At 31.1% G+C, this 72,089-nt stretch overlaps 7 protein-coding genes, 1 long non-coding RNA gene and 1 pseudogene across 10 annotated transcripts; 5 read left to right on the top strand and 4 right to left on the bottom strand.

The window, feature by feature from the left end:
• Window positions 1–10,128: 10,128 nt before the first annotated feature.
• Window positions 10,129–18,360, top strand: LOC100813188 (protein ESSENTIAL FOR POTEXVIRUS ACCUMULATION 1). Its single transcript, XM_006601251.4, has 9 exons — window positions 10,129–10,317; window positions 11,240–11,328; window positions 11,460–12,362; window positions 12,478–12,607; window positions 13,234–14,025; window positions 14,195–16,925; window positions 17,224–17,417; window positions 17,540–17,599; window positions 17,814–18,360. The coding sequence occupies exons 1-9, from the start codon at window positions 10,245–10,247 to the stop codon at window positions 18,191–18,193; spliced, it is 5,352 nt and encodes a 1,783-aa protein (XP_006601314.1). The 5' UTR covers window positions 10,129–10,244; the 3' UTR covers window positions 18,194–18,360.
• A 6,051-nt stretch (window positions 18,361–24,411) lies between these two features.
• LOC100812649 (uncharacterized) lies at window positions 24,412–26,782 on the bottom strand. Its single transcript, XM_003549382.5, has 3 exons — window positions 26,459–26,782; window positions 25,600–25,938; window positions 24,412–25,120 (listed from the first exon to the last, which is right to left on the bottom strand). Exons 1-3 carry the CDS (start codon window positions 26,780–26,782, stop codon window positions 24,626–24,628), a joined length of 1,158 nt encoding a protein of 385 aa, XP_003549430.1. The 3' UTR covers window positions 24,412–24,625.
• A 3,842-nt stretch (window positions 26,783–30,624) lies between these two features.
• Window positions 30,625–32,483, top strand: LOC100812098 (outer envelope pore protein 24B, chloroplastic-like; the record flags this gene model as incomplete). Its single annotated transcript, XM_003549381.3, has 2 exons — window positions 30,625–30,813; window positions 32,245–32,483. Coding segments are annotated over 2 exons (270 nt in total), but the record flags the coding sequence as incomplete, so codon positions are not given.
• Window positions 32,484–33,235: 752 nt separating this feature from the next.
• On the top strand, window positions 33,236–33,949 carry LOC100811031 (outer envelope pore protein 24A, chloroplastic-like). Its single transcript, XM_006601639.1, has 2 exons — window positions 33,236–33,469; window positions 33,869–33,949. The coding sequence occupies exons 1-2, from the start codon at window positions 33,236–33,238 to the stop codon at window positions 33,947–33,949; spliced, it is 315 nt and encodes a 104-aa protein (XP_006601702.1).
• A 2,267-nt stretch (window positions 33,950–36,216) lies between these two features.
• Window positions 36,217–38,644, top strand: LOC100810495 (uncharacterized membrane protein At1g75140). Its single transcript, XM_006601250.4, has one exon. The coding sequence runs from the start codon at window positions 36,504–36,506 to the stop codon at window positions 38,481–38,483; it is 1,980 nt and encodes a 659-aa protein (XP_006601313.1). The 5' UTR covers window positions 36,217–36,503; the 3' UTR covers window positions 38,484–38,644.
• Window positions 38,645–39,104: 460 nt separating this feature from the next.
• Window positions 39,105–41,311, bottom strand: LOC102666089 (uncharacterized). Its single transcript, XR_419260.3, has 3 exons — window positions 40,941–41,311; window positions 40,443–40,783; window positions 39,105–40,225 (listed from the first exon to the last, which is right to left on the bottom strand). It is a non-coding gene; the product is annotated as an uncharacterized lncRNA (long non-coding RNA).
• Window positions 41,312–47,240: 5,929 nt separating this feature from the next.
• On the top strand, window positions 47,241–51,313 carry LOC100789281 (cytochrome P450 734A1). Its single transcript, XM_003550326.5, has 4 exons — window positions 47,241–47,881; window positions 48,446–48,690; window positions 49,079–49,442; window positions 49,731–51,313. The coding sequence occupies exons 1-4, from the start codon at window positions 47,393–47,395 to the stop codon at window positions 50,142–50,144; spliced, it is 1,512 nt and encodes a 503-aa protein (XP_003550374.1). The 5' UTR covers window positions 47,241–47,392; the 3' UTR covers window positions 50,145–51,313.
• Window positions 51,314–54,700: 3,387 nt separating this feature from the next.
• Window positions 54,701–58,563, bottom strand: LOC100788399 (PPPDE putative peptidase domain-containing protein). Of its 3 annotated transcripts, none has more exons than XM_006600110.4 (4): window positions 58,142–58,419; window positions 57,152–57,392; window positions 56,138–56,425; window positions 54,701–55,141 (listed from the first exon to the last, which is right to left on the bottom strand). In XM_006600110.4, the coding sequence occupies exons 2-4, from the start codon at window positions 57,360–57,362 to the stop codon at window positions 54,885–54,887; spliced, it is 756 nt and encodes a 251-aa protein (XP_006600173.1). In that variant the 5' UTR covers window positions 57,363–57,392; window positions 58,142–58,419; the 3' UTR covers window positions 54,701–54,884. The 3 variants fall into 3 exon arrangements, with proteins under 3 accessions (XP_006600173.1, XP_040866817.1, NP_001242588.2); XM_041010883.1 differs by lacking the exon at window positions 58,142–58,419 and adding an exon at window positions 57,863–58,087; NM_001255659.3 differs by lacking the exon at window positions 58,142–58,419 and adding an exon at window positions 58,420–58,563 and having other exon boundaries at window positions 54,704–55,141.
• A 10,276-nt stretch (window positions 58,564–68,839) lies between these two features.
• LOC100787861 (arabinosyltransferase RRA3-like) lies at window positions 68,840–71,813 on the bottom strand (annotated as a pseudogene).
• Between the last annotated feature and the right edge of the window lie 276 nt (window positions 71,814–72,089).

The following is a 72,089-nucleotide window of genomic DNA, read 5'->3' as shown; positions in this document are numbered from 1 at the left end:
ATCAAATTAATTATGATATAATTTATCATTTTTAATAGTACCTAATATCTTTTAAAATTAAGATATAATTAATTGGATACAAGTTACCATCTATAAAGGTAATCATATTAGTTATTATAAGAGTTACCTTTATTTATCGTAATCAAATCAGTTCATGATATTATTTTGATTATAATTAAAAAGAGTAATTTATGTCATCATTAATTTAAATTTAAATAAAAAGGTAATTTACGTAACAATTAATTTTTTCACTGTATAAAAAAGGAATGCAAAAAATTACACAATTAAAACACGTTTCAATTTTAGAATTTATACGCAAAAACAAGTTTTCGTTGAATATTTTGTGCACACCCCCTCTACTATAATGAAATCGTGATTTTATTGTGTATTTTATTCAACATAATCATGATTCCGTGAAAAAAGTAATTCTTGAATAAAAAAATTCTCAATCCTTTGGTAGAGCAAGAACAATTTGCATGGAATCAATAGTCACTCTCGATTTCTTATGAGCTGTGTTTTTTTATTTTATTTTTAATATAAATTTAAATTATTTTAAAAAAATATTAACATCAAACTTAATTATTCATTGGATCAGACTAATTTTAACCGCTCTAAATTAGTAATTTGTAAGTGTATATAAATAAAAATAATACATGTCGATAAATAGAGATATTTTTATAGAGGGACGGACCAAACAACTCGCATTTAGGTCAACCAATCAATAAATTATGTGTCAAGTAAAAAAAAAAGTTAGGTAGAAAAATAGCAAAACCTATGGTAAAATTAAGAAGAAAAATGTGACTGCCTCCATTGCACTCACAACTCAGTATTGAACAAGTTAATAAAAAATATCACTCCCGCCTATTCCTTTCATTGATCTACTCAAATTATACATTAATATCTCCTCATTAGAGGTGAACGTGTAATTAGACTTAACATTATTATTAATGTTTTTTTTGTCGGCAAAATAATATATATATATTAACTAATGAATAGCCCAAGATTCAACCCCAAAGATTTTTTTTCCCATTTAAATAAAAATAAAAGACAATTTTCTCAACTAGCCAGATTTCTATTTTATTTACCCAACTAACGTTTTTGCTGTCACGGTGAGAATTCGGTACTGCACACCCGAATTCTCACCCCCTCCCTTTCCCTTGACGTAAGCATTAGTAAAATACAGAGTGTTAGATACAGCATTAGTAAGAAATGCCAAAATCCAAACCCAATGCTTCCCTTTACTCAGGTCCTGCATGATGCTGTTAAATAGAATTGTGTGATTGACAAAATTCAGATTCATTAGTTTCCTTTGAAGAACTAGTTGATTACCCGAGAAAATTCACAACTTTGCTACACATCAAGACTTAGAATGTGGAAAATCATATTTATGTTTATATGCTAATTCAATTCTCTATTTGTTCCTTTACATATGCAAATAAATAAGAATCCATGTATATGGATTTGCTTAATTGTTTCCTAAGGCATGTTGAATTTTCAGTAAATTGGGTGAGGAAATTTCACATGGTTTGGTCCTTGCTATGATATTTGAATAAGGAAGGTTGAATGATTGGAAAAATGGGTTTTGGCAATGAAAGTAGGTGTTCTTGTCCCTTAATTTTTAGAATCAGAAGTTGCCAGGCTTAACTTTTTTGTTGGAAAATACCAAGGATGAGATTCTTATACAAAATTGATTAAAAATTATTTTAAAATTGGTTGTAAAAGATATCAATTAAAAATAATTTTCAAATAAATTGAAAAAAAGGAAGAAAAAAAACCTGCTACTCATCCATATTAGATATATAGTTTATTATTTGTAATTTTCAAATAAATTCAAAAAATGAAAAAAAACTGCAACTCATCCATATTAATATATATAGTTTATTATTTAAGTTATAACTTTGGAAAAATGTACAAGCATGACAAAAAAACAGTGTCTAAAATGAGATAATAGTGACTAAAAATTAGTCTCTAATCTTATTTGATTTTTCGAACGAAAAATTAGTTTCCAAAGAAGATTAATTTGTTTTTTATTATATCATCAGAGACCGAAAAGTTTCTCTCTGATTAAATAAAATATTTTTTTATGACCATTAGCCATTTAAAAGCATTCTCTATATTTCAATTTTTGTTGACAATTAGAGACAGACATTTTTCAATTTTTAAAATAATATCTAAATCAGTCAATATAATGAGTGAAAATTTTCAGTCTCGAAATCAGTCTATATTTAATGAATTTCTTGTAGTAATATAGTTTATTATTTAAGTTCTAACTTTGGAAAAATGTACAAGCTAGCGTGGCAAAAGAATTAAATGATAATCAAATATATAAATTATATGTCTTTAATTAAAAAAAAAAGAGCTTTCTTAATTTTCAAAAAACTTCAAAAAGGAAATGCTGAAATTTTGTCACAAAAGCCATACATGGAAAGAAAAGACAATGTGAGATTTTCTTTTTTTAAAAAAATTCAAAATATTTAGATTATATGAGAAAGTAGAACAAGGAGGTGTAACGCAAATACTTTAATCAAACAAACAAAATTATACCAGTATTCTTTAATTAAAGTTTCACAAAAATTCACCAAATATTTTTTTTTAACAACGCACATACATTTCTTAATTTATATAATATAACATACCATTGCATACCCTTTTTATTAACTCAAACCTTCCATAATTGCAAAAGGAAGAAAACAATGTCAAAGATCATTTTATTAAACCTTAAGAAATAAGAGTATATTTTTTATAAAATAAAATTACTCATGATGCTTTATATATAACTTGTAGTGAAATAACCTGTAGTATTTTAATTTTTTTACCACAAAAGACTTGTATCATTTCATTATGAGTAATAGTTGCAATTCAATTAGGACTGAAATTAAAACATTGGCTACTAGCATTTAATTATAATAGTTGCAGTAAAAAAAAATACAATAGTTGTAAAATAGTATAGTTCAGCATATTGATAAAGAAAAAGAGGAACATACATGAATGAATAGTTTATATTTCATTGGTAACTTATGGATTAAGAAATGAGAGTCCTTAGTCTAGAAAAGGGACAATTATTAAGCCGAAGTGGAGGTCGTGGTCCATCCCTTCGTCCCAGAACACACCTTGGGAAAAACTCCAATGTCCTTTAATTTCATTTTTTCTAGTTAACTTTATTGTGGAGCCAAGTCTAAAGAGGAAACAGGCACTCACAACACGTCTTTATTAGCTTCCTTTTTTTTTTTTCTTTTGTTATCACTATTAGGCATGACAACCGGGTAAGTCGGGGTCGGGTTTTGTTGATCCCACTCCCGCCCCCGACTCCCCATTTCGCTCCCCGCCCCCAAAATTGACGAGGATGTATATTTACATCCCATCCTCGTCCTCGACGGGATCGGGTTTTTCCCGCCCCCGCTCCCAACATTTTTATAAAATTTTATTAAAAAATATAATTTTTCATAAAATAAAAAATATAATTTTAAATAAAACATAAAATTCAATTCAACATTAACATAAAATTTAATCTAATGGTTTCATATTTCAATGTGTAATATATATTAATAATTAGCGGGGCGGGTTCGGGTACGGGTTTGGGGCAGGTATTGAGAATCTCATCCCCGACCTCAAACCCGAATTTGGCTATCGGAGAAAATCCGATCCCGACCCCGGTCAACTCGAATTTTTTCCTTCAAAATCGGGGCGGACCCCACGGATTCGGGCCCGTTACCATGCCTAATCACTATTTGACCTAAACATTGCACTTAACTTGTTCCTTATGGCACTTGGCATTTGGCACTTGGCACTTGGAAGCATTAACTTGTTGGTTCAGAAAGAATTACAGTGCTAGTGCTGAACTTGGTGGTAGCAAGTTTTGCCAAAAGGTTGAAGATCAGGTTGTCCATGACACATTGGTTTGAATTGTAAATTTGTGTGGATGCCATTGCAAGATTGGTTCCTCATACAACGAGGAGACATATCTTTAAGCAATGAAATTAAATTTCATCTATTTTACTATGGTCCCCAAAGAATGACGTTATCTCATTATCTCATTTTCTTAGTTTTCTTATTCTCCGTCTGAATAATATTTTAGATCACGTTTTCTTTACTTCTTATTTTTGTTAATATAATTCTATCTAATTATTAAAATAACATATTCCTGTTGTGTTGTTTTAAAACATGTAAAATAATGAAATAAAGTTTTTTGATATTTTCTTAATATTTTTTAAAAATAAAAAATGAAGTTTAAATATTTTTTATATTTATGAAAAATAAATAAATAAATAATAAAAAATAAAGCAAAGATACATTTTTTATATTTTTCTATATTTGTTTTCTTTCGCGTGTATTTTTTTTCATTTTGTTTTGTTATCCATTATGTTAAAGGTGTAAGTAATATTAAATAATATTAAACGCTACAATTATTATTATTTTTTATTTAAAATCCTTAATTATCACAAAATAATTGACAAAATTATTTTCCTTTTACCTTGTGCCAAACAGGGGTGGTGTTGAAAACTTGACATTGACTATTAAAAAAATATATATTTTCCTATATTATACATAATTTTGTATGACATCCTCATTCGTTAAAAACTAGTTAAAAAAAAAGGTACTTCGTGTCTCTATTTGTACTTTTAAAATAAAAAGAAGAAAAAAAGGTAGTTAAAAAATATAATAATGAACAAAGATGAAAAAGAGCTTTTTTGTGTTTACATTCCCACCAATCACTTGTACCCAGTAATATTTATCTCATTAGCCGAGAGCATATCTTAAGGCCTAATTTAATTTGTCTGTTGGAGAAGGGATAGGTATAGGAGCTTATAACCAATTAATATGTGATTCTCTTTTTTCTTTGATTATCAAGTTTATGATCCTACACATACATCGTGATAATTTTTAACATGCATTTTTTTTTTTATTGTGATGCAGAAATTTTTATATCTGGTAGCATGCCAATACCTCGAATATTGATCACAGTGGATGCTCATGCCAAATTTGCTCCAAGAAAGCCAACCTATGCATCAAAAGTATAATAATAATGGTATAGTTTGTGGGTAATGTGTGTATGTTTGTTTCAACTTTAGTTCCCCCTTAACCTTAATAAATATAATTTTTTATCCGTCTTTTAAATTATCTTGTATCTATATTCAATTACTCAACCATGCGTTTTGTGATTGATTAAAAATTTTGGCAAAGCTTTTGCTCCTAATACTTGGTTGAAATAGTTAGTTATTATAGCATAACAACTTTTATTGGTGTGATCAGTAGGTTATAACTGAACAAATATCCCCAAATGACTCACCCATTTATACTTAGTTCATAAAGTCTCAAAATACTACAGGGTTTAACAAATGAGAAAAAATTATAGAGAAAAAGAAAAGGCTTGATGTGATTGCTATATATTGTAGGTTGTAACTTATTTTGGAATGAAGGTAGGTTGTAACTTTGTATCTAAAGTTACATACATTAACAGAAATTACAAATTTAAAGGTAACATGGAATTTCAATTTTATTTTATTAATCACATGACATCAATATTTATTTTTCAATTAATGTAAAATAAATGTATCAATTTTTACATTTTAATTAATTATATCATTTTTTAATTATTAGTGGTTATTTTCATTTCATCACAATACTAACACATTATTACTCAACATTTGAATAAAACAGTCAACATATGCAAAATTAAGAATTGGACAAAAAATATTAATTTTCTAAATTTGGAGACTAATGCAAAAAAATAGGAAGGACAAACTGGGTATCAAGATTAAAAGAGAAATAAAAGTAAAATTTTAACCAAGAAGGTATAAACTTAGGTCAGATAAAACTAAAAGAAATAAAAACAAAAAACATAAATTTCAAATTAAAATTATTAATTTAAAAGAAAATATCATACATAAGTGTAAATGCCTTAAAATTAGTAATTTGAAATTAAACAACTACAATGGTAAATAATTCAAATTAAAGTAAAATGCTTGAAATATAAATGGATAAGAAAATAAATTTGAAAGCATATGTAAATTGCCCAAAAAGTAAATACATAAATTTAAAGAAAAAAGAGAGAGAAAATGTGAATTGAAAAGTAAATGACTTGTGGAAAAAATATGAAGGAAGAAAACAATTGAAAAGTAGATAATTTGAAATCTAAATTGCAATAAATGCAAATACTTTATTTAAATGTATAGTAATTTTTATCCTGGTTTATAAATCATAGGTGTGTCCAACCAAAGACTAATCTCATTTGTGTCGCGTGATTGTCGTTGATTCAATGGATTTGTATACATAATAAGAATTGAATATAATTTTTTTCGTTAAATCAATTATTTTTACTTTTGTGAACGCAATAAAATTTTACATCATTGCACCAACCTTTGGATTATTTAAATGTGTAGTTGAAAACACACATTCGAGTCATTGAATTAATAGCCATTGTGATGTAAGGTGTGTTACATGTTATGGAGTGTTTTGTATAAATCTTTTAACAGCTAAATTTGGAATGTAAAATGTCTTATTTTCATATTATTATTTTTAACGATTGATAAATTTGAGTGTTTAAACTAATTAAAAAAGTACATAAAATTATGACATTTGTTTCAAACTGTGTGAATTAATAACTTTCGATAACTTTCATTTGATTCGAACATTTATCCTGAATTCATTTATTTTTTATACTTAGTATTTTGTAACATCCTCATGTCTATCTTTTCCCACTTTGATCTCAAATATAAACTTTAAAGTCTTGATGATTGTTATCTCCTTGTTAAGTATACCAATTTGTAAGTAATATTTAAATAGTAAAACTGAGTCTCAAATTCACAAGAATTCTGATTGTACTAAGAGTTTACGTATATTAGATTTTAAGCGAATAAATGACTAAAATTATATATCTTTCAGAGTGATAATGCAAAAATATAAACTTCAACCACAACAAATGATAGAAAAGGAGACCAAAATGCAAGAGACAAGAAAAACAAACAGTTTGGAGGTGAAAATGATATTTGGTGCAAATTTTTGTGGAAATGTTGGGTGCTTTGCCGGCTAAAATTATTTTTGATGCAATGTTAAAGATTTTTCATCATTTAAGATTATTTCAACTATTACCTTCATCAAATAAACTACTCTGACTATGATTTCTTATGTGAAAAAGCTCAAATCACCTAATTTCACTTCTAATCCCTTAAGAGCTAAATCAAGTAATTTGCTTTAAGACTACAGATGCACAAACAAGGCTAAATAACATCACTATATCCCTATACATGGATTACCTAGAAGTTCCTTCAAGTTCTTAGGAAAAAACATTTCCCAATAGTTAAAACCTTATAACATATATGTGAATGAGTGACAACAAACTTAGAAAATAAAAAATAATATCAAAATAACATTAAATGGATAATAAATATCATTATATAAAAAAGTGTTTGGTATCTAAACCCCCAACAATGGTAATTTAGTCTCTCAGTCATGAGAGACACAAAAACAAAAGATGAAACCAAGAAAATGAAAGAATAAGAGTTTGAGTATTTTGCTTCTTTTTTGTGTCCTTATTGCCTACTCCATCCAAAAAGCACGGTGTAGCATTTCTATATTTTTCAAAATGCTCATAGTCATGCTTTTTGAAAATCTTGTGTGCTAAGCATGCACAAATATGCTTATCGCACATGTAAAGTACAACTAACCTACAACTTGACTTTTTGCGATGAGCCTGCAGTGATATGTTGAATGCGCTGCTCCAATTTTTCAAAAAAATCTCATGATATATATTTTTTCATAAAAAGTGAAATATTTAATAAATATATATTATATTTATTAAATTTTAAAAATAGACAATTAATAATATTGCTAATATTTATTATTTATTATTTTTAAAATTAAAAAATTAAAAAATTAATTGCATATAAACCTGTTTTTATTTATATATTTATACACATATTATATTAATTTGTGTGTTTAGGTCTATTTTCCTTTTTCTATTTAGTTACTTCGAAAGGTGTTTAAAATAATAATAATAAAAACTATTAATTATTTAGTTAAATATAAAATTATTCACAGTTACTTTTGTTTTATTAAATTCAAAGTCACTTATTTAAAATAATAATCGAGCATAGAATTCAACAGATAAATTACTATATATATTGTACAATTGATTTTTTTAATTTAAAGTGGTACTGCTTTTTTAATGGTAAGTTTATTATCGTTTCAAGTTTTAATCCTTTGAAATAGAGAAAAATATCATTTATTTATGAATAATTTATTAATTTATCTCGTGCACACTACAATTAAATATAGTTAACATATTTCTTTATATTCATTTTTAATGCCATATATTTAATAAACATGAATTACATTTATTATATTTAATAAATATAATACACAATATCAATATTAAAATTAATTATACATTATATTTAATAAATTAAGAAATTAAATATATTTATATAATACTGCATTAATAGCATTAAACACTATATTAATGGTTGAGGGTTAATGTAACCCTTGATTTTGCTAATTCTGTGTGATATAGTGAAAATCCAAAGCAACCCCACCCCCATCTTTAGCTTTAGGACCCATTTGGGGTGAGTTATTTTTTATTTTTTCAGAAACAAAGACAAAGACAGGAGAGGTAAAACTAACAGTGCCTAGCAAACAAAGTTCCTAGGGCATTTGCAACAAGTTAATAACTAAGAACATTTGGACATGAGGAAGGAGATTTGCCAATCAAGATTAACAAGACGTTTTTTTTTTAAATCTAAGATACCAATAAGTGATTTTGTTTAAATCTTTAAAAATAAATTTAAAATATAAGTGTTTTTTTTAAAGGAATATAAGATTTATTTCTTTAAAAAATCGAAAATTATTTATTTTAAGTAAAAATAATTTAGACAAACTGATCAGAAAATTATAAAACTGTTTATTTTATTTTAAAAAATACTTATTTCAAAAATAAGTTTAAATAAACTCATCCTTATTTTAAAGTGAAATAATTTTGATTAAGTCAATTTTAAAGGACCAAATACAATTAAAATATGCATATAATAATTTTGATTATAATTTTTATTTTATAATAAAACATGATCACGCTAAAAAAGTAATAGTTGCAGATATTAGTTTGCCGCATGATAAAGCCAAAAGCACAAAATCAGAATATCATGAATTACTTGTCCACAAGCCAAGTTCTAATGAAGGAGCGGCACACATAATTGAAAAAAAAAAAAAGCAAAAATAATAAGAAGCACATAAAGAACAACATCAAGATTTTACCCTACATTCCATGTGCTACGGTCCAAGTCTTACCAAAAATATCTATAAACCCAAATTTTAATTATCTAAAAAATAAATAAAAATAAAAACTTAAATATATTTTTCATTTGTATATTTTTTTCTTCAGATTGCTAGTTATTTTTTTTATTTTCCTATCTAAAATTTTTAAATTTTTATTTTTAATATTTGTTATTAATCCATTAATTAATGACATAACAAACTAATAGAATATCATGTCAAAATGATGCAATAAATTAATAAAATATGATCTTATTATTTAATATATCTAGACCAATGACATATATCAAAAATACAAATTTGAAAATGTCATGTAATAAAATAAATTAAAATTTAGATAGTAACTAAACAAGAAGTATAACATAAGTATGAAAAACATTAGAGATATAAAATTAAGTTGATAGTTAAAGTAGGAGGAAAAAAGAAATAAATCGTAATTTTGAATCCTTCTAACAAAAATTAACATATTAATAATTAATATTTAATGATAAAAAATATGAAAAATATATTTTAAGCGGAAAATAAATTTTATGATCACACCATACCCTAGGATCACTAGTACCGCGCACAATACGTAGTCGTTTCGTGTTAATCGGGTTGGGGAGAAGTGCGCACACCTATGATGGTAATAATCGAAAAAATACGAGGGGAATTGCATTTTCAACAGCGTAAAAAACCCTTCTCAATGCACGAGGCGCGTGGAAGACACGTCCTTCGTAAACAGATAACGGGTCGGACACGGACATCTCCAAAGCGCGTGGCTATTTTCTTCCCGATAATCACTGGGGTATTCGCTAACGTGCGCCACGGGGTTGCACGGGGTTATCGTGTACCCTAACACACATTGTTATGAAGTGTGTTGAAAGAGTTAACCTATATTCCCCCCTTGGTTTTTTATTTTCTCGCACAGAAAAGAAGGGTTTTCGTTCGCACAGTGCTCACTCGCTTCGTTCTGTTCCTACTCTCGCTGATCATCATCCATGGCTGAACCACGCGCCGCCTCCGACACTCGCCTCAACCTCTCCGTCGCACCGCCATTGCAGATCTCCAAAGGTTTTTCTTTTTTCTGTTTTGAATTTGAATCTTCTGATTTACGTGCCTTAGCTTCGATTGTTTTATTTCTTCAAATCTTCTTCTCCTTCGCCACTTATGTTTTTTCTTTTTGGATTCTTATTCAGTTGCGGTTTATCACTTACTTCTGTAAACCCTAGCTTCCCTGAACCTGCCTTTTTATTATTATTTTTATTTCCGTTGTTTGAACGACCTAAATGCACTTCGTTTTCGTGTTCGAGTTTAGGGTTTTGTTTTTGCTTTGTGTGCGGCGCCGGAACGGAAGTGACATTCACGAATTCGTTGCTGCCAAGGGATTTGCGTGCCGCATTCTGCTCTTTTCTGAACTACCTTTGAAGTTAAATAAATTTTTGATTTTTTTTTGAAAAATTCGTTTGTGCCGTTTTTTTTTAGTGAACTGAGGTTCAGAAGGTTGGAGTTTTACACTACAGTAAACGTCACCAATTTTTGAAGTCGAAGCTTTTTTTTGTTCAGATATTTGCCATAATAATTGGTTTCACTATGGTTGAAATGAGAAAAAAATGGTTTTTTGAGTTAATCCGCCTTCTGCACCTCATTTTTTTTTACCAAAATAAGTAAAAAGAATGATTTCAAATATAGGCTACTGCCACGTGATTCTAATTCATGTTGCTTGATATACTGACTGACATTCTTGCTCCTATTTTAGTCATTTGATTGCGTTTTTTTATTTTTTATTTTATTTTTAAACCTTGGTTGAAGTCTGCATGCTTGTCACAATGTCACATTCTGGTTCATGTTGCTCATATAGGTTTTCTTCCGTGTTACATGCTTTCTGTGTATTTTCTATTTTTTGAACTAACGTTAATGATATTGGGCAATTTTTGAGATTGGTTAAAATCTTCAATTTTTTTTAATAACTGAAGTTTGTATCCATTGTGTGCAGATGTCCAAGGATCTGACAATCCCATTCCACTCTCACCACAGTGGCTTCTGCCAAAGCCAGGGGAGAGTAAACCTGGATCGGGATCTGTGGTCTGTGCTAACTAGTTCTTAATTTTTTTTTTATTGTTGTCTGCAAATTAGACTTGGGGGCGCACCCATAACATTGCAGAAATAATTTTTAACTGCTTATGTTTTTGCCTTTTCCTTTTCTCACTACTCAGGAGAACCATGTGGTCTCAAACTCACCATTTGGCAATCGCTCAGAGACTGTTAAGACATCTGGAAAGGGAGAGGATGTTCATGATGCCCATAAGAAAAAGGATGTCTTTAGGCCATCCATGTTTGACTCAGAAAGTGGACGTCGTGACCGTTGGCGTGATGAGGAGAGAGACACTAAGTCCTCTGTCCGGAAGGATCGTTGGAGGGATGGAGACAAAGACCTAGGTGATTCTCGAAGAGTGGATCGATGGACAGATAATTTGTCCACAAAGAACTTTGCAGAAGTACGCCGTGGTCCATCTGATAATCATAGATGGAATGATTCAGGAAATCGAGAAACTAACTTTGATCAGCGGCGTGAGAGTAAGTGGAACACACGCTGGGGTCCTGATGACAAGGAGCCAGAAGGCATTCGTGAAAAATGGAGTGACTCTGGCAAAGATGGTGATATACATTTGGAAAAAGGCTTGCCTAACATTTCCAATCAAGGAAAGGATGAGAAGGAGGGAGATCACTATCGGCCATGGAGACCTAACTACTCACAAAGTCGTGGAAGGGTAGAGCCTTCCCATACGACACCAAACAAACCAGCCTCTACATTTTCCTATGGGCGTGGCCGCGGGGAGAATACATCCCCAGTCTCTAGTCTTGGACATGGTCGGGCTGGTTCTTTTGGTAGTTCTTTGAGTAGCACATACCCTGGAACTGCATTGGAAAAAGTCGAAAGCGGGCATGAAGAAAATCACCCCTTTAAATATAATAGGACAAAATTGCTTGATGTGTACAGAATGACTGGTATGGGTACAAATAGAAAACTAGTTGATGATTTTGTGCAAGTACCTAATCTTACTCAGGATGAACCAGTGGAGCCTCTTGCTTTGTTGACACCAAATTCCGAGGAACTGGTAATTGGTGTATTTGTATTTGTTTTTTAATTACTGAATGCAATTGGTTCTCACACTCATCACCTAAATTGTCTTTTTCAGTGGTTTAGTGTTTTCTTTTCTTCTGTTTGAACAGACTGTCTTAAAGGGTATTGACAAAGGGGAGATAATTAGCAGCAGTGCACCCCAGGTGCCAAAAGATGGAAGGAGCTCAACAGATTTTACTCATACAAGACGAATGAAACCTGGTAGTGCACCTTTCCAAGGTACATTCACTATATTTATTTGTATACTCACAGATTATTTTTTACAGGCTCTAATAGAGTAAGGTTTTTGACACTAATAGAGTGTAAGTTTTTGACACTTTGAAAATTGGTTATATGAATTGTTCATAAAGTTCCTGATATGAAATGAAAACAATTAGTTATGGCTCCCAAATTAATTTGAGAAATACAGGATCTTAGGGCATCCTCCAACAAATTAAAAGTGAAGGAATGGGTAATGGCAGAAATAAATGAAACCCTGTGAATAGGGTATTTTTCTATATCACCACTTGTTAACAGTCTTGTTTCTCTAAGGGTTTTTAAGGTCATACTCATTTCTGTAACACATTGTTTAAAAATCTACAATTCTGAAGATTTACTGGTCTAATATGTATTATCACATGGTCTCAAACAAACTCAACTAATGATCCTCTCACCCCCAATTTAATTATTTCACTTCTACTGTGTAAACTATGTTAAATATCACATTATTTTGGTTTCCTCTTTCAACTTAATGACTTAATCCTCTTCATGATATGGTCCACTGCACTATACTTTCTGGCTTTTCATAAGTATAATTTCCTGTGTCTCCACTTACTACGAGATTGTCTAATATATTTTATGAACAGATAGAGGTGAAGATGGAGGTTCTTACAAAGTGCCTGATGAGGTGTCCAGCAATAGAGATTCATCCTTTGAAGGAAATAGCTCTGTTCATCCTGGTGCTCCACGGCGAACAATGCTGTTGGGCGAACATGCTACCACCCAGTTTCATGATAGCAGAGATGTAACTAGTGATGTTAGATTAAGAAAAGGAGATCTGAACTCACACCAGCCAAAAGATCCTCATAATCAGTGGGAAAATAATTTGGGTTATTTATCTGACTCCAAAGAAGTAGGTAAGTGGCAAGCTAACGAAGATCCTGTAATTAAGAGGCAGTTATCTGGCATTTTGGACAGTGAACTTGAAACCAGGAGAGTTCCTCAGACTGCTCCAGAGGAGTTATCGCTTTTATATAAAGATCCTAAGGGTCTAATCCAAGGTCCATTTAAAGGAATTGATATTATTGGATGGTTTGAGGCAGGATATTTTGGTATTGATTTACCTGTTCGTCTGGAAAATTCAGCGGTGGACTCACCGTGGTTTTCTCTTGGTGATGTCATGCCTCATTTGCGAGCTAAAGCCCGACCACCACCTGGGTTTTCTGCACCAAAACTGAATGACTTTACAGATGCTCCTGGCCGGCAAATTTCCAATACTTTTGGGAATACGCTTGCTGGTTTGAATGAGGTTGACATTTTGAGAAGTGATTCTAGGCACAGGCAGGGTTCGGATACTGAAGCTGAAAATAGGTTTCTGGAGTCACTTATGTCTGGTAGCAAGAATAGTCCTCCCCTTGATAGCCTGACATTATCAGAAGGTTCTTGCCTGTTATTATTAGTTATTTTTCCTCTTTTGTTTTGCTAATTTACACATTTATTTCCATCCATTGATCATTTCCCCTTGTATTTCCCCCCCATCATTTTCGTACACTGTGATATGTTTTGAGATGATTAGGTTTGACATTGATCTTGACTTATTCATTTCAGGTTTACAAGGGTTTGTTGGAAATAATCCTGGTAATATGGGTCCATCAGGAGTTGATAGTGGAAATAATCTTTACTTGCTTGCCAAGAGGATGGTGCTTGAACGGCAGAGGTCCTTACCACCCAATCCCTACCCGTATTGGCCTGGGCATGATGCAGCTTCATTTGCTCCAAAATCGGATGTTGTACCAGATGCATCATTGCATTCAAAACTATTGTCTTCAGTGAGTGATAACTCTCGTCAACCTCAGTCCCAAAATTCGGAGTTAATGTCAATCATCCAAGGATTATCCGATAGGGCTTCTGCAGGCTTAAATAATGGTGCTGCTGGATGGCCAAATTATCCCTTGCAAGGTGCATTGGATCCCCTACAGAACAAAATTGACTTGCTTCATGATCAGAATTTTCCTCAAATGCCATTTGGGATTCAACAACAAAGACTGCCGACACAAAACCAATTGTCTTTAAGCAATTTACTGGCTCAAGCTGGTGATAACCCATCTAACACTTTGGCAGCAGAGAAGCTACTTTCTTCAGGTTTATCACAAGATCCACAAATATTAAATATGCTGCAACAGCAATACTTGTTGCAACTGCATTCTCAAGCACAGCAGATGCCCTTGATTGATAAACTCCTGTTGCTGAAGCAGCAACAGAAGCAGGAGGAGCAGCAGCAGTTACTGCGGCAACAGCAACAACTGCTTTCACAAGTGTTGCAAGACCAACAGTCTAGCCAGCTTTTTAACAATTCATCTTTTGGACAGTTGCAAGGTGTATTACCCATGGGGAATTTGTATGCTGATCCTTCTCAACTTCAACAACCACAAGAGATCTTTCCTATAAGCTCTCAGATGCCAATTCCCAGTGTGCATAATGAGGATAGTTCTAATTCTTTGAATTTACCACTGAATGTTAGTCAAGACACAAGTGGTAATGTAAGCAGTGAAGCTTCTATACGTCTGCCTCACCAATTATTTGGGGCTACTAGTCCAGAAAATTGGGGCCCTAGTCTTACTGAACAAATTAATGAAAAGTATCAGAATGAAATTTTCCCCATATCAACTCTTGTTGAGTGCTCTCCATTGCTTGATCAGAACAGACCCAAAGAGGAACCACACATTGGTCCAGAACCTCATTCTCTTTCTGATTACGCTGCTAAGTCAGTGGAGCAGTTGCCACCTAGCCATTTTACGCCTGATGTCGTGACCTCAATTTCTAAGCCAGATGAGAACTCTGGACATCTACAGTGTGTTGCACCCACCATTGCCTCATCTTCAGCTGGATCTAACAGGATTGAGTTACTGCCTGCAAGTGATCCTGGTATGGAGGTGAAGACCAAATCAGATATTGTGCATCAAGAGCAACATTCTGGAAGAGACAGCTCTGTATCTGATCCCTCTCCGGCAGACATACGAAGCATTGAAGCTCATGAACCCAAAAAGGCTACTGAGAAGAAATCTAAGAAGCAAAAATCAGCCAAATCTCAGTCTTCTGATCAAATAAAGGGAGTGCTAAAAAATGTGACTTCGCAGCCATCAAATCAGCCAGAAGCTGAAATACCAAAATTAAGCGAGTTGGGGGAAGCCTACAGGGCTGAATCATTACATGAAACAAATATGCAACAAACAAGAGTCAAGGGAACTCAGATTGGAAGTGCAGTCATAGAGGCTGTTGATCACCAACAAGCTGGTGGCTGGCCTGCTATTGTTGCTGGAAACCTCACTGAAACAGTTGATGTGGGTGAGGCCAAGGCAGCTAGCTCTATTTCGATGCAGAAAGTTGAAGTACCTGCAGGACGAGCTTGGAAACCGGCTCCTGGTTTCAAACCAAAATCTTTCTTAGAAATTCAACAGGAAGAACAGAGGAAGGCAGAGACTGAAATACTTGTATCTGATATTGCTGTTTCTGTCAATTCAATGAGTCTGGTAAGTCCCTGGGCTGGGGTTGTTTCCAATCCAGACTCTGTGAATGTTTCTAGTGAATGTCACAAAGGAGTCCATACAGAATATCCTGTTAAATCTGAAACTTCTCAAAATCTTAAGAGCAAGAAAAGTCCTCTACATGATCTATTAGCAGAAGAAGTTTTAAAAAAATCTAATGAAATAGAAGCTGAGGTTCCAGATAGTATATTGCCCTCACATAATATAGCTGCACATTCAGAATCACTGGATGATGGCAATTTTATTGAGGCAAAAGATACTAAAAGAAGCCGAAAAAAGTCTGGAAAATCAAAGGGTTTGGGAACTAAAGCTTCATTGCCCGTTGCATCTTCCGAGGCACCTATAGCTTCAAGCCCCATTGAAAAGGGAAAAAACTCCCGTTCAGCACAGCAGGAGAAAGAAGAATTGCCTGCCATCCCTGCAGGACCCTCTCTGGGAGATTTTGTTCTTTGGAAAGGAGAGCGAGAACCACCAAGCCCATCTCCTTCTCCAGCATGGTCTACTGATTCTGGCAGGGTTCCAAAACCAACTTCATTAAGGGACATTCTGAAGGAGCAGGAGCGAAAAGGCTCTTCTGCACTTCCTGTGACTGTGAGCCCAATGCCTCCCCCTCAGAAATCTCAGCCTCCTCAGTCTACATGGAGTACTGTTTCCTCACGGTCAATTTCAGCATCCTCTCCATCTAAAAATGCTTCTCCAATTCAGATAAATTCCCAAGCTTCTCAATCAAAGTACAAAGGGGATGATGACTTGTTCTGGGGTCCAATCGAGCAATCTAAGCAAGATACTAAGCAGTATGTTTTCTATCTCTTTGCTGTGTTTTCTATATGCTTGCTTGCTTTTCTGTTTACAGTCAAATTTCTCAACTGAAACTTTTGTTCTGAATTTTTGTCTATAAGCTTTTCGTTTTGACAAGACTTCTGTAGCATTGCAGTTGTAATAATTTCCCCTATAAAAGTGTGGTATTCATTATAAAACTTGAATACTCTAAAGTACCCTATCCAACAGTAGTTGAGTATTCGTTGTCTTGTCTCCACAAACATCCAGTTTTGGTGGACAGTTGATGATTTATTTGTTTTTTCTTCTAAGCAGGTCAGATTTCCCTCAGCTTGCAAGCCAGGGTAGCTGGGGTTCGAAAAATGGACCCTTAAAAGGTAATTCTCCTGGATTATTGACAAGACAAAAATCAGTGAGTGGCAAACCAACTGAACGGTCTCTAGCATCATCACCTGCCTCTTCTCAATCAGTGCTGAAATTGAAAAAAGATGCCATGACAAGGCATTCTGGTAAAAAGCTATAGTTTATTTATTTATTCTACTCGTTGATTGCAAAATTATAATGTACTGTCTGGATTGGAATCTTTTGACAATCCTCTTAAATACTGACAAATTATTTATTAAATTTTCAGAGGCCATGGACTTCAGAGATTGGTGCGAGAATGAGTGTGTTAGGCTTATTGGGACAAAAGGTACGCATATCATTCAGATATTGGTTTTGAATTGAACAGTTAAAATATGACACCATGGATTAGGCTGCCCCCTATATATATATATATATATATATATATGCTTCTTATAATCACTTTGCTTGAATCTTGCGATTTGGTTGAAAGTATTTTATTCTTTATATACAGTCAAATGTTTTTTTTTAACTCCCTTGTTTTATTTTTTGGTGCATCGCAGATACGAGTTTCCTTGAGTTTTGCTTGAAGCAATCCAGATCAGAAGCTGAGATGCTTCTTATAGAAAACCTTGGATCATATGATCCTGACCATGAATTCATTGATAAATTCCTCAATTACAAGGAGTTGTTACCATCAGATGTTTTGGACATAGCTTTTCAGAGTAGTAGGAATGATAAGAAAGTTACTCGACATGGTGCGGCAGGCACGGCATCAGCTAATGCAGATATACAGGATGTGGACTACACTGAAGGAGGATCCTCCAAAGGAGGTGGAAAGAAGAAAGGGAAAAAGGGGAAAAAGGTCAGCCCTTCAGTTTTGGGATTTAACGTTGTGAGTAACCGGATCATGATGGGTGAGATCCAGAGTGTAGAAGATTAATTTAATTGAGGTTGTTACTGTAGATGTACATATATTTTGGTCGGACTTTGTAAATGGTTTTTTACGTTTTTAGGCGTTGTGTTCTTTTTTTATACAGAAACATTAGCAGCGTTTATTGGATCTGCTTAACCAATTTTGTTATCTAATGTAGTTGTTTTGACGTTTCATTGCTTTGACAATGATTTTAATCTTATCTGTCAGTCTTACCGTGTTTCAATTCAAATTTTCATCTTTTAATTATTTTGTTGTGATTGCTATTAATGGTGTTAATTTTTTTTTTTCATTTTTAACCAGTTTTCGTGTTGGCAATGCTGCTTAATAATTTAAATTAATTTGTCATTGATTTCAATTTTTGTAATTATTCAACGCTTGCATCTATAACAGTTCAAATTCGTTTTGAATAACAACTTTGAGGATTATGTAAAGCATGGTGAATGGTTCTAGTCCTTGACAATATATACGGTTTTTATCATTTTAATACTAGGCTAAATTCATAAATTTTTTCAAAATATCATGGTTAATGCGACACATAATGAAGATACAGAATTTAAGAGTTGTAGATACCTGATCTAGTTTAGTTATACTTTTGATTAATTGTTCCCCGGAAAAGGTTATGTCCGGAGTACACAGATGCGAGAATTTATTTAGCAAACCATTTTCTTCGTGCCATTCGTTGTAACTTATAACAGTTTTTGATAACTGTCCAAGAAAGCAATTGTCTTCGGTACATTCATTCAATGACATTGCTAGCGTAAATACGTAATATACAAGATGGGATACATAATATTTATACAATTATTTGGTTGTATATATCCCAATGCCGAAACCTATACAAAATAGTTTTTTATTAACTTGGAAAGTAATACTCAGACACGGGTGAGGGAGTGTTTTCGTGTGTACTGCTCTTAAACAATCAATTTCAGTCTGTCGAGGTGTGCACATCAGTGTCAAATGGGTTCCGATGTTGAACAGCAAAAGTAACAAGTCTTGTTATTGGTTATTGTCAATTGTAGTGTCCATGCTACTCTCTGCTTGCTTCATTTTTCTTGATCCCATGATATTCTGCACAATCTGATCAGAAAACACGACTATTATCTATAGCAAGTAAGCAAAAGTCTGTATCTGGGAAGTCAGTTCATCCCAATCCATAAGATTAATCAATGTTTGTAGAGATAAATTGAGCCATTGTATTTATATCCAATGTATGGTGAGATTTTCATTAGCAAGAGTTATCTGAGAGAATTTGATTTGGTGTTGGAAGTAAGAAGTGAGTTTTAGAAAGAACAAACAACTTGAGATTTAGAATATTCAACTTTCTGAGTGGAGAGATATAAGGTGAGTTGGATGGTTAAGAGAGAAGGAAAGAAAGGAAAAGATGGTTGGTTCGATTTTCTGCTAACAAAACTAAAATTTATCGATAAAGAAAAAACTTACGGAGTGTGATTTGAGGTGGTGTAGAGGAAGAGAGTGGAGGGACATCTTGGCAATTTCGGAGACAGCAGCATCTCGGACGCTCCGAACATCACTGACCAAGTGGTCGTAAGCCGCATGAAAAGCATCATTCCAAAAACGAGGTAAGCCACTCTTACTTTGAGTATACAAAATTATCCAAAATCACATTCAAGTAGTACTGCTAGTTAACAACTAATACAATTTTAGATAAATGCATTTACATATTTGATTTTATATTTTAAAATTAATTTTGAATTAAAGTAGTTTTTATGTAATATTTGTAGAATTTAACAAATTTTATTAGTAACTTGTTTTTGGATTGAAAAGATGAAACTGATTATTTGATTCTGATAATTGATTTCATTCTAAGTCTGGGTCTTTCTATAAAAAAAAAACCATGTAAATCTTAACCCTTATTAATGGATAAAAGTGAAGCTTTTTTAATCCATTGCTAATACAGAACACTTTCCAACAACGAAAAATCGCTGCAAAAAAAGCTTTCAACAGTCACGCAAAACTGTTTTAGAGACTGAGATTTACCATAAGGACTAAAAACCTTAAAATAAAAGCAACTAGAGCAATTAATGATTAATTAGCCAAATAAAAACACATCAAAACGAATCACGTGATTTGAAGATCAATTTTGCAAAAAGACTGAAGCAAACACACGGTGCATAGGACATGTATTATTATGTAGTCATATAGATAAATACATACGAGGACATCGAAATCATGGAGAGTGGTAGAATCGAAGAAGAATTATAACACCCAAAGAGCAAGAAGAATTATAACACCCACCACCCACCACAACTTCTTGTACTGTCCCTTCCCCCCTGCAATTTGGCTTTGGCCATCTTCGTCTTTCATCTTCCCTTCAGTGCCTTTGCTTTAATTTGGTCACCACTAGCCACCAAAGATAAAAAGCACTTTCGCTAACACAGACAAATATAAATGGTATTGGTGGGTGGGTAAGGTAAGGTAAGGTCTGTGATATTGATATGGCATTATATATGGCCCTCTCCTCAATTATTTATTCACTCTAGTATAGTATTAACCCGTGAATATGCCAATATCAATTACATCAATTATTCATTATTAAAATTTACCCTATTATCAACACACTAATAAGCGTTAACCATAATTATTTATGTAACAATTAAGTGTTATCTACATATGATTAATTAAAATTGATTATAAATTACTAATTTTAATGGGTCTCATTTTTTATTCAATGATAATTTCTATTAAATTCAAGCTTAATCATAGAGAGTGTATTAGATAGAAACTAGAAAGTGCCAAAGAAAGTGTCTGACATTCTTCACATATATATGCATTTTAAGTTTTAAATATTTTTTTATTGATAAATGTTAGTTTAGTTAGTATGTTAATTTTATTAGCATATCCTTTCTAAGTTCAAATTTTCTAAATAACCCTTGTTTTTAATTATTTTATATGTAATTTTTTTGAAGTTTAACTCCCATATTTTCAAATTTGTTCATGTACAATACTTTAAAATAATATATATTTGAGTTTATTTTTCATATAATATTCAGAAAAATATGTTGATATTGTCAATAAATTAAAACATATTTTGAATCTAACTTTTTAAAATAAGATTTTAATTTTGATTTATATTATTAATGTAGTATTTTTAGATTGTTAACTAATTAAAAATTAGTCTCCATTTAATTTTTAAAATACTTATAAATGTTAATAAACATATACATGACAAAATATTATTTTTTTTCTACTTTAATTTGTAAGTAATTTTAATATAAATTTTTTTGTACTGTCAACTAATAAAAATTAATATAATTTTTTAAATAATATGAATTGAATGGGTGGAAGGAGCTGTTTCTGTCAAAAGCGGGGAGGGAAATTCTTAAAAAAACAGTTTTAAAGGCAAAGTATTACCCTTATTCTTCACCTTTGGAGGCAGTAAAACACTACAGACCGAACTATACATGGACGAGTATTCAATCTGCAAAGGATATTGTGATAGAGGGCTCAGTATGGAAGATTAATGGGAATGGTACTCGGTTAGAAATTCCATGGATGCAAATTTCATAGATTTGGAGGAGCATTTGTGGAATATTCAGAGGTTAATTTCTTCTTTCCCTCTTACTGTTTGTCAAAAAATTCTTTCTATCCCTTTGAGGAATTCTGATTATTTGATATGGAAGCACATAATCAGGAATTTATAATGTTAAAACAGGATATTATTTCTTTGTAAAATGAGGAACAAAATATTATTTTTGCATGACCCTCCCTCATGCTCAACACTACCTGCTTGTAGCGTGATAAGGAGATTCATAATAATTAGAATTTTTTTATAAATAATTTTTGAAAAATTATAACTTTTTAAAAATGTTACAAATATGTTATTGAAACTAGGAATTATTGAACTCAAATAGTTAAATTAAATAAGAGAAAAAAGATTATATATTAATTTTGTATAAATTTTTTCACACAATTATCCAATCATAACTAAATTTATTAACTCTTAAAATAATTTAAATAATAATAACTTTTTTTATCCGAAAAAACATGCATATTAATATAAAAGGGTAATAGCAGGTATAATATATACCTTTACAAAAGCTACAAAAACAAAATGAAGGGCTTTCCTACAAATACTGAATAGTGTTTACTATCTATTTAAGGCATAGTACCATAAATATTTACTAACCACCACCAAGCAGGCCCTATCTAAATTTAATATATGATCCCCTACATAACGTATGTCGTGGCCAATCCCACTAACCAATCACCTCTCAACCAAATATCATAATGCTTTAAGCATCAACACAATTAAAAAGCACCACCCCCAAAACACGTACCAAGAGATAAGATATCTCACAAATCTAGTAATTATCATAAATGCATGGGAATATTAACCCATCACAGGAAGCAAATAGCACAGCTACATTCCTTGAGCAATAAATACGCAACCCATATAAATATTCCCATAATTCCCTCCTTCAAATTAATTGTGGCTGAGCCCAAATCCTTATCATATTCTCATTTATTCCAATATCACCTTCTCATTACCAAAACCAAGCAATAACCGATATAGCACCAACTGTCCAACTCCCCCACCTTACCTGCGCATACACTCCAATATACTCACAGCAGTTTAAGATTGCCACTGAGCAAAAGAGCAGACATCAGAGTTTGTCAAATTTTTCATCCACAACCAAGCATAAAACGTGATTTCCTGCATAATTTTATCAAAGTCAAAAGAGTTATCCTTGAAAATACAAGCATTTCTTCCCCTTGTTTCACACAAGACTCAAACCATTTCTCCTTGCTGTTTCCAGCATAAACCAAACATAAATCTCTCCACCACAGAGGAAGCTTTATTGTTCACTCTACACTCCATAAGCCCTCTCCAACCCTCATACTTAGACTCTAAAATGTTAACCCACAAAGTCTTCACTTTCCTAATAAGGCCTCATTTTTTGGCTTACACATGTTTTTCCAACTCACCCAATGTATTGTTCTCTCTCCCTCTTGACCCCCAATTTGTTCTCTTTTTTAAATTAGAACAAATAAAAAAGAGGCGAGGATGTAATATTCGAGTTTAGCAAGCAAACTCTACCCGCAAAAGATAGAGTAGAATGTTTTCAAGATGACAATCTTTTATTTTTTATTTTTCCACTATCGATCTCCACATCTCTTCTTTCCTTGGGTTACCACCAATGGGGATTCCAAGATACACAATCGACAATTTAACAAGTCCTAACACAAATTCAAAACACCTCAACATACTTTTTACAGTGAGCACGTTTGAGAAGGACACCTCACCAAAAAAGAGTATATAGTCGGTATATTGGAAAAGATTGACTTCCACTTTTTCTTTCCCACTAAGACACTAGAGAGGATATTCTCTTTTATTGTTTTCCTCCTTATCCTTCATAAGTCTTCTGCCATAATAGTAAATAGGTGTTAGACCTATTGGATTTAGCGGGACGTATGAAAGCGTGTCGGTATCCGACACTGGTATAACACTGATGTTTCTATTTTTGAAGTATCGGGGCTTCATAGCCCAAAAACTTCTGAGTTGAATCAATTGACAAAATTAAATTTGTGATATCATGTGAAACATAGGAGGAACCACTTTATAGCTGCTTTGTGTCGCAGGATACATTAGCATGATAATCAACCACTTCTATACTTTCCATTGTGTTGAGTTGGAACTGAAAAGAGTTGAGACTATGCGGTACATTTTACACTTGTTTGAGTATACTGCGACGAGATATTGGATCATAATGATTTAATGTCCTCTGTGAATGTATGCCCAACTATTATTGAAAGGATGGGGAAATTACAAGATAGTTATCAACGTCTTTACTCCAGCCGTCTGATGAAATGCATGGGGTGAGTAATTAGTATGTGCTGGTATTCCTAATTGAATTTTAGAAAAATATGTGAACCAGACTTGAGTTATTCTTTAGATTTGTTGTTGGTTTTTGAAATGTGATTTGAAGTTTATGTTTGACTTGATGAAATAACCAATTCATTTTGAAATGCTTTAAAGCAGGATGATTTAGTGAGTGCTGTATAAAATATAAATTGTCTTACTGTTAAGAGTACAAGGTGGTTTGTAGATGCATATCCATTGCAGGTGCTGTAGATGCTTTGCAAGGTGAATTCTTAGCTGCTTAAGAGGGTTTGTTATTTGCTCGACAGCTTACTTTTTGGAGCATTTGGTTAGGAGGTTCTTAATGACTCGAATTGTGAATTATCATTCAACGGGACTATTCTTAATGACAAATCCTTGAAATTCATTTTCTCATTTTTATGTCACTACCTGATAAAAATTGAATCAAGGAACTTCACAAAATCTAGAACCGCATCAGACTTTCTACATTCAGTTATGCCTATCTACGTAATAGGTACATCAAATTTTCTTTCAGTTGACAAGCTGTAAGAATGAAAATGAGGACAAAAAGAAAGGAGAATCCTAGCTCATTCCTACTACACTACACCATGTTGTTCCTTCTTGAGATCAGAGGGGGCCAAAAAGCAATCCATGGACAAGCCACAAATGTTAAAATCAACCTCTTCAATCCTCCATGTCTCCTCAATCTTTCGCTGGTGATTATGCGCCATACCGTACTTATATAAGATGGCCACTGTCTTGCCACCATGACCTATGTTAATGCCATCCACACACCTATAGTCCTCAATCACAGACTCCATGCTTGTTTCCCAGAAAACCGAGTCATTTCCCTTAGCATGTTTCATTCTTACCAACTTTGTATCCTCGAATTTGACTAGTAGCCCCGTGCGCTGGCTAAAGTATCCCCTCACTGTGTGTCTTAGAATTTCTGTATGGGACGTGTTCAGTGCTTGGAGGATGTTATGTGCTGTCTCTAACTTGAGTGTAAAACAATCCTCATTGTTTATTGTTTTCTCTCCTACACATACTGCGTCTATGAACAAGTTAGCTGTACACCTTGGATCCAGCCCCTGACAATAACAACCACAAATAAACAGAGTCAAAAACAATCATTGATCACCTTTAACCATAATAAGTAGAATTAGGATAAGACTTATCTAGTTAAGCAATTTGTTACTCTTTATATTATTATCAGAAAGCTTTTTTTCTTTTCCCCCTTTTAAAATGTGAATTTGATATGCATGACTATGCCCTTAATGATAAATCAAAAGTTTAACTTGCACACCAAATGGAGAATGACTCAATTATTGATTAACAGGCATATATAAAAAAACATTTAGTTTCTGCAATTGAAACTCAAATTTGATCATTGCCCTTATTATGACAGATTGATTGACAATTCTTCAGGACCAACTTTATTTTTTCTCTGTTATATTAAAAGATTAAATTGTGTGGCATGCAGTACTTATTCAACGAATTAAATGGATTTTTATTAACTTGTTATTAGCTAACAATATCATCATCGATTGGTGTGTGCTAGGAATGATACCTGAAAGAAGCGGCGAAGGGGTCTAGGGGGACCTTGGTTGGCTTGTGAAAGTTGAGAAGAAGATTGGTTCCATGCTACCTTGCCATCACTCCCTGCACTTACCTTGAATCCAGAGACAATCAATTCAAAGTGCCACAAATCTGGGTTCTTTTGCCACAGCACAAAACCCCCTACTTCAGCCTTGCCTTTTGGTTTGATGTTTTCACCTCCTTGACGCATCTCCGAACCAAACATTCTCACTTGTCCCACTGCATACATGCTTTTCAGCGAATCCATTGCAACCATTCCTCCAATCGCACCTATGTACTGCTGCACTATATATTTGGCACTTGAAGCTTCCTGCACACCGAATAACAAATGTGATAAATGAAACACACAAATAACATACAACATTCCTGTGCTAAGCTTATCAAATCAAGATTTCAACTAATCAGAAAACAACCATCAATCTATGGGTATTATAAGGAACAAAACTCATATGTTGTTCTTTTGTACTCATTGGCATTGTACTCCAATAATCAAAGTTAGAGTTTCTTATCACTAATTATTAATTAGGCTCAGTTAAAGACATTATTACTATAGGTAACTAGGTAAGAGATGGAACTTGCATTTGATTAGACAACAACACCGAAACAAGAGGGAATTTTAATTCTGAACGCAAAAATTAAACCATTAACAAAACACACACAAGTTTTGTCCTAGTTATAATTAGGTACGTATAATTTACTCATTTACTGCAGGCAATTAAGTCTCGCAAATTAATTAATTAACGTTAATAAGTAAACATATCAACGAATTGACATGTAAATTAAAACGTATATATGAATGAAGGGTGAGAATGGAAATTAAGGAAGCTTACGATGGAAGAAGCATCTTTGAGGGGACGAGTTAGGGTGTGATCGGATTGAACCTGAAGAGGGATGAGGGGACAACCAACGAGCTTAAGCAAGTCGATGAATTCGTTGTTGGAGGAAGCAACGAGATACGACGATGACGATGACGATGACGACGACGACGAGGAGGTTTTATTGGAATTAATTTGAGCTCTCAAGAGAGCACGAAGATTCAGCCAGCGGTTGGAGGCGGTGCTGCCAATGCTGGTCCACATGTCCTCCGGAATAGGAACCTCCAGCACCGTCTCCAACCCATTCACCTTCTCATAATTCGGACACAGTTTCCTCATCAAAAAAATCTTTCAATAAGGGAATTGTACGTAGTAATTGATGATTATTTTGTGTGTTTGGATATGAGAAATCAGGAAGAAGCGTTTAGCGTTGGTTGCATGCGCGTCGGTGGAGCTTTCAGGTGCGTGTGGCCACGACGTACTTTGGGATCACCAATTAACCTTCTTTAACGGAAATCTAGCATGCATGCAAATTGCAATGCACCAAAAACTTCACAATTCCTTTTCATTTTTTTTCTTCCTTTTTCCATTGAAAGTATTTTTTTTTTCATGAGAAAAAGTTTAAATGAGTTGGTTTTCACACTAATAAGTTCCTTTCTTATTCACAGAAAATAGTTATCTATAATTATATATAAAAGAAATATGATATTTTAGTATACATATTTTCATACCTACCACTGTAACAATATTCGTAGGTTATTATTTTATCTCTATAATTACATAAATCATCTACTTACTTTTATTATTTTTCTTTTTATTTGAAAAAACAGTTAGGTCCAAAGCGTATGTTTTCCACTTTTCCTAGTATAAATAACCAGAATTTAATCTACTATTCTGTTATATATAACTTACAAAAAACCACTGAGTTTAATGTAATCATCGCGAGTCTCACCTCAACTCATTCTGTTTCAAGTATAATATTTTCTGTTTCTTCTTCTTCTTCTTTAGGTATATGATGTATTATTCTTGCAACTAATTAGAAAATAAAGAAATTTTAATTTATAAAGAAGGTCCAAGGACTTAATTACTAAATTTTGAAGTCATTCCACCCTTAAGGGAGGGGTTCTAATAAGTCACCATAAGATACTAGTCTAAATTTTATCGGTCAAACATAAAAGGACCCTAAAACTAGCTAGATGAAAAAAGTAAAGATCATTAGAGTTTTCTTTTAAAATAGAGCATGTTTGAATCAATATATGATAAATAAATCATTGAACCATAAAATTCAAAAACTCACATCAAATGTCAACATAAAAACATATATAAAACACCTACAATGCCGACACGTTGGATATATAATTTATTTTTAGTTCAAACTTGAAAGAAAACACAGATAAAAGAAAAGTAATTTTATTTATTTATGTTCAAACTTAGAAAACCCTCTCAACTAATTACTTCAACCAATAATCAATAAGTAGCGAGCGAGTCACATGAGCTCTCTTGCTGGTTTGGTCAAGTTAGAGGAAATCGGGAAATTCGTCAACTAGCTAGATGAAGAGATCAGAGACAAGTGTCTCACTAGCACAAATTCAATTATAGACAAAAAGGGATTCCTTCGACCATGCATTCACATACTCAGGAATCTAGCTATGTATTTTTCAAAATCTTAGAAGACTTGATTTTTCTTTCTTTTAATTTCAAGACTACTGGTATCCATGGAGATATGATCCACACGATTAGTGATATTACGTGACATAATAACTGTTATAGTTAGTTTTTCCCCTAATTTTTGTTAAAGATAATCCTTAATATTGCAATTGCCTAGTTTTCTTCAATCTAAAAAACGAGCTAGATAGATTCTTTTTCTCAAGTTAGAATGACAAAAAGTATATATATTAGGAAGTGCAAGTTTAGTTTTCTATTTTAGAAGCTCTTTCCCCTAATAATAAAGACCTAAAAAAGAACTAACTTCATTTTTAAAAAAAGTTTCCTCAATAAGTAAAAAAAGAATCTGTCTTCAAAATAGACCAATTCAAATACGTGAATAGTTCATCTTTTGAAAAGTCATAGTTATATATATATTTTTACATTATTCAACTTAAAAATATAGTATTTGTTTTATATCAATTTATTTTGTAATCATTGGATTTAACTCTCCAATGGAATCTTAGAATATTTTCACAAGTTTCTAACTTGTTATCAATCATATTTAAATTTTTTTGTTTATTATGTGAGAATTGAATCTTTGAGTTATTCTCATTCAATTATTTGATGACAATTCAAACTAAAAAATGTAATGAAGTCATACTTAATTTTAAGAATTAGATAAAAACAAGTAAAGATTTTAATCTCTTATCACAAGTTTCATTAAAAATAATAAAGATAAAATAATTGGACTAAAGCTATGGCTATTTATTAGGAAGTCGTTGCGCACGTTCCAATGAAGAAAATGCGAAAGATTTTTCTTTTTTTTTTTTACTGCATTATTTTTTTCTTTCTTTTTTGACTGCATTATTATTATTTTTATTTTTTTAAGTTTGACCAAATGTCTATTTATAAACTCCAATGAAAAAGCGGACACACCCTAAAGATTATACTTATTGGTTTTAATTGTGATAATCTATATCTCTCAAAATTTGGTTCACACTAAAAAATCTTAAGGAATTCAATTTTTCTTATATTAGATTTCGAACTGTTATTTTGGATGAATAAAAGTTTACATAAGATTTCTAAATTTAATGTTATGAATGAATAAAATAAGGACGCGGCTATTAAAACTCTTAAATTTGTTCACTTAAAAGGAATCCAAGTTCAGTGTGTTTTTTTTATAACCTCGATTAGATTGGGAAAAAAAGTTTTAGTCTCTATACAATAAAACTATTTTTGTCTTTTTTTATCTGTATGCTATGCATGAGATTGGGTAATTGTAGGATAATTTTGTGTTAATTAATAATTTTTTAAGCTAAAAAATAATTTTTTTATTTAATTATTTGTGTTGACATATTTTTTTATCCCTAAGAATTAAAGAGGTACCAAGAGATTAATAAAACCTTCAACCAATAATTAAAATAATGAAAAAATAATTCAAACTAATAAAAGTAATATAACATGTGTAGATGAATATATATCATCTATGATCAAATTATTTGAAATAAAAAAATTATGAGCAAATTAACGAAAATAAAGATTATTGTATATAAAACATTTGTTTTTTAATAAATTAATAATGACCAAAAAAATTTGTTTTATTTTTTTTTAATAAATTAAAACAGATTTAATAAATGATTAATTGTTAATCATTTATGATCAAATTATTTCAAATAGTATCCTTTAAAAAATATTAAGGAAATATATACCATTCATGAGCAAATTAATGGAAATAAAGATTACTGTATATAATTAATTCAAACGAATTAATTTACTTTTGGATGTCTATCATTTAAGATTTAAGATTCCAAAAAATTATGGTTAATCTTTTAGTCGTCCATTTTAAATAATATTTTCTTAACCATTGCTTAATGATAATATCTAATGCATTTATTTTAATAAGTTATTCGTTTTTATGATTATTTCTACGAATCAATTTAATAATTTTTTATTGATATTAAAAATTTCATTATATTTTATTTTTTGTGATAAAATTTAAGTATAATTTCATTGATGCATTTAATTCAATTAATTGTCCATTTTTAATTATTATTAAATTAAGAATTTAAGATATGCCCCAATCATGGCACATAATTTTCATTATAAATTAAGGTTAAACTACATATTACATATTTAAACCCGTTCACCTTTGTCAATATTTTTTTTAATTCTTTTTTTTTCGATAACAAGGAAAAGAACCACAAAACTAACGCTTGGCAGCCCGAGGAAACAAAGTTCCTACCCAAAATAGGTTATGATAGAAAATTTCTGATTGCGCTCTTGCTATGGTTAAGCCATCAATGAAAAAATATTTTTATTGATCTCATTCATATTTAGAATGTTTATATATTGGAATTTTTATATTTTAAAATTAATTAGTAAATTTCTTAAAAAAAGTTATTTTTATAAAGCAAATTGTTATAAATTATTTTTCTTACATATATAATAAATTGTGATTGACTGTGTCTTATTTTCTTCACAATAGCTATATTGACCAACTGAATATATTTATTTATTTTTTTTAAAAAAGTTGAAAACCAACTTATGACGTGGCCAAGAACACGTTTGAACCCGCCTATGACGTGGCCAAGAACACGTGGGACTTCGCCGTCTCGCGGAGGGTCTACGGCGGCGACGACACGTTGAGGGCCTCCTACCAGACATCCAGCAGGGTTCTGGGAGTTGAGTGGTCGAGGAATCCCAAACACACTGCTGGCTTCAAGGTGAAATGAGTTTACAAATGAATGTCAATGTTTGGATGCTAGTTGTAGCTGATTGTCTTTTGTTTTTGTTATGAGAATTTTGATGTTTAAGTTTAACTTGTTTGGTAGAGTTTATGTATATGTTGATTTGTGGTATAGTCAAAATAGTGTATATATAAGCAGGGGAACTTTTCATGAGATGACTTTTGGAGTAGAGTTTGGTCCAATTCCAAATTCTAACATGCTATCAGAGTTTACCTTAATGGTTGTTCGCAAGACAATCAGGCCACCTGTTATCCAACTGTTATTAGATCACCTGCAGATGTCTAGTCCTGCAAATTATGAGAGGTGTGTTGGTGATCTCCGTTAACTAGTGATATGGATGAAATAATGTGTAGAAGTGGGGATAACTCGTTCACTTTGCGAGCTAACTTTTGAGATTGAGTTAGTCCTAAATCCAAAATGTAAGATTGTTATTTTTTTTCTTCTTCATGTTTTTGTGTTTGGCTTGAGTTGATTTTGGATGATGAATTTTGGTTGTTAGTGTGTTGGGTACATTTAATCTCTTCCCACAAAGGCTTGGAATTTTGGACACTGGTGGAACCAATCTTGCTATATGCTTAGAGTTAGAAAATTGGTTGCTTTATATTTTGCTAGAGGGTTCATTCACGGTTGATTTTCAATAGTAGAAACTTCAAGGGTTCATTTACCAAGGGAAGGGTTCTGCGATGACTGATGAGTCAGTTTATGAATAAAGGCTGTTGGAGTGAGGATGTAGTCATTCATCGTGGGAAGGGAGTTCTGTTTGAAAATATGAAGCCAGTAGGTTGTGAAGTTGGTTATGTGGGAGGAGGTGCCAATTGCTTCCGGATGAAGCCAGTAGGTTGTGAAGTTGGTTATGTGGGAGGAGGTGCCAATTGCTTCCGGAAGATGGGACAAGGGGGAATTTAGAAAATGATTTCACCTCTTTTGGTGCTAATAGTCAAAGTAAAGGCTGTATTGGATTATTTATGTAAGCTCATATGATATGTCTAGAATCCTAAATGGGTAGGAATTTGTTAGAGTTGCAATGGCTACTGATATCTATCTTTATTTGTAGTCTTGATTTTTCCCTTGGATCATCATTCCTTACATTTGTTAACCTTAATCAGTTACATACGTGGGGCATACAATGAGTTACTTGTCAGTGATGTGGTCTTTCTCTCTATCTTCAAAATATATTTTACAGACTAGGATAAATGTTAGAAGTTAGAACTGTTCATTTTGACTTATAGATGCCTTGTCTGTTTTTCTTTTAGTAACTTAATCCATGGAGGTTTCACTTTTGAGGATTCTGTTATAATTTTTTTCTGCATGAAATTTGGTTAATTGGGTTGACTCCCCCTCCTCAAAATATATTTTATCATCTTTTTGGTTCTCACAGATGGTCTAACTTTAAGCTTTGTCTTCCAGATCGTAGCATCTGTTAACTTGGCCGAGGAGTTGAAAGCTCCCAAACTTGTTGCTGAGACCACATGGAATTTTGAGATGTAGATTGGTTCCAATATATTGTTTCAATTGCTTGCTAGGTTTACTGTCAAGTTTTCAAGGCTTTTTGGGTCACCATTGGGCATATTTTTGCCTTTGAATATTATATTCTTGGAAGTGTTTTGATCATGTTATGAGCAACTCTGGCATTAATTGTCCACCAACAACTTCCCATTTGATTTTTAAACTATTTCACAGTTTACTTAACATTACAAAAACCTGTAATTGCTTACCTATAAAATGTGCTCAATTATTCTCATAAGTTATTCTATATAGCTTTTCTGTTCGATCTTTTTCCATGCACACAAGAATGATTTGAAATTTGAAGGATATCTTGTTCTATCTGGAGCTGTATTGTTTCATTGTAAGTTTGAAGTGTACAACTTGTATGGATCACTTTATTTTGCATATTCAAATTGTATGTTAGCATTTGAAAAAGGCTTTTCTTGGAACAAAATAAATAAATTTAATAGCATGTTGAGCTATATTTATGCACCCAAAACTGCGGAGTGAGTTGTATCACTGATAACATGTTTGGCAGTTTTATTGCCTATAACATATAGAAATTAAACCTTAATTCTCATTTGGGATACCTGGAGGTTAATTGTTGGAGAAATTAAAATCAATTAATTTCTAGAAATACTTAACTTTTACAAAAGATAAATAAGAGAATTTTTATAAAAGTATATACATAAATTGATTTTAGTTTAACAGAACTCAATTTATGTTATCATATAGTTACTAATAGAAAAAAAAATTATTTAAGTCTGGAACCCAAAATTAATCTCACATTCGTCTAAAGAATGAAAATTTGTAAAATTTATGGTAGTTAACAATTTTTTTTTTATCTAAACAAATTAAACATTGTTATGGAATAGTTTGGGTTTGTTACGTGTAGAACTTACGGTTTAAGTTTATGAACACGGTTGTGATCGGGGAGAAGCCATTGAAGTTTAGTTACGAACACAGCAGGGGCAACAATACAACCCTTTTGGAGGGAACCTTTGAGTTGGATCCTGCGAACAAGGTTTCGGTTAATTACGCGTTTGACTCAAAAATCTGCAAGTTGAAGTACACTTATGTTCATGAGGAGTTGACAACATTTGAACCTACCTATGACATGGCTAAGAATACGTGGGACTTTGCAACGGTGATCACACGTTGAAGAAAAAAATAAATTCCAAAAAGAGTGTAGGAAACAATTGAGAAATGTAGGACAATTTTAGAATGCACTTTCTAGTTGTTTCATACACTTCTTTTTTGTCTTTCAGAATTTCCAATTTGAAATATAAAATTACATTTCGAAATATACTTTTTTCTTTCTTTCAAAATGATGAATCCGAAAGGTTAAAAAAATTTCAGAAAGAGGACAGAAAACAACTTGGGAAGTGCAAAAAGTAACAACCACAATTTTATAATTTGATAACTTGTATTTTATTTTGTTAAACAATTTTGTAGATGTGATTTTTATGTTGTTTGAGAGTGGTATGAATCTTTTTTGTTTCTCAAACAAATTCTCTGGTGTCTAACTTGATGCTTTATCTTCCAGATTGCAGCATCCGTTAAATTGGTTGAGAAATTGAAAACTCCCACACTTACTGCTGAGACTACATGGAACTTTAAGATGTAGTTTTACTCCCACTTTGGTGCTTTAATTGCTTGATAGGTTTACTGTGTTAAGTTTTTATATCATTGGGCATATTTTGCCTTTGAATATTATGTTATATACTTGAAAGTGATTTGGTTCTGCTTAAGTATTTGGAAAGAAATTAAGAGATAAAAGTAAATGGAGTTATTGTTATTGTAAGATAAAATCAATGTATGCCCTTAATTTTTATTGAATCTTTTTTATCAATTGATCTCATGGATAAAATTTAACATTTTTTTTTTGTAAATGTTTATGAAGTTTATACTTATACAGACATGACCTTGATCACGTTGTATAAGCAACTCTGGCATGAATTGTCCCCCAACAACCTCCCATTTTGATTTTTGAACTATTCAGAAATTCACCTCACATTACAAAAAGCTGTAATTGTTTGTCTGTAAAATGGGCTCCTTCATTCACATAAAAGTTATTTTATATAGGATTTTTGTTTCTTCTTTGCTTTTTCAATGCTTACCAGAATGGTTTGAAGGATATCTTGTTCTATCTGGAGCTGTATTATTTCATTGTAGGTTTGAGGTTAAAATCATAACATATTTTGCATATTCAAATTATATCTTGCCATTTGATAAAAAGCTTTTCTTGAAACAAAATAAATAAGTTTAATAGCAAGTTGAGATATAGTTTGTGCACTCCCAAACCGCAGAGTTGTCTCACTGATGGTAACAATCATAACATGCTTGGCAGTTTTATTGCTGATAGCATGTTTGGTAAAATCATAATTGGCTTGTGAACATGATTCTTGAATTCAAACCATAGATAGATATAGCTTTATGATAGGATGGACCTAAGAGGCCCAAATAGATGATTTTTATAGAATAGATAATTTTAGATATTATATTTTTCATATTATTATTATTATTATTATTATTATTATTATTATTATTATTATTTATTTTAGTTTTCTAAAATACTAGATGATGACACATGCATATTTGTCATCTTTTAGGGTTATTATTTAACCTAAGGTTTGTACTCTACTGAGGTATCAACGAAGAAATATCAAATTTATTTTATTAGTTTTTCTCTATAGTTTTAATGGTAAATTTTCTTAGTATTCGTAGAATAGAGTCTCTTTGAGCCTATCACTTTATGAAGCAATTAGTAAGAATTTTTTTTTCCAATAAAAAGGTAAAATTATTAAGGTAAACTTAATCACACTTTGAATAAACTCAAGAGTTCAGGCAATGGTATAAAATCTCGTTATCAAAAACAATTTATTTAACAATTTATTTAACAAGAAAACTCGTATTCGATTATCTTGGTGTGTAAAATTTTCTTGAATTAAAGATAACTACGCATCACTTAATGAATTGAAATACATCCATAATCTTCTTAACTAGAACAAAAAAAATCACACTCAGACTAAACATCCAAATTTTTTCGTCCTCAAGATGCCATGAAATCTTGTCGTGTCATGTCATTTTTTCAAAGCTACTAGTAGTAGGGTGCTACGATTGAATCAAAATTAAACATGTTATAATTATAATTAACTGAGTCTGATTGCAAGAGAAATTGATTGCCACCCTAGGTAAATGAATTACAATCTTAAGTGAACTATCTTTGTAATGCTAAGAGTTTAGTTTTAAAGTTATTATTTTGAAAATCATCATGTGGAAAGAATTTGAGTGAAATCAATCAGTTACCCAGTGTCTTGGTAAGCAAAGTGTATGTCTAAAAGTAATGACAATTTGGACTTCGAGGGTCAACAGGTTGTGAAGATTTATGATTGTAAAAACAAAAGTAAAATATAAGAACTAATTTTTAAAATTTAAAACTATTTATTTACAGTTAAACCTATTCACTCTAACAAGTAACAAATTAAATATTTCAACCATTGATTAAAATATCATTATATCTAAATATATACAGAAGTAATTTATTCATAAATCAGCCACGAGATAGTTCACACCGTAGAAATAATCATTAAAAGTTTACACATTAAAATTTTAAAATTATTTGCAATGTATACTTTTTTTTATGGACACAACATATATTTATATGAATAATTTTTTTTTGATAATACTTTATTAATCTTCTCATCAAAATTCAAATTAGTTAGATTTCATTTCTATTTATAAATAGGAGGATTAAAAAAAGAAAAAAAATGGAAAAAGTAAGGCCTGTTTATAAGAAAGTGGGGTAATATTTTTATATTTATATTAAAAAGTACAAATCATGACTATAAAGATATTTATATTAAAAAATTATAAATTCTTAACCTCCGAAAAAATGTGGGATTATAAATTTTCCCAGGAGCATAAGTGTGTAGAACCTCACTTAGTCCAAGCAAAGCGATCTGACCAGATCATATATCCTTAGTTACACTTACACTACAACTGAAGCGATCTCAACCAACCTGGTTTTGTGTCCGGTTCTGTTACTTAACCCACTTGCTTGCCCTAATTCAACCCAAGTCAATACCCTGTCCCTAAATCTTACATGGATTTCTGCTAAATTTTCTATTGCCAGATCCATCAACTCCCGAGACACCCTCCAATTTTCTTCCTCAAATTCAATGGCGTCGTGGCAAAAAGGCAAGTTTTTTATCTTCTCTTTGCTCTTCCTTTTCTCTTCTCTTCATGTTTCCAGTGCCCCCTTAGACCCCGAATCATGTTCTATAGTACAATCCAAGCTGGACCACGATTCATGCCAGGAACATGTTCCTGAACAACCCCAAATAGCTAATAATTTGAATCAGCAAGTTTTGTTGGATAGGCTTGAGGAGTTAGTGAGAAATCTTAGTGATTTAGTTTCAAGATTAGAATCAAAGCTACCTGACCCTCCAAAAGAAAAGGGTAGGTTTACTCACAGAAAGGGTGGTGGTGATGACGATGATGAGGATGATGCAAGATCAAGTAGTAAAGGAGTTGAAGATGGTGAATTTGAGGGGAAAATCCGAGATGGGGAGAGAGCTAGGGGAACGTCTGTGACAAAGTACACACCTTTTTGGTCAGAGAGGTTCCAGTTTGCATCTGCTGTGAAGTTGGATTCCGAGGTCACTTGTATAAATGTTTTGCCTTTTAGGGATCATGAGGGGCTGAGTAAGTATGTGGCAGTTAGTGATGAGAGGGGAAGAGTGTATGTGTTCACGAGGAATGGGGATGTGTTGGTTGAGTTTGATACCTCATTGGAGTCTTCAATTACAGCAATGGTTTCGTATACTTCGGTTTATAAGAATGAGAGTTTTGTGGTAACTGGTCATCGAAATGGGGAAATCTTGATACATAGAGTTTGGGAGGGAGGGTCTAGTGGAGAGGATTATAGTTCTGTTTTCATGGAGAATGTTGGTAAGTTTCTGTCTCCTGAAAACCATGAAGATGGGTTGCCGGTGAGTCTCTTGGAAGTTCATTATGTAGGGAGGATGAAGTACATTCTGTCAGCTGATACAAGTGGGAAGATCAAGGTTTTTAAGGAGAATGGTTCGTTACACGGTTCTGCCTCGCCCTCTAGTAGGCCGCTAGTTTTTTTGAAGCAACGGCTTATGTTCTTGACGGAAACTGGGGCAGGTTCATTGGATTTAAGGGGCATGAAAATCAGGGAATCTGAATGTGAAGGGTTGAACCACTCTATTGCTCGAACTTATGTTTTCGACGCCATGGAGCGTTCCAAGGCATATGGTTTTACCTCGGATGGGGATCTGATTTATGTCTTGTTGCTTGGAGATGTGATGAACTTCAAATGCAGGGTTAGATACAAGAAAAAGTTTGATGTAGACGAGCCTCTTGTTGCTCTGCAGGCAATTAAGGGGTATTTGCTGATTGCTAACCCGGAGAAGGTTTTTGTGTACAATGTTTCATCTCCGCATTACGTGAGAGTTGGTGTGCCTCGACCTGTTTTCTCCTCAAGTATTGATGAGCTTAGATCATCATTCTTGAATAATAATCCAACCCCAAGTTTGGATGGAGAAACAAGAGTGACACCCTTGATAGCTAGTGACCGTGAAAAGCTTGTTATTGTTGGTCTTGGAGGTGGGTATGTGGGAATGTATCATTCTAATCTACCTATCTTCAAAGGGGAATTCAATACCATGCTATGGACTAGTCCTGTGTTGTTCTTCATACTTTTCCTATTTGGGGCTTGGCACTTTTTCGCCAAGAAGAAGGAAGCACTTACATCATGGGGACCAGATGATCCATTTAGTTCCACGTCAGCTACCACCAGTGCGCCGTTGGCATCTGCCTCTGGGGACAGATCTTTTGCAGACTCTTCTTCGAGAAGTTCCGAGGTTATGGATCTTAGAGGTGGAAATCTCAGAGCTCCACCGAGAAGGTATGGCTCTCCTTCAAGGTATCCCGGTGGCGGGGCTGCAACTTCCTATAGGCTTGGTGTTGGTGGTGCTTCTGCTGATCACAATGCTAGGCCAGCTTCAGTTGATCCAGATTTTCGTGCAGCCTCCGAGCTCAAATTTAGGGCCTCCACCATGGACCCTCCAGGTTTTCCTAAAAGAAGAGATGGTATGTTTGTAGGGAATCAAGTTGTAAATGACCGCAGTTGAGTGGAAGAGTTAATTGCATGATATAGGTTTTTCTCTAACTAGTTTCAGATTTCCTTAGCTTTTAATCGTATGCATCATTTGCTATCTGGTCTCGCAGTTTTTTAACTTTCAAGTTGTTGCACAAAAGAGAGAAATAAATTATAATGAGAAACTTCCAAGTCTTTTCTTCTCCCATATATTTTTTATGTCCTTCGAGTTTTGATTTTATTAACAAGTCCCATATATGAGAAATATATTGTCCCAAGGACTGGTTGAAGATAGGATTTTACCACAATCAAGCTGTATAAAATATAATCTATAGAGAAACTAACTAGTAACTACTGATAACAATTATGAACTACTAACTAGTTCTAAATTGGCTATAGCCTATGCCACTGCCCATGGCACTGTGCATATTCCTCTACAAACTTTTAGTGGTACTTTTGAGTTTGAGGACTTGTCCTTTTGAGACAAGAAGGCTTCACTAATGAGGAGAAATTATCTTTAAGTGACATTGTAAATTTTAAAAAATGAAATTATGTCACATGGAGAATAGTCGAGACCACGTGATTTTGGAGCATGTAATATTTTTTTAGTAATAGCAAATATTTGTGCCAACATTTCTCAGCTAGTCTGAAATGACATTTAGGAACCATGTCAAACCACCCAAATGATGCAGAACCTACAATAGAATGCTTCTATGTAGACATGATCGGCATCAGTACGACGTCAAAGCAAATAGACGCTATATCTAATCAGAAAAATTGGGATTCAAGCTTGAGCCACACCCATATATGATTTGGATTTTTTTTTTTTTTTATCTGCAGAAAACAGAGCAATTCGTGTTTCCCAAGGATGCACAGTTGTGAATTTTGATTGGGCGATGGGACAATAATTACAATATGCTTGAATATAATGTATTAACAAGCATTTGAAAAAATCAAAATGCATAATAGTCGTATTAATGTTGATTTGTGTTTCACGGAGTAAGTCGTATTAATAAGTTCGTAATGGTGTATTTCTATAAAGTTATAATTGTATACTTCTCACATCAACATAAGTTATTAAATAAAATCTTAGTCTCATCGTGATTTTTTATAATGGTATGTCCATATCTTACATAATTTGTGTAATGTGTCTCCCCATTGTGTATAAGATAGATTGATGGATATTGGGATTGAATTATATGTAGAATAATGAAATCGTCATTCAAGTACTATACCATCGATGGCTTCAGGAGGAGCAGGACAAGAGGGGAAAACATTTAAGAATTTCATCGTGCAGCCTACTTCTCTCAGTGGAATAAAACATGTATAGGAATATTGAACTGAAATGAAATAAACAAATGTGCAGGCCATTTCTCTCAATGGAATATATTTATAGAGATTAATTGAGTTGGAGATCTTAAAACCTTTTGATACAATCTCCATACATCGAATATTTTAACAACACAAGAAGCAATTAATGGAGGCCTACAGACTGAAATTACAAATAAGATAATATATAGGAAAGTAATAGAAAAGTCTAGATTTTTATTCTGAACTAGAGTTCCCATGCAATTTCGTCTCTTGGGATTGCAAGGCCTAACACACTAATTAATCAAGGAAATCACAATAATTAAATTTGTCATGTCTTGGGCTCAACCTATGGATTGAACTCTTTTGCACGCTGGGCATTGGTTCTAGTGCACAAGCCACTGTTTGATGCACCTTAGATGATACTTGTGAACACACAAGTGCAGCTTCCCAATCTTCATAATCCTCCTACATATGAAAACAAATTTTGTAAGAGAAAAGTTAATAAATAAAACAAATTTGATTATAATTTCATATTTAATTATAACATGACAGTCATCAAGGACGGTGTTGAAATTATGATAATATTTTCTGGGATACGCCGAATGATAAATAAAGGTGCACATCCAAGCAAAATATTAATAGTAATAATATTGATTTATTAAGTGTATGATATCAGTACTACCTCGCATAACAAATTCCAGCACAAGTTCAACAAGAGAGATACGAGAACAAAGGTCGTTGAAATTGGAGGACTTGCGTTCGTGACAATGTTGAACCTCGTTCCCAACATGGTTGTTTTCGGATCCACGTTGACATTGGAAAACCTCCATGACAAAAACACTTGTCATAGACAGTCACTCACACTAAACTTTATGTGCTGCCGCATACAAAAAGTTTAGGGTTTCCTTGAAGATGTTCCACGAGACTCAAAAGGCAAAGAATAGTCCAAATCTGAAGGAAAGGGCATGCTGAACAAATGCTTGCCACTCCAAAATGAGCTATTAATTGGAGGAGCTTTAACAACTGCAGAAGACGTTAATCTTTTATTTAATAGTGAATAAAAAACTAGTGTGATTATTAAATAAATTATATTTGTAAATTTATGGAGAATGTATATTAGTCATATACTTAATTCTAACTATTAAAAGTTAATTTATGATAATGAAGTTAGAACAATTACCTTATTTAATTAATCAGGGAAATCACGGTTGTTGACGATGTTTATTGTCCATAGTTTGGACAAAGGATCGGGCAAAGCATAAAAGAGAGGGAGAAGAAATATAAGACATGGTCAATGACTTCCATATGACTAGATCTGTAACGACGGTCCGTGAATAGGATTTTGATGTTTGACTCATGGATCTACGTACCATATACAAAAGAAGCACAAAAAAGTTAGAACCAAGAGAAGATGCCAACACAACAAAACATAATTATAAAGTGTGAACAACGTCAATCTTAGATATGTGATGAGTCTAATAAGTCTATTTGATGAGAACAAGAGGAGGTGATGAACTTTATAGTGTAGATTTCATATGGTAGGAATAATCACATATGTGAGAGTGATAGCAAGATGTAGATGGAGGGTGTGTTGGCAATATTCCACATTATAAAGCTTTGGAAGCCTTTATGAGGATCCAGCTGGATAAGAACAAAGAAACATGAACCGTTCGATTTAATGTTATCAACGACTCACAATTAGTTGTTTGGTAATCTGTGTCTTTCCAAACCAACCAATAGAATGCCATTATATGGTATCCATTTTTCATTTTATGTGCGTTTTTTCAATTTTAAATTGGATTGAGATGTGAATAACAACAACAACAAAACTAGTCCAAAAAGGATCCAAGGAGATCATCATAGAGAAACATGAATTGTTCAATTTAATGTTATCAATGACTCATAATTATTTGTTTGATAATCCGTGTCTTTTTGAATCAACCAATGGAATGTCACTACATGATATCCATTTTTTATTCTGTGTGTTTTTTCAATTTTAAATTGGATTGAGATATAGATAACAACAACAAAACTAGTCCTACGAGATTATCATAAATAAATGAGAATTGTTCGATTTAATGCTATCAACGAATCACAACTATTTGTTCTATTTCTTCTCGAACCAACCAATAAAATGTCATTATACAGTGTCCACTTTTTATTCAATGTGCGCTCTTTCAATTTTAAATTAGATTGAGATCTGAACAACAACAAAACTAGACCATGTAATGCACTTTTTTTATTTAGAGTAAATAATATTATAATATCTTCATATTTATTTAAATGACACCAATCTCCAAACTTATTTGAATATTACATTTCACCCTGTTTGTACAAACTCAACAACATAACTTTTTGGAGTAATTTACATCCTTGTCTTACGCTTTGTCTATAAACTTTTTTTGGTCTTAAATATAAGAAAAAAAATTACTTTTATGCTTATGAAAAAAGTTAGTTAAATATCATTTAATGGTGTCAATATATCTCATTTAAAAAAGTACTATCTAGCATAATAGATTCATACATAATAATATTTTTAGGCTATGTAAGACAAGATATTTCAGTTAGCTTTTATATTTTTTTTACTAGCTGAAAAACTTGTTTAACGGTTCGATAAATAGTTTTTTTTAGTAGCTTCTTAGTAGATTCTAATGTTTTTTGAAACGTTACATTTTTAAAACATTGACTTTTATCTTTTTATATTTTCTTTCACTTTTATCCTCAATATATTATTCATCTTCCTTGATACCTTTTTAAATAAATCATGATTTGATTATTTTTCTATTATTTTATACTTTTCAACTACTTTAATAGGTAGTGTTACCAAATACTTATAATTTAATAAACTGGTTTTTCAACTTCTAGCTAGCTTTTCAACTATTTTTGCCGAACATAGCCTTACTCTGGCTATGTTCGAAAAAATTAGTTGGAAAGTTTGTTGGAAGTTGAAAAAGCTAGGTGATAGCTGGAACCTAAAAGACTAGCTTATTAAATTAGAAGTGTTTGGTAAAACTAGCTATTGAAATAATTGAAAAGTGTAAAAAGATAAAAATAAAATAAAATCATGGTTTATTTTAAAAAGGTAACAAGTAAAATGAATAAATATATTGAGGATATAAGTGGAAGAAAATGTAAAAAGCTAAAAGCTAGAATTTTAAAAAACGGCTATTTCAAATAATGTTTCAAAAAACAGTAGAAGCTACTAAAAAAGCTTGTTTACCAAACAAGCAAATAAACTTTTCAACCAATAAAAAAATTTAAAAGATAGCTGGAATATTTTAACAAACATAACCTTTGTTACCTATTTTCAACTATTTTATTTCTCACCATTTTTTGTTATTGCTAAACACACCCTAAATCCAACCCAATACATAAACATGTTGGGTACTTTTATTCCTAGAGAGTAAGTAAATTTTGTTCCTTGGAAAAATCTTCTTTACTTTTCATTTTAAAAATATAAAATTACTATTTTTTGTTTTTTTACTATCATTTGACACTCATTAATCAATAGCTTATTTTCTTTTATAGAAGGTCTAGTAACCATCTAGGAGACACCTACTAATGTATGTACATAGTGAAACCTTTATTCAAAATTCTTAAAATGAATGATATTTATTTACTTACAATGAACATTAATAGAGAGCAAAATTACAATTTCATATTTAAGAAAGGTAAAAAAAAATCTTTTATAATTAAGGACCAATACCTAAATTTACTAAATTTTCAAGGATAAAAAGTTTAGGGTTTTTTTTTTTACAAAAAGACTAAAATTAAAACTCATTCGTTTTAGAAGGACTAAAATAGTATTTAAGCCTAATTTTTATTATTAAAATTGATATTTAGTGGATTAATTATGCTTTTCATTCCTCTATTTATTTTGACTATATTTGACAAAATTAATTGAAAAGTTAACTGGTAAATGAAAGTTAAAAAATTAGCTTATTAAAGTAGAAATGTTCGATAAAAGTAGCACTTGAAATAACCGAAAAACATAAAATGACAGAATAATAATAAAATCATGATTTATTTAAAAAATATAGCAAAAAAAATGAGATATTTCGAGGATAAAATTGAAATAAAATATAAAAATCCAAAAGCTAAAAATTAGCGTTTTAAAAAATGTTACTTGAAGTAACATTTCAAAAAACGTTAGGAGCTATTCTGAAACTACTAAAAAAACTTGTTTATCGAACAACCAAATGAACTTTTCAGTTAATAAAAAAAGTTAGAAGTTAGACGAAATATCTTTTCGAATATAGCCTAAATTATAAATGTTCGTTAAATCTAGTTGATAAAGTAACTTAAAAGAGTAAAATGAGATAAAAGTAATAAAATCATGATTTATTTAAAATAAAGTAATAACAAAATTTGGACTATGTTCGACAAGATATTTCAACCTGTTTCTATTTTTTTTTCCTAGCTAAATAACTCATTTGGTTGTTTGATAAACATGTTTTTTTAGTAATTTTTCAATAGTTTTTAGCGTTTTTTGAAATGCTACTTCAAATAACTTTTTTTAAAATGCTAGCTTCTAGCTTTTTATATTTATCAAATTTTTTACTTACATTTTTTAAATAAATCATAGTTTTATTATTTTTCATCATTTTACACTTTTCAATTACTTCAACTAATTTTATCGAATATTTATAATTTAATAAGTTAATTTTTCTTCTTCTAACTAGCGGTTGCTACCAGCTACTTTTACAACTAATTTTGTCAAACACAATCTTAATAAATATATTAAGAATAAAAAAGTACAAATTTAGAGAAATTAATAAACATGTTACATGATAAATAAATACATCAATTGGAAAAGAAAAAAAAAAAAAACCGACCATTGTCAAAAAATCATAGCTCAATATAAATACATCAATTGGAAATTAAAAAAAAAAGATCACCGACCATTGTCAAAAAATCATAGCTCAATGTGTCAAAATCTATGGATATATAACTAACAGAATAAATGAAAAACTAACACAAGGATAATATGAAAATTTTCTTACGAGAATAAAATTAAATCCTTTTAAAAATAGAGATCGAATAAAAAATCATGTTATTTGAAAAAATAATTGAGCCGATTTTAATTTATGTATATACTGAAACATGCATTTTTTATATTCAATGGTGAAAACAATTTGAAATCTCACAGCACTTGTATATATAAAATAACATTTTATATATTACTATTATTATTATTTTTATCTTTTTCCATTACATAAATCATTTTTCTTCCTACATTTTTTTTTGTCATACAAACTAATTCATTGTCATATTATATATAGCATTTTCAGGAATTATGGTCAATCCAGTGAACAATGCTGGAACCGGCATGCACCGTACCCTTTCCACAATTCAACAAGTACCAAGGTTTTTGCAAGCATATTTGCACCTTCTACAATGGCTTAATTTGTTCTCAATCATCATTTCTCTGCAATAATCTCATGCCCAATTGCTATGCCTATCTCTATCATATGGGTGGCACACCATTCATTGCATCGTTGCTTCGGTTTCGAGGCTTAGGTTAACAACATCTTCTCTTCAACATGATCAAAATAGCATTATTAATACCACATTACAATGGAACAATAATATTAAACATGCAAAGCTAGAGAATCGGTGTTCAGCATATATACACATATATATGGAGGTCTTAATTATCCTTTATTCACTTCTTTTGGAGAGAGATTCAGATGGAGAAATAGAAACAAAGCGCGAGGAACTTTTGGAGAGAGATTCTTACGATAATAAATACAAATTCTCGGTCGAATTAAAAAATATATAAACAACATACATACTTTCTCAAGTAAACGCTTTATCCAAACAAAGCATAATAAAATATTCGGCACTTTGGTCCAATGTCTACAACGCATACAACAAAAAGATAATAATAATAATAATAATAATAATAATAATAATAATAATAATAATAATGATGATTAATTAATATGTTTTTGGTGCAAACTTCATTATAGCTAACAAATTCAATTTTGAAAGGTTCATTTGGATTGGGTTGTTTTTTTTTTTTTTTGAAAAATCAATGGATAAGGTTTTTAGGTCATTGTAACTGTAAATGGAGATGTGTTTCAGTTCTCTTCTAAGACGAATCTGAGTAATTGTATTAATCTGCTTTGTCATTCTTGCCTCGGTAGTGTCAATGTGACCCCAACGTGCAAGATAACTCCATGACTACCCAAGTAGTATAAGGTAAACATTTACTCACCATCTCACGCGCATCGACAACATGCTTGATTATCTAAGTAGCATTTTTCATGCTTGATATTGTTGGCTAATCAACACTCATTCAAATAAAATTATCTATACCCACAAAAGGATGGTGAAAATATAATAAAGATTATATCATTTAGAAAAATAATAACAAATACAAAAATTTAAACATGGTTCAATATTTTTTGTCTATGTTCACGGAACCGTCTCAAAAGTATTTTATTATCATTAAAATGATTATAAAATTGTAACTTACCATAAATTGTGTATCACTCTACAAATTCGAGTACCTCACTCAATAGTTACAAAAAATGATAACTCTCTCACATAAAAACACTTTTATTATCTTAACAAATGACTTTGTTTTTCAATCTCTTTTCTCACATATTTTTCTTTCATGTGTATCTTCTTCATTAGTTATGTTCTTTATTTATAGTAAAAATTGTAACAAACTATAATAAATAAGCTCTAAGTTGAAACAAAAACAATTTTAATATATTCATTCAAATAAGTTTTATCTAGTAAAATATAATTTTACATTTTATATTTAAATCACCTAAATTTCAGTTATAAAAATTCAATTCTCACCCTAAATTAAATGCACCTTATAAGGTGAGAATTGAATTTTTACGCCAATATATAATGTAAACATTTTCCAAGCCAAAGTAGCAAATAGTAACTACTACTTACATAACGTGCGTGAAATTGCTATTTCAATCTTTCTATTATGAACCTGGTGGATTGATACGTCACTCATTGCATCATTGTGATTTGTCCTCTTACGAGTTCCCCTTAATCAACATGGCCTTTCATATGTAATATTTGTTGCTACTAAATTAGAGATCAATCGACACGTTTTAATTTGTTGGATTAAAAATTAATTTTATTCACCACGGTTGTTAGTTTAATTTTTTGTTATATATAATAAAAATCAAATATAAATTAATTTCATGAATTAATTCTTTCATTAAATAAATTATTTTTGCACGTATGAATTTAATAAAATCTTACCATACATCAATTTTTTTGGATTCTTTCTCATGTAATTTGTACTTTTTAAAAAGAAAAGTTGCTTTGTTTCATCAGAATTTAAGATTTCAAGACATGGAGATAATCATGGCAATGCAAGATACCTCAGTAGCCAATTGCAACAACGTTACATGTCCTCATAGGAGTTTCCGATAAATCTATATGGTTTATCACGTGATTCGTACTTCACTAATTATAATTAAACGCAAGGCGAATTATAATTGGTGTCATCAAAATATAAATTGTAATTAGAGTCACACATGGGCATAATCATGTATATCCACCTAACACATTCATGAAACTCATAACTTGTTTTTATATAAAGAAGCTTAAGAAACGTTAATTAACTCCCCACTTCTCTAGCTAGGAACCCCAATCATGCACCATCTTCTACTCTTTGTGATCCTTGTTGTGCTTCTAGTGTTTCTTGCAAGAGTTGCATATTCAATCATTTGGGTGCCATGGGTCATCGCACGTCACTTTCGTGAACAAGGCATAAGGGGTCCTTCCTACCGTCCGATCAAAGGGAACACCGATGAGATCAGAGGCATGTACGCGGAAGTTCAATCCAGGCCAATGGCATTGTGCCACGACATCCTCGAGCGTGTGTGTCCATTCTATCACAAATGGTCACGCATGTATGGGAAAACTGTTCTGTATTGGCACGGGTCGGATCCCAGGCTGGTATTATCCGACCCGGATATGATAAAGGAGATCCTTTTGAAAACGGGTGATTGGTTTGAGAGGATAGATCCGAATCCGTCGGCGAAACGGTTCTTTGGAGAAGGAATATTGGTGTTGAAACGAGACAAATGGGCAGTGCATAGAGCAATAGCTAATCAGGCTTTTAAAATAGAGCGGGTCAAGGTAATCTTTTTATACTCATAATATTCACGAGAAATTATTACATAATCAAGAATTATTAGGTTGTAAGTTATTTATCACTTTCTTGTTAACTGAGAAGTGTTATTATCACATGGGAAATACATTTTGTAAATTCTCACATGTTACATATTTTGGTCTATACAATAATTTCTTCACATGAAATATGTTTAAAATAACTTATAAAAAATGTTAGTAATATTTTTTTCAGCAAACTATTTGTTATTAGTTAAAGTTTATTAAAAAATATAGTTTTATAATTCTCATATCCTATTTAATAAGTTTTAGTCTTGGTTTTGTAACTTCTAATAGTTTGTAATAAATAAGACAGGAATACTTTAGAAAGAGTGATAAAAAAACAATGTTAACCCTTCTCACTTAGCCTTTATATCGTAAATGTTTTCTTTAACTTGGCACGACGAATCCTTTCCAACCAATGAGTTTCAAGGAGTTTATGGCATAATAGTTACCATTTATAGTGTTGTATAATCTTTGAGATGGAATTCTATAAAAATTAACATTTTCGTGACTAAAATGTATTTGTATCAGTGTTGGATTCCACAAATTATAGATAGCACAAAAACAATGTTTTACAAGTGGGAAGATGAGAACAAAGGTGTTGATGAATTTGAGATTGAAGTGAGCAAAGATCTCCATGACCTTACATCTGATATTATATCTAAAGTCGCTTTCGGAAGTAACTATGAAGAAGGGAAGGGGATTTTTGATTTACTAGAACAACATTATCATCTTGTCTCCCTTGCTAGCAGAAGTGTCTATCTTCCTGGATTCAGGTATATATCATATGGCAAAAATTAGAATTATCAAATAGATCAGTTCGTTCTGACCCGTTTGGCTGGACCAAATTGACCTACTTTTTTTCTTCTTAAATTTACACTAATTTTAAAAGGAAAAAAAATAATGTGAAGTCAAATATTTGTGCCAAAAATTTATGGGTCTAGTTTGATCTATTTGACCCTTTAGGTGGGGTCAAATTGACCTAATTTTATTTAGGCCAACTTTTTTGCAACTTGGCCTGGCTTTCTTGATGGGCTATCGGGTCAAATCAATTTTTTCAGTTCTAATAAAAACCCAACCACCTCCAATTCACCAATATAATTGTTTGATCTTTCCTTTTATGTTAACAATAACATATAAACGGAAACAATAATATGCATGCAGGTTTTTACCTACGAAGAAGAACCGAGAAAGAAAGAGATTAGAGAAGAAAACCAGTGAATCAATTCAAGTGTTGATTAATGACAACTATAAAGCAGAACAAAATTCAGAGAACTTGCTTTCTTTGTTGATGTCTTCTCACAAATTTATCAAGAATGAGACACAAAAGTTAAGTATGGTCGAGATAGTGGATGATTGTAAAAACTTCTATATGGCAGGAAAGGAAACAAGTGCAAATTCATTAAGCTGGGCACTCCTCCTTTTAGGGATAAATCAAGAATGGCAAAGCAAGGCACGCGAGGAAGTACTAAGTGTTTTAGGACCTAATACTTCTCCAACTTCAGAAGCATTAAATGACCTAAAACTTGTAAGTGTATGTATGCCTTGTTAATTTTTTTAAAATACTTCTATAAGCACAAAGCTTAGATACAATTTCTTACACACTGTTGGCATTATTTTTTAATTAGAATTAGAGTTTTATTTTAATAAATTACATAATAAAAAGTTTGTACTAAAGGTCAATGTAAATTATAATAGTGGAAGTCTAATTCTAGTTAGAGAATAATATTTAAAATGCCCAAACGATTTGATCCAACTTTTGTCCCTTTTATAATCATTAGAGATCTCTAATTCTTGTTTTTCTCTATACATACAGGTGAACTTGATACTTCAAGAAACACTTCGACTCTACCCTAATCCAGGGACATTGGTAAGACAAGCAAGTAAAAGAGTTCAATTAAGGAACATTGACATTCCTGTTGGTACACAACTATATTTATCTATCACAACAGCTCATCATGATCCGAAGTTATGGGGAGAAGATGCTCTTGAATTCAATCCTATGAGATTTGTCGAGCCTCGGAAGCATTTAGCTCCATATTTTCCCTTCGGATTAGGCCCTAACTATTGTGTGGGTCAAAATTTAGCTTTGTTTGAAATGAAAATTGTACTTGTCATGGTCTTACAGAGGTATTCTTTTGTTGTATCACCAACATATGCTCACGGACCAATGTTGTTGATGACTGTGACACCTCAATATGGCATGCAAATTGTCTTTAGGAGATTATGAACATGATTATTGTTGTTTAATGGTGAATCATGTAGCTTTCCGGGTAGTAGTTTTATAATGAACTACTGTTTCAAACATTGGGTATGGATAGTACAACAATTACACAAACAACACTCTGCAGTAAATCTTGAAAAGTTTTACTACACTTTAAACGCAATTACACCCTCTTTCTTTTTTCATATTTTTTAACCAAACAAAAGAGAATGTATCATTATCGGTGTTTTCTTTCCTCATCCAAACACATAATTAGTATCTGCTTATGAATGGACTGCTTATGTGAGGGGTATTTATATTTATAATGCTAATACGTTCTTGTGTAATTCGATTGCAAATAATGTGGTTAGCAATGACTTTAAATTAATTTCTGGTGAACTGCTGCTGAAGCACACAATTCAAGAGTTAATAGGTTATAGTGTGTTCAAGCTATGATTGTGATAAGAGCATTTGCCTTGATAATAGGGTAGAATGTTACTACTTTTACGAGTTTGTAATTATTTATAATTTTATCACTTTTCTTTATGTGTTTATAACTTTCTACATAGACCTTGTAATGTTTTTGGTAAATCTGTTGTGAATTAATTTGTAATAGATGAGAGAAGAGGTAAAAGGTTTCAATAGTTAGACACTTGTAGAGAAAAATTACTAGATTGTATTAAAATTTACAAACAGTTGAGCAGTACTATACTATCGAATGACACCCCTTCTGATAAATTTCCTGACTCGTTTTAGAAAGGTCATGTAAACTTGGATCTTAATAATTTGTTGTGTTCCTGCAGGTTTGTTTTCCCAATGCTAACTTGGCTCTGTGGTCAGTGTATCCGCTGTATGGTTGTATTGTGTTATGAAAGAAAGATAGTATAGGAAATCTGATTTACAATATCATTGCTGATTCTGATTATTTCATTTTCTTCTTAGGGAGATTTGGGTTGCAAGTTTGTAACTTAGTAATGATTTCAATCTTAACAAGTCCTGGAGCTTATGGTAGAAGAGAAGATCTTAGATATGTAAAATGATTAAGTTGTTTTTTTTTTATGGATTTTAGATTTTTTTTCTGTGATATTTCCTTGATCATGCCTATGTTTTCCATCGATATATCATGACTGGTGAATATCATGTTTAGAAAAAGTATACAACTTTTATTTTTAAAAAATGTACATCGCATTTTGTACACTTTGATTTGTATTCAATCTCAATATAAGTGTGTTTTAGGTTATTTTACACATAATAAGAAAAATTAATTAATAGATAAAAAATAATAATTTTATAAAATTAATCTTAATATCAAAATTATATTAAGAAAACTAAAGTGATACAGTAAAAAAAATAATTAAAATTACACTAAAAAGTATGATAAAAAACTAAAAAGTATGATAAAAATGTGACACTTATTTTAAGACGAGTATATAAAAAATTTGATCCAAAATTTCATGTATTGATCGAAGGCAACACCTCGATGTAGGTGCTTAAGATACCATGAAGTAAAGTTATATTTCGAATTGGAGTAAAGTTACCATGGTATTATATCAAGACAAAGTATACAATTATATTGATATGAGAACTATAATTTTTAGATCAATATAATCAGAAACAATGATAAGTTTTTTTTAGGACCACAGAAACCATATTCAAAATTAAAGTCATAGTAGTTGTTTCTAGCTTAATAGGATTAATAGTTAGATAAATATGATTTGGATTTTTTTTATCTGTAGAAAAACATAGCAATTCGTGTTTCCTAAGGATGCACAATTGTGAAATTTGATTGTACAATGGGGGCCATAATGATGATATATAATGTATTTAATGTATTAACAAGCATTTGAAAAAAAAAATCAAAATGCATATAATGTTGATAGTTGTTCCATGGAGTAAGTTGTAAGTAATTCATGTTGTCTATGACATATCATTGAGTTGCTTCTGTTTGATAATAAATTATTCTAATCTTAATTGTAATTTTTTGTAGGTGCATTGTGATAAAATTACTTTTAATTAAATTTAGGCTTAGGAAAATGCTAATTGTTATGAATTTTTTTTTTTGCCTTGTATTTCATCAATTAGCACATGTTATTGACACATAATGATTCGTGCGACAACGGCTTCGTACGAAATAGCAATATTCTTTAGGCTTATGTATATATTGGTTTGACTGTGAAGTTTGAACAACATGCATCAGATCAAGGAAATGAACATGAAGAACTCTTAAATATGTTTTTGGTGATGGAGGCATACATGCATATATATTATTTGTCGATTCCAGGGATTGATAGTCGATTGCTCCCAATTGGATACAGAAAATAATCCAACAGGAAATGCGAGCTCAACTGACACTAGAGGTACGCCTAACAATGGTAGGTTACAAATGATGAGGATGAAAATTAATCATGTAATTCTTATTATTAAGTAAGTTAATTTACCATAACAAATGAGTTAGAACTCTTACCTTGTTTAATTAATGAAGGAAATCACAATTGTTAAATATATTTATTGTCCATGGTTAGAACAAAGGACAGGGCAAAGCATAAAAGAAAGGATGGAGAAATATAAGACATGATCAACAACTTCCATATGAGTAAATCTACAACAAAGGTCCATGAATGGGGATCTGTTGCCTAACTCATAGATCTAGCATAAATAATTGGAGTGCAAAATTCAAGAAACAATAAAAGATACTAAAAGTAAAAAAAAAAAAAACAATTATAAAGTGTGGACAACGTCAATCTTGTCTTGGACCTCTAGGTCTAATAATCTATTTGGTGAGAACAAAAGGAGGTAATTGACTTTATAGTGTAGATTTTATGTGATATGAATAATCACATGTGTGAAAGTGATGGTAAGATGAAGATGGAGGGTGCATTGCCACAATTCCACATTATAAAGCTTTGAAAGCCTTTACGAGGATCCAGTTGCGCTAGCACAAAGAAATGTGAACGATAAATTTGATGTTATCAATGACTCATAATTATATGTTTGGTAATGTATGTCTTTCCGAACCAACCAATGGAATGTCATTATACGGTATCCATTCTTTAAGTGGTGTGTGTTCTTCCAATTTTAAATTGGATTGAGATGTGGATAAGAACAACAACAAAACTAGCCCAACGAGGATCCACCGAGACTAGCACAAAGAAACGTGAACTGTTTCATTTGATGTTATCTACAACTTATAATTATTTATTTTGATAATCTATGTCTTTCTGAACCAACCAATGAAATGTCATTATATGGTATCCATTCTTTATTCCATGTGCATTCTTTCAATTTTAAATTGGATTGAGATGTGGATAACAACAATAAAACTAGCCCAACAAAAAACCAACGGGACTAGTATAGAGAAACGTAAACTATTTCATTTGATGTTATCAATTATTCACAATTATTTATTGGTAATTCATGTCTTTCCAAATCAACCAATGAGATGTCATTATGTGATATTCACTTTTTATTTAATGTGCACTCTTTCAATTTTAAATTGGATTGAGATGTGGATAGCAACATCAAAACTAACCCATATAATACACTCTTTTTATTTAGAGTAAATTATATTATATTACCTTATTTATTTAAGTGTGACCAAACTTCAATCTTATTTAAATATTACACTTCACTCCATTTGTATAACTCAATAACATAATTATATTTGTCTCAATGAAAATGTTTAATTTTATAAGCAAATGTATTTTGAACCTGCCTAAAAATAAGGATGATCCGTGCTACTAGAATACGATCGAAGGGCACCCCTGATAAATCTCCTGACTCATTTCAGAAAGGCCATGTAAACTTGGATCTCAATAATTTGTTTCGTGTTCCTAAAGGGTTGTTTTCCCAACGCTAACTCGTCCTCATGGTCAGTGTATTCACTGCGTGGTTGTATTATGCGATGAAAGAAAAAAAATAGAACTCATAATCCTGTGCTGAACTAGATAGTAGATACATATGTTAATGGTCGATCAATTTGTCGAGGTCCAGGGAGATAATCTCCAATATGGGGTTGTTTACAATATCATTGCTGATTCTGATGATTTTATTTTTTTGCTTGGGGAGATTTCGGTTGCTAGTTTGTGATCTGGTAATGATTTTAATCTTAACAAGTGCTGAAGCTTATGGGCGCAGGGAAGATCATAGATATATAAAATATTTAAGTTGACTTTTATGAATTTTATAATTTAAGCTAGCTTTTATGATTAATTTCCTTGATCAAATGTTGCCATGTATTCCATCTATATATCATGACGGGTGAATATCACCTTTAGAAAATGTGTAAGACGCATTGTGTACACTTTGAATTATAAAATTATATAAGAAAATAGTTTGAAAATGTGTAAGACGCATTGTGTACACTTTGAATTATAAAATTATATAAGAAAATAGTTTGTACATGTGTAATGACGGTGTAAACCAATTGTTCAGTGTCATCTAATCATATCATAACTACTATGTATGATAATTAATTATCTTAAAGTCATATCAATGGTATAGTACTGCCAGTGCATGACCATCTACAGTCAATTTACATGTGGGTGTGTGTATATATATATATAATACAGTACGGCAGATGGTGGTGATGCTCATTTAGAAAGTTTCTTCTAAGCTTGGAAAGGATCATTCTTCCCAATCAATAAAAAACAGGACAGGTTTAACAGCAAAAGACAAGAAAAGAAAATGAAGTTATGTGATGAAACCCAAATCCTACTTACATAAACAAGATTCTTACAATCATTCATTTCCTACCTTCTCAAAGTTCAGTTATCTTTCTTTCAGGGAACGGTTAATGGATTTTCTCAATTCGGAGGAGGGCCATGACGACGACAAGCAGCCTCTTATGGGTGACTGTAGAAACAGTGAAGATGTGGAGAGGTGCTTTTGACGCATTGAGATTGAGGACAAGCAATTGAAGCCACTTCGAAGCCTTCTCTTTTCACTATCATGAGGCTGATAATTAGGATCATGCCCCACAGCAGAAATTCTTAGTGCTTCAGGAAGAATGCAATTGCAAATTGAACCTGCCACAAAGAGTCAACACTCAACATAAATGATATCGGTTATGGGTCATAATAACTCATACTAGTTTTCCCCTTACAGTAGCTGTTTGGATTTAATATGATACAGATTAAAATGTGTCACATGCTATCCCACATAACTTTTAGACAAATTAAAAGGCGCCCTTAAGGGCACTAAGAAAAGCACTTGTCCAAGTGTAGTCTTAAATTTTTAAGAAAACAAAAAATAGACAAAAGATACAGGAAAAGCCATACCATCCATGATAACATAAGATGACAAGCATAGGGGGCATTTGTTTTACGGACTAAATTATACTTCTTGGAATGATATTCCTGGGAATACTATTACTCGGAATGTTATTCCCATCAACATGTTTGGTAATTAATTAACATTCCTTGGAATATTATAAAATTTATTTTAATTAAAATAAAATTATTAAAAATAAAATGGAATAAAGTGAAAGTGGGAAGTTATTGTAGAAAGTAACTTCTATTTCCATGGGAATATTGGATTCCCACCCTTTTACATGGGAATCAAGAGAGGAAAAATCATGTAGTATATTCCTGGGAATAGTTTTGTATAACTTGTACCAAACAAGGGAATGATACATTCCCAACTCCTATTCCCGGGAATATATCTGGATGACTTGAAAGAAACGCCCAGTACTCAAGCATAAAATTCATGTCAACCTAGAGATGTCCAGAAAAGAGTGATGGAAGTCATAAATCAATAACTTACCAATGTGGAAAAAAAAATGGTTAGGCTGCTAAACTTTAAGATAAAAAAGAAGGAAAAAGAAGTAGGCAGTACTGCTGATGAGCTTTGACAATTTAATTTTAAGCAGGATAAAATTAAAGAACCACTACCATTGAAAAAACCTCCCAATCTCATGTTGCAAGAAAACCTTTCATTCCCTCTCCTTTTCTCCATTCCCTCCATCCAAACACACTGCAAAAAGTAAACTACCACCTGAATGAAACAAGTAGAGCAGAAAATACCTAGCCTGGCCAGCCGATTTACCCATGTTGGAATTGATTTCCCCGTCAGCTTGTAACAAATGTCTTTGCAGAAGTGGTTGCAATTCTTGACAATTAAGTGATATGTGTCACCGTTGTAGCTTGCTGACTGGCGTTCCATGAACTCCCTAACCTGAGTAGAATCCAAAGATGTGGTTCCTATGAATATTGACTTCCTGAACTTGAAGCCTGGGCATTGGCGAGGTTCAACCTCAAAAACACCACTGGTTGGGTAGTCATGAGCTCCAAACGCGTATTCGACACCATGAACTGTAAATTACAGGTAAAATTGATCAGATGATGTATAAGTGCTAATTCAAAACTAAATAGCTACATTTAAAGAGAAGCCAATCCAAGCAGCAACTTGCTGCAGAATAAGGGAACCACCCTAAGTACACATAAAGTCCCTAATTTATATCCTGTATCCAGTTGCATATGATGGGAGAAAAATAATTACCAGCTTCTTGGTTTTTAGATGAGTTTGGATTGCACAGAAGATTTGGGGAACTTGAAAACAAGGACAGATAGAAGTCAGAAAATTATAGGAACAAATACTCTGTGGAAGTGACAAATTGATATTTTTCAGTTTGCTCACTCAGAGTGCCCTCAAGTTATCAGTGTAAAACAAAAAGTTAAATTAGAAAAGACACACACACACACACATTAGGCTCGATAAATCACCATTATTGCACACTCCAGAAAAATAACCTTCTCTAGTCATGAAGTTACTTGGACAGCATATGACCTAGCAAAACTTGGCCAGCTTGAAATGGTATCATATAACACAAGGATTAAAATTTAGGTCTCTTCCCTTGCCCGGTTGTCTGGTTATACAGGAAATGCAATTCATACTAAACAAAAGTGTTTTGTATCCCTCCAACACAGGATTTAGTACTAACACATTTGAAATAAAAGCCAGATTACTACAAGTCATAACATGCCTGGATTAAGAGGCAAAGTAAAATCAAAATTCAACATAATAGATTAAAACTGCACCTTCTACACCAGAGTGATAGATACCAAGACCAGCCCAATACACATAACCATTCATGGGTGTCAAGTCATACACATTCAGATAAACGGGTGTTTTGCCAGGTCCATAGGCAGCTGAATTGACTTTGCGAAATAAAGAAAAACGGGTCGCCGATTTTCCTTTCAAATGAAGTGGTACAATAGATTTCCATCCTTTCTTAGACTTGAATTTCATCTTTCCCTATAGGGAACACCGGCATAGTACCTGCATGCAGCAAACATGTAAGCACAAGCATGTCTGTTTACGTTAACATCTTCAGTTAATAAGAACAGAAAACTGTGTGCTAAACTAAGATTTTGCCATTCCTTTCTTTTCTGAAGACAATCAACTCATTCGCTCATTTTAAAAGTTAAACGACGTAGTTATATAAGATAAATTGATACAGGAAAATCCAATTAAAGATACCTTCAGATTGGATGAATGCACTATTTTTAACGCGGAAAAACAAACATCTTACATATTGATACAGACTCCGCAGGCTTGCATACATGTTAGACAAATTTAGTATTCAATTTAACTTCACCTATCAATCTTAGTAATCAGTGAACATCTCTCTCTCTCTCTCTCTCTCTCTCTCTCTCTCTCTCTCTCTCTCTCTCTTACTTTACTGGAAAAAGGTTGTCAAATTATAGCAAAAAGAAAATCATAACAAACTTTATGTGAGATATGATAACTTGAAATGACAAGGGCACTTTGAGCCGAATCACTTTGCTCCCCCTCAATTTTACAAGATCTTCCAAACACTTCCCAAAAGCAAAAAGCCCAAAAAGATTGTTAATTTCAGCGCAAATGTCTTTATGGCCACGAATACATGAAGCAGAATCAGACATGAGGAGCATCTACATAACAGAATCAGCAGCAGATCACAACAGCAAATATAGACTAAAACCTGATAATAATAATAATAATAATAATAATAATAATAATAATAAAACTGAAAGAATGGAACTTGCAAGTGTTTTTGATTTCTGAAAAGGGTTAAGAGCAACCAAATCAAGCAGGGCATATACTAGAACCAGAAGGGGAAGGTTCCAGCTTCAGATCTAGCACAAGGAAGAGTACAATACAACAATGGAACCAGTGAAAAAGTAGTGGTAAAGAAAAAAAAAATGGTCCCAAGATGCCAATGCAGCAACTGCAGAAAGAAACAGTGACCTCAAAAGCAAGAACCGAATATTATTACAAATTACTCAGTGCAGACAGAGAGAATGAGAAAAAATGAAGAACTTACAGCTGCAGATTGAAAGCGTGCTGCCATTATTGAGAGAGAGAATCACAAAATCGATGAAGTGAAGTGAAGAGTCAGATTGAGACGTGCAAAGGATTGAGTGAAGCTCTGAATGAACAACAATTGTTTAGTAATGTTAGCATTAGCAACTCCAAACCTTTGTGAAGTAGAAAAATAATGCTATACATTCTATTTTGGTACGAATTATACTTTTTTTTTATTAGATTAGTCAAATTAATTCAATTACTACCTCGCTCTCTAAATATAATTATTTTTAACTAATTCATATTGTTTAAGAAAATTATTAATTTAATTAACAACATTAAATTTTGTTAACAATTTATATTATTTTTTAAAATTACCTTTAAAATTATTCAACTTTGTTTTTTCTACTGAGTTTTAAAATTATTGAACATATCATTTTTTTTAGTTAATTATTTTTTATATAATTAATGTGATTGTTTTTTTCTCTAATCCTTGTAAGTGAGAGAATGTATTTATCTTTTTGATTCGTAATATTTATTGTAAAATAATTAAAGATATTTTTTTAAAAATAATTAATATAAAAGAGAACATAAAAAGAATCTTATAAAAAAATAAAACTTAAAAAAGTTTTATATTTAAGAATAAGTAATATTATAAAATAGTTTTAATTTAATCAGTAAATTTCGGTTCTAGTTTTAAACGTATAATTATGTTAAATATTTTATGAGAAAAATCTATCTTTATCGTTGTACTTAATTTGAACAGAATTTATCTTAAGAAAAAAATTACTCCATTTCTCATAAAGAATACATGTATTTCTCAACCTCATTTCTAAATTAATGGGACTCATGATTTTAATTAAAGTAGTGTGTTAAGAGATGTTTTGGTCACTTTTCTCTTTTCAACAAATATTCAACACTCAGCAAAATCATAATAGAACAAAAAAAAAACAATGAGGATAATTATTATAGCTTTTTTAGTTTTGATTGTATTATTCTTACCAGCGATGCGAAAGCGCGACTATTTTTATGGTAAGCATCTATTCTCGGCAAAACTGCAAAATTGCACATCTATTCTTTTCTTCTTTCGGAAAATTATTATTATTATTATTATTATTATTATTATTATTATTATTATTATTATTATTTTAACAAATGTTGATGGGGACACGAGTAACTACGCATGCCACTGGTACCACGTAGGATTTGTCAATGAGTGTCGACATTAACGAAGATACTATTACTGTATATTTGATACTCTTTTTTCACAGATAATTGGAAATTTGTGTTTTTATTAAACACTACTTATCATATTGTTTCTGCACTTTATTTAATAGAATGTGTTTGTAAACGCATTATTAAATATTCACTCACTCAGATCATTGATAGCCTGAATCAATTTACACTAGTGATTAGATATTTAATTACGTTAAATACTTAAGAAAAAAAATTATAATCTAGAATTATCCTACTTTTTGTTTTACGCAATATGGTTATCCTGCTTAGTTACCGGTAATCTGTAAAAAAAATATTAATACATGTTTAATACTCCAATAAATATGAGGTTAAAAAGTTGATAGTATTGGGATTATTTTCGTGTGTAAATGGTTATTTTGGGTGTCTTTTGCAAATAAATTTACTCAAATGGTATAAGTTTCCCGTCAAATATCAATCATAAAAATTTGATAAATAAAATTCACAATTTTTTTCATTAACTTTTATAAAATATTCTCAAGTTGTTATCATAATAAATTGGTTTGGTTTTATATTTAATTGACGCCTTCAACAGCGTCTTGCCTACTAAGTTTTTCATTTTTGTATAAAAAACCAAAAATAATCTAACTTTAATCATCTCTTTAATTGTTACGGAGAAATAAATAAAAGAGCAAGAGGAAAAAAATTTAAAATTTGAATTATAAAAACGTGAATTTTTTTACTTTCAAAAAATTATTAGTTTACATTTAAACATATATTATCATCTGTATTTTAGTCTCTTCTCTGTTTATTTTTCCCTTTTCATATAAACTGAGATAATAGTATCTTCCCATCAAAGTACTTGAATGTCATTACTCCATAGCTTAGATTATTCCACGGGCATCGTGAGCCTTCCCCTTTATTTTCTTTCTTTTGTCCTACAGTGTTTTTTCATTTCATTATTTCGGTTGGATTCTCGTGTTTGCAGGTAAAAATAAAAATTAAAAAAGTACATTAAAACGTTCAGTCAATGCGATGTCAAATTTCATTCATAATAACAATATTGCACTGTGTATTTGCATCCAACAGCTCAACAGCAACAATGTTAAGTCAGTAGCATTAATGATAGCCAACTAAAATTATGTCTAAATATTCAACAAAGAACTTAATATTATAGCTGCAATCTACTCTTCATTAAGTGATGCATAATAATAATGCAAATGGACCACTTGACTTCTTCACTTCATAAGAATCACATTATTGGTAGCCATGGCTAGAAAGAGAAACGTTAGTAATATATTCCTATCCATCTTCTAAGGTTATTTTCATTTTTTTCAGCATTTTAGGTTCTAATAGGTTTCAACATTAATCATTAAGCTTATTTAAAAAAAAAATCATTATTCATTACACATCATCGATATTTACTTTTTATAATTTAAGTCACTCATCTAATTCAAGAATGATAAAAAAAAAATTATTGATGAAATGAGTCTTACAGATAATCTCATTTTTTTTCATTTTATTATTATTTCTTAAAAATACACGTAAATGAGACTCAGAAAATATTTAAAGAACCAATGTTTATATAAGCATCTACTGCTACATAAATAATTGATAAGAACTTGTCCTAATGGACATATTCTTAACAAGACCGAGTGCTTAATGAGTTTGCACCAAATAAGCACTTCCATGGGGATGGAGTATCCTAACACACTTTTTTTTTAACACTTTCTAATTTAAATTAGAATTAGTTGAAAATCTAAATGTGAGTCTTCGATAATTTTTACTTGTGATTTTTTAATAAAAAATATTTTTGTTATTTTATAATTTTTAATAAGAGAAAAAAATATTATACACTAATAATGTAAATATATGATAATTGATAAATTTATAGATTATCATAATTATCTTAAAAGTTATAAAAAAAAATACAATTTAATGATATTTACATTTTTCAACCATATGAAAAGAGTTTTTTTTTAAATAAAAACAAATAATGATGAGAATGGAGAGAAGGAGGGCCCCAAATTCAAAATGGGTGACAGAAATGGCACGAGACTGAGAGAGCACGTGGGGTGATTGGGAAGAATACATGACATGACCATGACGTTGTTGTTCAAAATGAAGAATAGTAGGACCTCCTTCTGCTGCAACCCACCACAATATTTCCCAAACAAGTGAAAGAAACCAACAGAGTCTTGTGAGTAATACTTTCTTCTAGCTCTGCATTTCAATACTTATTTTTTATTTATTTATTAGTAAAAATTGAATATACTATTAGAAATTAATAACACTTTTATATCCTACTTCATTAACTAAATTAGACTTTCTTTGATTTTCAATACTTGGTTTGGAACCACCAAGTGCAACCTCTTCTTATTATTGTCCTTCAAATTTATATGGACCTCTTCCTTCTATAATTCAGTGTTTTGCGGGATACATACTTTACCACAAATTATTGCATAGTATTGAATAACATTATTTAAAATTTGGAGAACAAAAAACAAAGATGGGTCAAGTTGGATAAATTGTGTTGATTGATACTTTTTTATTTTTAACTTGGAGACTTAACTCTTGACATGACATGGATAAAGTTTGACACTTCTAAAATTAAACCATACTAAACTGGATACAATTATCTTAAGGTTGATTTGACTATATTTACGATGGACAGAAGTTTATTTACATCCTAATCAAATTAGTTCCTTAAAAAGATATTAGAATTTAATTAGTTTTTAAATTATCGTTAATACTTAGAATGTGCAATCTATTGCTCGGAGTTCCAATATTAATTACTAATTAAAGTTAGGTTAAATTATTATGCATATCTTTGAATTATTTAATAGATTTTAATTAAGTCTTTGAATTTTTTTTTATCAATTTGCTTCTTGAACTTGAATATGTATTTTAAGTGGGTCTTTAAAATTGTATTTGTTTTTTTAATTAATTTTTTCTATCTAACTATCGTTATAAAAGTTTAATTACTCGAGTTAATTGTGTAAGTTTACAAAAAAAATTGTTTTATGGTGAAGTCTAGAATACAAAAATTTGTAAAAGAATACTTGATTTAAGTGAACTTACATATAAATGAGAATACCACTTAAAGATTGAAGTTGAAGTTATTGGATTTAGAACCTGTAAATATGAGAATTAATATTGGTCTTTGTAGAGGTAAAAATACTTAATTTAAACGTATAGAATGACAATGTTGGATTCATGAATTAATGGAGTCTTTTTGCTTAATTTTACGTAACAGTAATTAGATAAAATGATCTAATTTAAAAAGTAAATACAAGCGTAAAGATTCAATTAAAAAAAAGTTATAAAATCTAATTAAATATTGTCACATAATTGAAAGACTTATAGAGTAATTTAACCACAAAATTAGTATAGGCATATACTCCGAGCTAAGTACTAAGCTGGATGCACACAAAACAATATATTCCTACCCCCGATATGCTAATTTTATTTTCTAAGGGTCAAGAAATCAATTTCGTAGACCAAATTTAAACTATCTTCTACATTTGATCATTATTTTTATCATTTTCTAATTAGTGGTCTCTTTTAAAATATTTTTATCTCAATTTATTTATCATGTTAGAATATTAAAAATATTAATAGTTTTTTAAATAATATACTTATAAATTATTTTGTAACCTAGCTATAATGTTATTGAATTAGGTTTTTTACTGTCTACCTACCTACTGCTATAATAAAAAAAATAGTCAGATAATATTATTTTATCATATAAATTGATACAATCAATCATTTTATCTAAACATGTGTATTACCTTAAAGGATATATAAAATGAGATAAATGGAGAAATATTATCAAGTAAATAATCGTTATTTTACCTTGAAGATTGTGCCCTTATCTAAAATAAGATATAATAAGATGTTTTCTCAATGAAAGTAATTGCTAGACAAACTCATGATCAAAAGTTCACTTACAAATGCTTTAAAAAGTGCGTCTCACCATCACGGATTCAGAAACCTATTAATATTTATTTATTTTTATTATTATTTTTACACATAAAACTGAAACAAAATTTTATTTTAAATGATAATAATTTTAATCATTATCATAAAAACAATAAATACATAATTAATTTTACATAATAGTTATTACCTTAATCATATTATATATATATATATATATATATATATATATATATATATATATATATATATATATAAAATAAAAAACTGAAGATAAAAAATATGTAATTATTACAGCATTCCACATAAGCTCAAACAAAAGGTAAAATTTATAAGTTTTTAAAAGGTTAAGAAGTAAAATGTGACAATTAATTTATTTAGAGTAAAATGTGAAAAAAATAAAAATAATTAACGATAATGATGCAATTATTATTATTATTATTATTTAATTTTTTTAAAAATTAAAACAATTTTTTTAAGAAATAGATAAAGTTTCATTCTTAAAAAAGCAAAAAAATGTTTGTCAAAGAAAAAAATAATTTAGACAAACACATAAAAACATCAAATTATTTATTTTATTAAAAAATATTTTTTATAAAAATAAGCTTAAATAAATGAGTCCAATATTACACGCTGAAGGGAAAAATAAATTAAGATAATGTCTATAGGAATCAAATAAAAAAAAAAAAGTACATGTTGTTAGGAACCAATAAGAAGTGAATAATTTTGTCAATAATCCAGTACCTTGCTTGACAATTGACACTTGACACAGTGAAATTCCTATTTTGATTTCAAAGTACAAAGATAGGATTTCATTCATCCAAAAAGACAGTTGCCAGCTTATTCTTAAGCTATTAATTTCTGCAAGTTATTCAAAAGTCAAAAGACAAAAACTGAACATCACCTTTCAACCCGAATTAGGAGACAATCAAATTAATTAAATGCAGACTGCTGACTCTATCTGGTCTTAGAACACAAACAAGAGTCAAAGAGTCAGAGTGAAAAAGAGTAGTAATGTTTTATGCAGACTGAATTTTCGTAATACTACTTTATAAAAAATATTAAATAAAATTGTAAAATATATTTAATAGGTTGAAAAATTAAAAAATATATTTAATATTATCTAGTAAATATATTAATAGTGAGATTTAGAAAAATTAATAAATAATAAATAGTATATGTGCGTAATAGTACAAGGTTTTGATATTGTCTTTAATCATAAACTCTTATGTATTATGGTAAGCTTATGTATCAAATGTACTATGGTAGATTTGTTATTTTTTAAGCTAAATAGTATAAAATGTTTCACTTTGGTTTGGCTTGAGGTGACGTTTTTTACAATTTGTTATATGTAATCAAGTTGACCAATTAGTGTGATAAATTGTTAGAAAAGCTAATTTAATTTAGTCTAATAGAATTTTTTAAGTGATCTAAGTAAAACTTTTTTAACTTAAGAAATTAAATTGAAATCTAAAATAGATAATAAACCAAAATTCTATTTTAGTCTAATATTTACAGTAATTTTCTTGAAAACTATAGCAATAATAATTTTTATAATTGATTGATAATACAATTTTTTAAGTACATACAAATTAAACCAAAAATTGAACTCACGAGACGACCTGCAAATTACACACGGAATCATGAAGACTCGCATAAATGAGCACCCGAAACAAATTTATATAAGAGTTCAAGTCGAGATTATTTTTTATCAAAAAATAATTAATTTTACAACTTGCTTCAAGTTTTTTTAAAAATATTTATTCAAAATTAATTGAAATAAAAATGTACTTAGAAAATAAATATATTCAGTGTCTTAAAAATATAAAAAATTACTTTAAAAAATATTAAAAAAATTAATTAGAAAACAGCACGTAACTAAGTTTTGTAAAAAAAAAAACCTTTTAGTAACTGGGAGAAAAAAAAAAATTATTGACTACAATATATTTTCCATCCTTATAATTTACCTAAATTTTAATTCTGGTCCCTATATTTTATAAGTTTGAGTTTTAGTTCCTATACTCAATTCCATTTATAACTTGCTCCCTGTAACAGCTGCAATATGCTAACACACGTATTACTTAAGAGATAACCATCAGGGCTGTAAGGATTAGAACCTAAACTACATGAGGCTAAAGGAACCAATAAATAGAAGAAAACTATAGAGACCAAACCCTAAATGAATGAAATTATAAAATGATAACTGCTAAATAATTGTATTTTGATAATAGAAAATAAGGTAAAATTGTCTTTAAAAATAATTATTTAGCAGTTATTTGCGCTTAAATATTAAATAATTATGTTTTGTTGAATTTTGACTGCAGATATAAAAATTGGAGGTGTAACAAGCAAAAAGGCCAGAAAAATTGAAGAAAAGAAGAAAATCTGAAGCAGGCCCAGCCCAAGACGTGCGCTGAGCGTGCGTCACGCGCTAAGCCTGTGATCCAACAGAAGAACGCGCTAAGCCTACAACACGCGAGCTAAGCGCGCGATCTACACGGGCTAAGCGAGGGGTGTTGCGCTGAGCGCGCCTACGAAGGCCCACTTCAACAGCTATAAATAGAGAGTCAGTCCAAAGGAAAGAACACACCACGACAGAACCCCCTCTCCTAGGGGTTTCATTTACTCCCTTTCTTTCACCCCTTCTCATTGTAAAGCCCTCAATGGCCATGAGTGGCTAAACCCTTAGGGCCTAGCAGGCCTAGAAGTACTCTTCACTATTTATCAATGCAATACCAGGTTTTTCTTCCCTATTTTCTTTTCTGTTTTTACCTTGCATATTCATCTTCATATTCTGTTAGGGGGTTAGATGATCGGGAGAGGGTAATTTCTAAATAAGATTTAAAGAAGATATGCATGCATTAGTTTTAGGGGTTAGACGCTCGTTGTGGATGATCTCCACTCGATAGTACTGGTCCCGCCATACTGCAACACACGAGTAAGTTGTGCCAAGGTCGATTCCTATGGCCCAAAGCAAACATCTAGAATTAGAACTTCATGCATTTTATCTATTGAGTCTTTGCAAAGGCATTTGGGGGATAGATAGGTAAAATAGGCTTGTCATCGTGAGGCATCGGGGTCAAGTAAATGAATTGGTAAAGAAAAAATCATAAACTCATACATCCTAGGCAGGCTAGGCAAGTCAGTTCCCAACATTATCTTATCTTGAATTTATCTTCTTTTTTTTATCTAAATATTTTATCTTTCTTATCTTTCACTTTTCTAATCTTTCATCTTTTTTTTTATCTTTAATTCTTTTATCTTCTAATTTTATCTTTAAATATCTTATCTTTTCTCTACCTTATCTTCTATCTTTCTTTATCTTTTATTTTAAATTGTTATCTCTTGCTTTTAAATTGAATTTGCATTAATCTAAGTACAAACAAAGTCCCTGTGGATTCGACACTCGGACTTCCGATTACTTTATTACTTGTGACGATTTGGTACACTTGCCAACGAGTCAACATAAAGATAAAAAAGAATTTTAAAAAAAGTTTATATTACAAGAACCGAAATCAAGATTCAGGTGAACTACATAGATAAAAAAAATGTATTTAATATTTTTTTCTAATAAATAGATATTTGCAGATATTCTAAACGCATTTTTTTTTCTAATTGTTTGTCATGCACAGGATGAGGTCATCTAGACACGAAGGGAGAAACTTCTGAGTGAAGTACTACACAAGCGGTGCAGGACGTATGCAATTTTTTTTATTATTGGCAATAATCTTAGATAGTGAAGCAAGCCACAGAAATATACGAATTAATGGGTCAAAAGAAGAAGAAAATTCTAAAGGATAAATGAAAAAAAGTGATGACTCATACTTTACCCCGTCACGTGCTGAGTAGAATTTTTGTGATTCTATGATTCTATCTCTATTTCTTATTATAAGATATTTTAATTTTGAAAAATGCCAAAAATACACACTCTTTTAAACAAGCTTTCTCTCATAACATTAATTGAAAATATTAACATTTTTTCTGAATCTTCAGTTAATTCACATATCAAGAATATTTGTTAAGATTAGTTAGTAATCTTATTTATAATAACTATCTAAACTTTTTAAAATTATCTTCATTAACAACTTCACTAATTTAATTAATTTGTCTCTCCACTTCAATTATCTTTCCAATATTCTTTTAAAGAAAAAAAAGTTTTACACAATCGTCCAATTAAAATCTACTATATATGGTAAATTTGTTGACTTTTAAAATAATGATCTTAAAGTAATTTGAAAGTTGATTTGTAATAGAATGATAGTGTAAAATTGTACGTAAGAATTAAAATCATCTTTTTAAGAGTTTAATGTCTATGTATTAACGATATAAAATAATTTTATATCATTATCCAATGATACACCATCGTTTGATTTTAAGATAATTATTTTAAAAGTGAATGAACTTACCATACACAATAAATTATAGTTTGATGATTATATAAAATTTTATACACTATCACTGCATAACTTTTTTTTTCTTTTTTTAATGTCAATATACTAGTAATTTTTTTATATTTAGAAAGAGTTTAACATCTAAATACTAATGGTGTAAAATAATTTTAAAAATCAACAAACTTATCCTATATAATTAATTGTGATTAAATAATTATGTAAAATTTGTTAGACGATCAATATATGACCTTTTGTCTCATTTAGAAAAGTGTAAAGTCATGCTGACAAAAAAATAGACAAGAGTAATTAACCATGATGTGATTATTTAATGCACATAATTTTTTATAAAGTGAGCTGTATAAAAGAACAACTAAAGATTCTAAAATGTAAAAAGAATGTAGGAAATACTAAATAAATCCACTATTGTACCCACATAAGACACCAACACACAAAGAAAAAACCAAAAAATTTGGCCTAGATGACAGGTTGTATTATTCTCACAGTTTCATGGGCACTATTTGTACCCTTAGATGCGTTGACTCACCTAAACTTCAATTAAACCATACAGATTTTCTGCCTACCACCACAACTCAATTCTCCTATATGTGACTGTCATGTGATCCATCATTCATGTTAGGAAAAAAAAAATAGTAACCTGCCATGTGAAGTGAGGAAAATAATGACGGGTAGGAACAAATATACTAGCAAAAGAAAAGAGCCAAATCTAACCAATAAATTTTGATGAAAAAACCACAACAAACGCCCAAACACACAAATATTCAAGATCAGACTTACCATTTCTCCTTCCTACTGATTGCACTTGCACATTTTCCAGGTCACTTTGAAACCAATACGCAGGCAACAATAGCTTAAATATTCCCACAACAATCTCTAACCAGCTATGTGGATTTCATATCCCAAAAACTGTAATACACAGTTAATTTCTTTACATTAAAAAACAACGTCAAAACGGCCAAGTTCATTGCAGAGACATTGAATTTCATCTCATGGCAGAGAAGAAATATATACAAAGTTACAGAAAACATGTTTAATCGTCAAACACAACAAATTGTAAAACTCAACAGAAAGTACATTGAGATAAAAAAATGATCCAGGGAGGTGAACTGAAATGATTGCCTCTGTATCACATCAATTTGAGCGTACGAATCCTTCCTGTGTTAGAAACATATTTATACTAATGTTTCTATCAGTCAGAACCATCCGGGAAATGATCCAGTGAATCCTGTTTCCCATTGGCATAGAACTCAACTATTGCCTTCATCCTTGCAAACTTATCATGATGGTAATTAACATGTACAATCACTGGCTTCAGCTTCTTGAGCTTAGCATCTTTTCTGACAGTCTTAAAGAGAACCATACTGTTCATAAAAAGGTACATATCCATTGTCCTCTTTGCAGCGTGAAGTCCATCATAACCGGGATGCGAAGGGAAAAAGAGCTCCTCGTTAAAAACTGCCTGATCCCATGATTTTGGGTCTTTAGAGAGCCGAGTTGCAACACGATCCAAGAGCTCCATTGAAGGAAGAGTGGGCCTTATGTAAAAGAAACCAGAGTTAGAAACCCATATTCTCATGGTATGAGCATACCGAGCCCAACCCATTGAGGGTTCATCAAAGACATCATTATACCCGTAAGCTATTATTGTGACCATCAGACATAGATTCCACATCTGAATCCCTATAGAGGTAATCAAAGGGATTCTGCAAGTACACAATATCAACATCCGAGAGAAGAACACTGTAACCCAGTTGCAGAAATTCTCTCAAAATACGAAATTTCAATCCTGAAACAGCATGGCTACCACCACTCTTACCAACCACATCAACACCTTGATCAGGATCCCTTCTATAAACAGGAACATCATTGGATTTGCAGAACTCTTCAATGTTATCATCTAAGGCAACAACCAAATAATTAGGTATGCCAACCCTCTTGATGTTGGTGAACCATAGCTGCAACATCTCCTTCACATTAGAGTTAGCAAGAGCAACAATAAGTTCTTTATAAATAGCAACTTCCCCCAAGATCTTGGCCAATCTGGGGTTCACAGATTCATCAGGAATGACAGGTGGATTGGTTCTGAGACCCTTGACAGTTCCAAAAGGCCCAGCCTTGTGGCTCTCACCAAGCACAACAAACTGTTCCTGAGCATGACCCTTTCCTTGCTCGGCCAAACGCAGCTTCTCCATAAGATCCTTGACCTGCTTCTTCAGCTCGGAATTTTTCTCTTTTGCTGATAGAATATCAACTTTAAGTGCATTAACTTGTTCTGGTGATTTGCATGCAGATGAAACCATCTAACAACAGTAAGTCAATGTAACTAATAATTTTATATCCTCTTGCATATTCGTCATACTCATCCTTCTATATATATATATATATATATATATATATATATATATATATATATATATATATATATATATATATATATATATATATATATATATATATATATATATATAGTTTTTTATTGATTTTTTTCTTTATTTAGTATCATGAGAATGTTTTTGTTTTATTATGTTCGTTAATTAAAAAATGAGAAAATTAGTTAGTAGTATTAAAATAAATTAAAAAACACAGTAAAATTTAAAAGCATATATAATTAAAAATTAAAAAATAATTATAAAAATTATTTTAATAAAAAAGTATTTTTAAAATCAATTAAAAAAATATTTATATAATATAATATTTATATTATTTTAATAATTTTAAAAAAATAATGTACGGTTCATTAGATTTGTATTAAAGTGGTGCAATTTGGGAATTTTTTGAAAAAGTAGTGTATTTTGAGAAAAGATAAGAGAGAGAAGGTGTAATTAGAGAAAAAAAACCCCCAAAATTACAAGTAAAAGTCAATAAAACTCTCCATATTATATAAAAAAAAAAAAGCAAATTTAATCCCTGACTATTACAACTATCTTTTAATTTAGTCCCTAAAATTGATAGTACGAGTCAATTTGGCCCTTAAAATTACAAACTTAATCAATTTAGTTCTTGAATTAGTAATCACAAGTCGATTTGGTCCCTAACATTAAAAAATAGAGAGATGGTTAATATTAAGAACTACGATGACTGATTAATTTCAAGCACTTTTCAATTTTCATAGGGTATGCAATAACAGTATTTTTTATTTTTTTTACACTGTTGTCCAATTATGGTAAGTTTGTTAACTTTTTTTTATTTTAAAAGTCATACCTTGGATGATTTCTAACAGTGATTAGTTGAAAGTGTAAGTGCATAGAAATTGAACTATAAAATGAAGGTAATTTGGTCGAGAATAAAATTTAGCTGATATAACAGTACTCCTAACACTGAATTTGAAGACACGAAAGAGAAAGAGAAAGAGGAACATGAAAACCTTAGAAGGGCTGGGAATGTGAAGTGGAGTGGGAACTCCGGTGAACAAGGCGAAGATGCAGCCGAAGAGAACTCCGGTGACGACGATTCGAGATCCGACCGATGATTGGCCTTTATCTCTTGTCAGCAATAATGCGTCTCTACGACACCCCGCCATTCTTTCAGTTCCAACTTCAAACCCTAAAACTCAACAATTCAGCTTCAGATTTCAACTCACAAACAAAGTCAAGGACAAGAACAACTTAACACACCGAGTCTTTGTTTCTACTTTTTATTTCTATGCTTTGCCTAACACACTGTCAGTGTCAACTCCTTGCTAATGTAATAATGGGATCCATCTTCTTATTATTTTTTTTTTCCTGGATTAGAAAATACCTCAACAGCTACTAATTCAGGGAAATTTTACATACAATTTAAAAAATGAGCAATTGATTAATCTCAATTCTCAATATTACTTCTTTCATGCTAGGATTTTCTTTTTCTTTCTTTTCTTTTTACACAAATTAAGAAAATCAATTATTTCTAAATAGTAATATTCATTAGTAGTAATTAATTTTATTATAATATATTTATTTTTTTTCTTTCTGATTTTCTTATAAAAAATATTAAGTATTCTAAGACAATAATATTAATAGGGATAAAATTAGAATAAAATTTTAATGTTTTATTAAAACTGAAAATGTCAATCAATATGAGATAAACTAAATATTAAAATGACAATCAATGTGAAATGAAATAAATAGTATTTATGTGTGAAAAATATGCAAAAAATAAAGAAGAATGA

The sequence above is a fragment of the Glycine max genome, chromosome 17 (assembly GCF_000004515.6).
Source record: "Glycine max cultivar Williams 82 chromosome 17, Glycine_max_v4.0, whole genome shotgun sequence".
Lineage (NCBI taxonomy): Eukaryota > Viridiplantae > Streptophyta > Magnoliopsida > Fabales > Fabaceae > Glycine > Glycine max.
This window is presented reverse-complemented; position numbering and strand designations above follow the sequence as displayed.

Bases quoted from the DNA above. Each gene is read 5' to 3' on its own strand.
- LOC100813188 (XM_006601251.4), top strand. From the start codon at position 10,245: ATGGCTGAACCACGCGCCGCCTCCGACACTCGCCTCAACCTCTCCGTC. The intron at 12,363-12,477 runs GTAATTGGTGTA...CTGTTTGAACAG, and splicing joins CACCAAATTCCGAGGAACTG to ACTGTCTTAAAGGGTATTGA. The intron at 17,418-17,539 runs GTAAAAAGCTAT...TTAAATTTTCAG, and splicing joins TGCCATGACAAGGCATTCTG to AGGCCATGGACTTCAGAGAT.
- LOC100812649 (XM_003549382.5), bottom strand. From the start codon at position 26,782: ATGAGGAAACTGTGTCCGAATTATGAGAAGGTGAATGGGTTGGAGACG. The intron at 25,939-26,458 runs GTAAGCTTCCTT...TTCGGTGTGCAG, and splicing joins TCAAAGATGCTTCTTCCATC to GAAGCTTCAAGTGCCAAATA. The intron at 25,121-25,599 runs GTATCATTCCTA...TGTTATTGTCAG, and splicing joins CCCTTCGCCGCTTCTTTCAG to GGGCTGGATCCAAGGTGTAC.
- LOC100811031 (XM_006601639.1), top strand. From the start codon at position 33,236: ATGAACACGGTTGTGATCGGGGAGAAGCCATTGAAGTTTAGTTACGAA. The intron at 33,470-33,868 runs GTGATCACACGT...TTTATCTTCCAG, and splicing joins ATACGTGGGACTTTGCAACG to ATTGCAGCATCCGTTAAATT.
- LOC100810495 (XM_006601250.4), top strand. From the start codon at position 36,504: ATGGCGTCGTGGCAAAAAGGCAAGTTTTTTATCTTCTCTTTGCTCTTC.
- LOC100789281 (XM_003550326.5), top strand. From the start codon at position 47,393: ATGCACCATCTTCTACTCTTTGTGATCCTTGTTGTGCTTCTAGTGTTT. The intron at 47,882-48,445 runs GTAATCTTTTTA...TATTTGTATCAG, and splicing joins TTAAAATAGAGCGGGTCAAG to TGTTGGATTCCACAAATTAT. The intron at 49,443-49,730 runs GTAAGTGTATGT...CTATACATACAG, and splicing joins CATTAAATGACCTAAAACTT to GTGAACTTGATACTTCAAGA.
- LOC100788399 (NM_001255659.3), bottom strand. From the start codon at position 57,362: ATGAAATTCAAGTCTAAGAAAGGATGGAAATCTATTGTACCACTTCAT. The intron at 56,426-57,151 runs GTGCAGTTTTAA...TGTAATTTACAG, and splicing joins CTATCACTCTGGTGTAGAAG to TTCATGGTGTCGAATACGCG. The intron at 55,142-56,137 runs GTATTTTCTGCT...TCTTTGTGGCAG, and splicing joins AAATCGGCTGGCCAGGCTAG to GTTCAATTTGCAATTGCATT.